Source organism: Phascolarctos cinereus, unplaced genomic scaffold (assembly GCF_003287225.1).
Source record: "Phascolarctos cinereus isolate Bilbo 61053 unplaced genomic scaffold, phaCin_HiC Scaffold_4;HRSCAF=312, whole genome shotgun sequence".
NCBI lineage: Eukaryota > Metazoa > Chordata > Mammalia > Diprotodontia > Phascolarctidae > Phascolarctos > Phascolarctos cinereus.
This window is the reverse complement of record NW_027555847.1, coordinates 610,589,438-610,661,526: the sequence shown is the minus strand read 5'-3', so window position 1 is coordinate 610,661,526 and position 72,089 is coordinate 610,589,438. Positions and strand designations below refer to the sequence as shown.

At 35.9% G+C, this 72,089-nt stretch overlaps 1 pseudogene; it reads right to left on the bottom strand.

Annotated features, from left to right (window-relative positions):
• Positions 1-27,194: 27,194 nt before the first annotated feature.
• On the bottom strand, positions 27,195-51,900 carry LOC110193558 (transmembrane protease serine 2 pseudogene; annotated as a pseudogene).
• Positions 51,901-72,089: the final 20,189 nt, after the last annotated feature.

Below are 72,089 nucleotides of genomic sequence, written 5' to 3'. Positions count from 1 at the left end.
GTGCATCCATTGGTCAAATTTTTTATTGTATGGTCAGTTATGCTTATTGTCTTCCTAATATTGAATCAACTCTTAATTCCTGGGATAAAAAAAAAAACTTCTGGGCTACATTAATGTAATCCCCTTGTTAGTGTTTTATTTAAAATTTTTACAGCAATATAAGGGAAATAATTTTATAATTTTTTTCTTTGTTTTTGTTCCCACTGGTTTTGGTATCAAAACAATATTTGTATCAAAGAAAGAAATCATTTCCATTTTTCAAATTAATTGTTCTGTAAGTTTCTCCTATATGCAAATCCATCTAGTCCTGTTTTGTTTTGTTTTTGGTTAAGGAAATCATTTAAGTCTTTTTCAAAATTTTTTTACATAAGACAGGGTTGTTTAAGTATTGTTTAAGTATTTTGTTTTCTTTTCTGTTCATCTTCTCATAAATATTCATGCATTGTATTTAGATTGTCAATTTTATTGGCACATAATTGGGTAAAATAGCTCCTAATATTTGTTTTATTTGCATCTTCATTGATTGTATATGTATCTTTTTAAAAAATTTTGCTGCTAGTTTTTTGGTTTTCTTTTTTAAATCAAGTTAGCCAATTTTTTTAAAAACAAAAGCTTTTATTTTTATATATTAGTTCAATGGATTTTTATTTTCAACTTTATTAATCCCAATTTGATTTTAGGATTTTGATTTTGGTGTTTAATTGAGGATTTTCCATTTGTTCGTTTTTTAAATTTTCTTTTAGTTGGATGCCCAGGTCATCAATCTTATCTCCCTGTGTGTCTCTGTCTGTCTGTCTGTCTGTCTCTCTCTCTTTCTGTTAGCATTGATAGATAAATGTTCTAAGTACTTCTTTGGCTATATTCCACAGATGTTGATACATTGTCCCATTGTTGTCTTTATCTTTAATGAAATTATTGTTTCTATGATTTGTTCTTTCACTCACTCATTCTTTAGGATTAGATTATTTAGTTTCTAATTAATATTTAATCTGTACTTCAAAGAAATTTACTATATATAGATTTATTGTACTGTGGTTGAAATGGTGCATTTAATAATACTGCTCTTCTGCATTTTTTGTGATGTTTTAATTACCTAATACGAGGTCAATTTCTGTTAAGGAACGTTGTCTGCTGAGAAAAGGGTGTATGCTTTTCTATTCCCATTCAGTTTTTCCCAGAGGTTTATCATAATAACTTTTCTGAAATACTATTCATCTCCTTAAATTCTTTCTTGTTAATTTTTGTTTAGATTTATCTACATCTGAGAGAGGTAAAATGAGATCCCTTAATAATAAAGTTTTAAAGTTATTCCTATAACTCATTTATCTTTTCTTTCAAGAATTTGGATGCTACTCCATTTGATGATAGATGTTCAGTATTAATATTATCACATTGAGTATAGTACCTTTAGCAAAATGTAGCTTTCTTGATTATTCTTTTTAATTAAGTCTATTTTTTTTCTACTTTGTTGGAGACCAAGAACATTACTCCTGTCTTTTTTATTTCTGCTGAAGCATGATAGATTTTCACCTAGCCACTTATTTTAACTCTATGTGTATCTTTATGTTTTAAGGGTATATCTTGGAAAAATTTTTTTTTCCTGTTATATTGTTTTTCTTCATTTTCCCATCTCTTTCTTGACATTGTACTTTATGTTAAAATTGGATTTTACTCACCTGGAAGCAGGGAGGCACTGTCTCAAGCTTCTTACTTTTTCATGCTGCAGTTTTCAGAGCTAGTTCTAAGGGTCTGAAAGTTTTTGTTGCTTCAAAAGTAGTATAATCCAGGAAGAGGTGTGATCATTGTTCTTCTGGTCTGTACTATGGTTTTTACCCAGGAAGGGGCCCTGTTTCCCTGCAGCCACAAGTGCGGTTGGACTCATCTAAAACTAAGATTACTGCAGCAATTATGATATTGTCCATGTCTTCTTGAAGCCTATATAATTTTTTCCTTAATTAATTTGGACTCTAAGGCATTTGAAGCCTATAAGTTTACTGATGAAATTAATTTTCTGTCTATGGTTCTTTCAGCATAATATAGTTTCCTTGTTTGTTTCTTTTTCTTTGTTTGAATGTTTGTTTTTGGATCTCTGGTAGCATGATGATAACTCCCTATTTTTTTTTTGTTCACTTTATACATAGTAAATTTGTTTCCTATCCTTTCAGTTTTATTTTGTGTACATTTTGGTTTTAAATGTGATTCTTATAAATAACAAATTGTAGAGTTTCATTAACTCATCCAATTTGTCAGTCTTTTTCATTTTGTTAGATTGTTCAATCCATTTACATTTAGTTGTGTTAGGTTTATATTTTCCTCTCTAACCATACCCTTTAATTACACTGTTAGAAATATATCGTAAAAGTATTCTTTAAAATGTTTGTCCTAAGACAATCTCACTGTCCAAAAATTGAATAAATTGTGGAACTTTATATAATGAATACTTTAATAAGCTTTATAATATCAAATCTATATGCATGTGACACCTTTATATTTATCCTCAGTTATCTGTTTTTGCTTTCATACCCAGCTTCTTTAATCAATTCCTTTTTATTTTCACCAATAATATTACCCCATACACCTTCAGAATTGCATTCGTGAAAACTATGCATTCTTTTTGTGACAACTTCCTTGGAAGAATATAATTCTACCAATGTATCCATCTATTCTTTTTTTTTCTAAATCTGTGGATACATTCTTTGCAACAACCTATGATACTGTACTTGATTTTCCTTTACTTCTGTTGTGAACTCTATAATAGAATAATAATTTGTTCCTAAAGGTTTTGAATATTTCTACTTCATCAGACAATGAGATCCTCTACATTTCTGAGTATCTGATACTATTGAGCAGTTCTTAATAAATCACTTAGAATTTATTAAGTTTCTGTTTTCCGGGTACTATGCTAGATCTTGGGGTGAAAAAGACATAAGCATGAAAGAATTTCTGCTCTTAATGATCTTACATTCTGTAAGGGTAAGATAACATATACATATATAAGCACAATACTTATGAAATATAAACACAATAAATACAAAATAAGTATGAGGTAATTTAATACAAAGTAGTTAGTAAGGGAATAAACTTAGCATTTGGGAAAATCAAGCCAAGGATCAGGCAGAAGGTGATGCTTGAGCAGTGTTTTAAAGAATTGTAGGGAGTCTATGAGGCATCTGTGAAGAGAGAGTGTATTCTAAGCATTTGGGAAAGCCTGTGCTAAAACATGGCAATGGGAGATGAATCATAATAAATAAAGAACAAAGGGAAGGCAATATCTGTTAAAAGGTTAAAATTAAAGAAGAACAATATTGAGTGCATCACCATTCTCCCAGTAACCCCATTTGCATTTTAGGTGTCATTGGCCATACTACTCTTTGTCCTTCTATAAATGCATTGCCAAGTCCTGTTGATTTTGTTCTCACAACATCTTTCACATATGTACCCTTCTCTCATCTGACGCTGAAACTACCCTGGTATAAATCTTCTTCACCTCACACGTGAACTACATATACTTACATACATACAGGGAGAGAGAGAAAGAGAGACAGAGAGAGAGAGACTACATTATTACATGGCAGGGTACATGAAGGGGCTTAAGGTGAGTAGGAGGATGGAGAGGGGTGTAGGATGTGTTGGTGCTATATCAGGGGTTAACAATAAAGGGGACAGGTAAACTCTTTAGTCTCAGGGGGCAAAGTAACTTCAGAGGAGTTGGTGTGGATGAGGGAAGAAAGATTTTAAATGGAGGGAAAGGCCCTTACTTTGGTGTTGGGTGGGGCTTTCACTCATGTATATTCTTATGGGTGAAGAGAGATGCTCTGTAAAGGGAGAACTAACATTTGGTGTTGACTGGGGGATTTAATACTTGAGCAATTTAGTTATCCTAATTCAGGAAGATCAAATTAGAATCCATGTTGTGGGGTATAGGAATGGGTAAGCATGGACCCACAGAGGATACTTTGAGCAATTGTGAGGTGGAGGGGGGAACTCACTGGGAAAGATATAAATCAGTGATGGGCTGAATAACCATGGACATGGAGGGGGAAGGGATCCTACCATGGTATAGTGTCCTTTCTGACAACTGCAATTGACTTTAAACTTCTGAACAATCTGTTGAGATACCTGGTAGAAATTAGATGTAGAACAATATCTTATGCCACACACCACATTACATTCTAAATGGATACATTACCTTAATAACAAAGATCATAATATAAAAATTTAGAAGAGAAACAGATCATATACCTCTCAAAGCTATGAGTAGACATATCCTTAACGAAATGAGAGATAGAGGCAATTACAAAGATAAAATAGATAACTTGGATTATTTATTATGAAAAAGCTTCTGCCCAGCAAAATTAATGTATCTAGGATAATCCAAAAAGAAATGAAATAAAGGGAAAATGTTAACTTTGATAATTGTTTTCTATCGAAGGTATGCAAAAAATCAATAAATATATGAGATTAATAGCAATGCCCCATTAAATAAGAGTCAAAAGAAATTAACAAAACATTATCAAAAAAACCTGCAAAGTATTCACCAACAAGAAAGAATGCTCCAAATGAGTAATAGTAGTAGTAGTAGTAGTAGCGGAAATACAAATCAAAAAACACTGAAGTTTCATCTTAAACCCTGAAAATTTGGAAAAAGAAATTATTTTTATAAAGGCAACGATGTTAGAGGGATTGTGGAATCATAGGTGCACTAATACATTATTGGTGGAGTTGTGAAATGCTATAGCCATTTGGGAAAGCAATCTGGAATTATGCAAATAAGTGACTAAAATAACCATACCAAAGACTCAATTACTGAGTAAATTCTCTAAAGAAGGCATCAATATGGAGAAAGTCCCAATATACTCCAAAATGTCTGTAGCAACACTTTTGACTGTAAAGAATGGGAAACAAAGTAAATGTCCATCAGTTGGGGGATGGCCTAAACAAAGTGTGGTATATGAATGTAATGGGATATTACTCTGCTATAAGTAATGACATAGGTAATAAATACAGAGAAACATGGAAATATCTACATAAACTTATACAGAGTGGAGAAAGGAGGGCCAGGAAAACAATATACATGATGATTAAAACAATGGTAATGGAAACAATAATTACACACCAAAAAAAAAAAGTCAAAGGTAATCTTAATAAAGTTATAAAGATTAACCAGGAATTGAATAAAAAGACTTGAAAAGATGCCCCCAATCTACCCCTTCGTGAAAGTGGGAGGTCCAAAGATGTTGCACTTTGTATAGATTTCAGCTCTCCTCCAAACCCTTCCAAATACTCATAAAAAATGGCTTTAAACAAATTCTGAAGCAGCAGAACCCACAAAAGGACAGAGTGAAACAAATTTCCAGCCCAAGCCAACCTGGATGATTGATCAGAAAGGTGTATCATGCCGGGCTGGGCGTGTAGGCCGCAGCAAAACTGGAGCAGGCTTCAGAGGACTGAATCTCGGGCAGCTGTGGAGGTTTCCAGACTCCTCAATCCACGAATGCCAAAGACAACTTAGAAGGTCAGTGGGAAAAGTCTGTTTCTGTCCGTGCTGAGACAGGAAGGTGGGGTTTCAGCTCCATTCCCCAAGAGTGTGGCCCTGGGCAGGGGCAGCTGCTTCCCGAGCTTCATGGGAATCCCATGGCTGATCAGAGAGGGATGGCAGGGATCTCTTTGCCAGTGCTGAGGAAGGAATCTCTTGCTTTCCCCCGTTTGGATCTGGGTCACAGTTCTGGGCGGCGGTATTGGGGTGAGGAGGAACATTGGAGTGGTGGAACTTGAAGTGGCTGTGGAAAGGAACCTTTCCTCACAGTTACAGGACAGAAAAGAATACTTGTGGTCACAGGCCAGGAAAGGGTAAACACCTCACCCTTATCATACCACCTTGGAAGAACTGAAAATTTACAGGTCCCTACAAATATCTCTGAAAACAGCTATACAAACTCCTGAAGCTTGGGACTGTACACTCTCCACATTGGAAGCAGACTCTTACCTTAACAAGGAGTTTAAAACTCAAGTAATTGGCCAGGATCATGAGGAAGCAGTGCAAAAAGAGTCAGACTATAGAATCTTACTTTGGTGAAGAAGAAAATCAAAATATACAACCAGCAGAAGACAACAAAGTCAAAGCTCCTACATCCAAAGCCTCCAAGAAAAATATGAATCAGTCCCAGGCCTTGGAAGAGCTGAAAAGGGATTTTGAGAAGCAAGTAAGGGAAGTAGAGGAAAAACTGAGAGTGATACAAGAAAATCACAAAAAACAAGTCAACAGCCTGCTAAAGGAGACCCAAAAAAATACTGAAGAAAATAACACCTTAAAAAATAGCTTAACCCAAATGGCAAAAGAGGTCCAAAAAGCCAATGAGGAGAAAATGCCCTAAAAAGAAAAATTGGCCAAATGGAAAAGGAAGTCCAAAAGATTACTGAAGAAAATACTTCCTTAAAAATTAGAATAGAGCAATTGGAAGCTAGTGACTTTATGAGAAATCAAGACACAGTAAACAAATCCAAAAGAATGAAAAATTAGAAAACAATGTGAAATATCTCATTGGAAAAACAACTGACCTGGAAAATAGATCCAGGAGAGAGAATTTAAAAATTATTGGACTATCTGAAAGCCATGATCAAAAAAAGAGCCTAGACATCATCTTTCAAGAAATTATCAAGGAAAACTGCCCTGATATTTAGAACCAGAGGGCAAAATAGAAATTGAAAGAATCCACAGATCTCCTCCTGAAAGAGATCCCCAAAGGAAAACTCCTAGGAATATTGTAGCCAAATTCCAGAGTTCCCAGGTCAAGGAGAAAATATTACAAGCTGCCAGAAGGAAACATTCAAGTACTGTGGAAACACAATCAGGATAACACAAGATTTAGCAGCTTCTACATTAAAGGACCACAGGGCATGGAATATAATATTCCAGAGGGCAAAGGAGATAGGATTACAACCAAGAATCACCTACCAGCAAAACTGAGTATAATCCTTCAGGGGAAAAAATGGTCATTCAGTGAAATAGAGGACTTTCAAGCATTCTTGATGAAAAGACCAGAGCTGAATAGAAAATTTGACTTTCAAATACAGGACTCAAGTGGAATGAAGAGGTAAACAGGAAAGAGAAATCATAAGAGACTTATTAAGATTGAACTGTTTACATTCCTGCATGGAAAGATGATATTTATAACTCATGAGACCTTTGTCAGTATTAGGGTAGTTGGAGGAAAAAAATTATACATATGTATATGTAGATAGATAGATAGATAGATAGAGGGCACAGGATGAGTTGAAGATTAAGGGGTCATATCTGGAGAATAAAATTAAGAGATGAGAGAGGATTATGCTAGGAGAAGAAGAAAGGGAGAGGTAGAATGGGGTAAATTATCTCACAAAAAAAACAGAAAGAAAAGTCTCTTACAGTGGAGGGGAAAGGGGAAGGTGAGAGGGAATGAGTGAATCTTATTCTCATAGGATTTGGCTTAAGGAGGGAATAACAACACATTCAATTGGGTATGGAAATCTGTCTTACCCTACAGGAAAATAGGGGGAGAAGGGGACAAGAGAACAGGGGGATGATAGAGAGGAGGACAGATTGGGAAAGGTAGTAATCAGAAGTAAATACTTCTGAGGAGGAACAGGGTCAAAAGAAAGAATAGAATAAATGGGAGGGCAGGATAGGATTAAGGGAAATAGAGTTAGTTTTTCACAACATGTCTACTACGGACATGTTTTGCATAACTGCACATGTACAACCTATATTGAATTGCTTGTCTTTTCAACGAGGGTGGGTGGGGAGGGAGGAAGAGAAAAAATTTGCAACCTAAAGTTTATAAACATATGTTTAAAAAAAATGTTTTCACATGCTACTGGGAAATAAGAAATACAGGAAATGGGGTACAGAAGTCTACCCTGCCCAACAGGAAAATAGAAGGGGAAGGGGATAAAAGAAGCAGAGAGAGAGACAGAAGAGAGGACAGACTAGGGGAAGGGATATTCAGAATGCATGGAATTTGAGGTGGGAGGAGGGGGGAGATGGGGTATAAATTTGGAATTCAAAAATTTGTGGGAGTGAATATTGAAAGCTAAAAATAAATAAATTTATATTAAAAAATTAAAAAAATTTAAAAATAAGAATTCAGTAAGAATAAGCAAACAGGGGGCAGCTAGGTGGTGCAATAGATACAGCACCGGCCCTGAAGTCAGGAGGATCTGAGTTCAAATCTGACCTCAGAGCAAACACTTGACACTTAGTAGCTGTGTGACCCTGGGCAAGTCACTTAACCCCAATTGCCTAAAAACCAAAAAAGAATAAGCAAACAAAAGTAATTCTACTAATAAAAGCTATTGTGGGGACATAAACATTCAAGACCCTGAAGAGAATTACTTCAAACAGCTATAAAGGGAAGTCTTAATTTAAAACAAAACCATACATGTGTCTGGGTGTATGTATGTATGTATGTATGTGTGTGTTTATAGTTAGATAGATGATAGATAGGTAGACAAATATGCACATATAGATGGAAATGGACACACACACACATGTTATGAAAGAATTGGAAAAATAAAACAATTAATAGCTTGGACGAGAGGTACAAAACTTAGTCTGAACAACAAATTCCCTGAAAACTGGAACGGACCAAATGGAAGCTAATGACATCATGAGATAAAAACAAATATTGAAACAAAGTCAAAAGAGTAAAATCAAAATAGGAGAAAAGATGATGTATCTATAGCAAAAACAAATGACCTTGAAAACATAAGGAAAGATAATTTAAGAAAGATTGCTTTATCAATGCCATGACCAAAAATGGAGCCTAGATATGATATTTCAAGCTATAAGGAAAAGAAAAACTGCCTAGATCTCTAAGAACAAGAGAGCAAAGTAGAAATTTTGTCAAAATTCAGATTTTCCAAACAAATACCATGTATCCACATTGAGGATCACACAAAATTTAGCAGCTGCCACTAAAAGAGCAGAGAAGTTGAAGACAAAGAATAGAGGATTTCAGTTAAGATTAATTTACCCAGTGAAACTGAATATAATCCTTCAAGGGGAAAAATGAATTTTTGATGAAATAGAAGACTTCCAAACATTCCTAATGAAAAGAAAACTGCACAGTGACTTTGAAGTGCAAACATAGTAATCAAAAGAAATATAAAGAGGGCAAATATGAGTGAACTATTATAAGGGACCCAAAAAGAATTAACTGTCTTCTAAAATGGAGAGATGATATATGTCCCCTCAGAAGCCTATCATCATCAGATTTTCTGGAGGGGGGTTAATTAAACAGAAGAATCTGGATATGGATGTTTTTACAATCTTAGAAGAAGAATAGAAAAGAAGAAAAACACAGTGTGGGAAGTAAATGAAGAATAGAGGGAAATGTCTCAGATAATTAGGGCATATAAGTAGAAATCTAAACAAACAAGGAGAAAGGGGTTGAGAAGTTAATGATACTTGAACTTCTCTCTCCTAAGCTGATCAAAAGAGGTTATATTATTTATACATATAAAAATTGGGTATAGAAATATATTTTAATCCACAGAGAAAAAGGCAGGAAATGGGAGAAGGAATAGGGGATGACAGTTTAATGTAGGGATTAGGTGTAAGCAAAATAAACTCTAAGGACTTAAAAAAGTATTATTGCAGTTCTTTTCACAGTGGATATTAATTAGAAATTGAAGGATATCCTCAACTGGGAGATATATATGTATATACACCAGCTATAATTATATATATGGAATATATTATATTTATATATGTACATATAATTATATATGTGTGTGTGTGTGTGTGTGTGTATGTGTGTGTGTGTCCCTGCATATGTATTTGGACATAGGTAATGTGAAAATTTGTTCTGACTATATATTTGCATTAGGAATTTTGTTTTTCTTTCTTTATCAACTTTGAGAAGTAAAGTGGAGAAAGAAAAAGAAGATTTTTATTCTTAAAAAATAGTAATTTTTAAATAAAGAAGCCCAGGCTAGGAGTAATCCAGGGTTAAATTAAGGTAAAATTAAGTTAAATTAAGGATAAATATGTCTATAGGATTAACATGCATTTACAAATAGTGAAAGAGTTCTCCTTGATGTAATGAGAGAGGAATCTGGTTATTAAGTGTCCTTCAAAAGACAGTCGAAGAGTTTAAGAAAGTTCAAATCGTGACTGAGATACAAATACCAGGGAACAGAGATGTGTGCTCTTTATGGAGACGCAGGTACAGGAAAGAGTATTGTTCAAATTTAGAAGAGGCTTTAGGGAGCAAAGAGAAACCTATAGATTCATGAGAAATCTAGCTTTGATAGTCAAATATTGTTGTAAATAGACCATATACTTAATAGACTTAGGGTCTCACCTAGAAGAGATATCAGGCCCCCTGGAAAGCATCATGAGAAACAATAGGACATCTGGACCCTGGAATACCAGAGCTGTGTCTAAATACCTGTATAAATTTCTCCCTGCTCTTCCTACAGATACTGGCTGAATTTTCAGGAGACCATGCCCACATGTATGGAGGAAATTCTTTTTAGCTACTTTTCTTTTGGTTGTTGTTTTTCGGTAATTCAGCTATGTCGACTCTATGAGACTTCATAAATTTTGTCCTTGGAATTTTCTTGGCAAGGATGTTAGAATGGTTTACCTCTCTTAAGCATGTCCAAATTTAACAGATAAGGAATTGGGGCAAATAGGGTTAAGTGACTTGCCCAGAGTCACACAGCTAGTGAATGTTTGATGCTATATTTGAATTCAGATCTTTGTGACTTGAGGCACAGCACTTTATCCACTGTACCACTTGAGGCACAGCACTTTATCCACTGTACCACTTAGCTGCCCCATTCTTATAATACTATCTTAGTAAATGCCTTTGTTTTTAGCCCATTGTGTTTCTTATCTGTCTATTAATTGAAAGTTCACCATTGGGGACTTTTGAATTTTAAAGTTAGAAGTATATCGTCACATAAGTATCCCTGAGCCTTAGATGTACTAAGTGATCTCTAAGGAGGTGCACCTGAGGGGACACTACAGCTGAATCTGACAAGCTACTAGTGAATTATATAACAAATTAAAGCATCTGTAACACAGATATTTTTCAGAAGTACCACTATACAACACATTCTGGAAAAGGGCTTTATTTTTAAAAGTGTTTTTTTAAGTGAAATTCCCTCATACTGGTATTTGTTCAGTGTGTTGAAGAGTGCTAAGGAGAAATACTATCATTGCATCAACTTCTTTTGTATTAGAGGATTCAATCTAGTCTTTTTTTGTACCTTTGTAGTATAATGATACTGAAATCAATGCACATATTATGTGACCTCTTCCTGGAAGCTAAAAATAAATAAACAAATCTATTCCTTATCATTTACAAACAAGCATAGATCAGTTCCTAATAAGAAAAAAAGCAGATAGAAAACATAATTCATTTTAGAAAAAAAATTCCTAATTAAAGCTAAAAACTCTCCACTCTATATGGGTCAGGGCAGATATTGCACTGAGATGGTTCCATTATTACTCCAAGCAAAGAAGACATTAAAGACAAATTCCTGAATGCAGTGCATGAGAAAGAAATTGAACCAGCATCAATAAAGCCAATAGGGAAAATAATCATTACCAGAGTTTTGATGGGCAAAGCAATGTCTTCAATAATCTAGTGATATGCAGTTGTGTGAAAATAGAAGCAAGAACTGCCTAGCTTAGAGAAATGATGGATTCATCAGGAAATGCACAGACAGCTGAATGCTCAGAAGATAAAGGTTCAGGGCAAGCTATAACACATAGTAACCCCAAACCACGTGTCTAATGCACAGCTTTGTCACAAGCAATCCTGTAAATACATCCAAAGTGGGTATAAGCCAGGAAGAAAATGCTAAAAGACTCACACTAATAAAATGATATATAGTTATAAGGCACATCTGATATCCCTGATGTTACAGGTCTCCAGAAACAAAGGCTGGTATGGAAATAGGAAAATGTTCCTGTAATAACCACTTTGCGGTAGCTTTCCTGGAGAATGCAGGAGAAAATTTGATGTGTGATGGAACTCAGCAGCAGGCTGTTTTGAGCATTAGATCAAGGATTGGCTTAATGTGACAACTATTGGTAAACAAAATTATGAAGGGAAAATGAAATGGAGGCATCGTAACTCAAGTTTTCGATATTGGGCTAAAGGGAAATATACAACAGCTGCTGACTAACCTGAGACCCATTTCCATAATTTTGAGAAAAGGCCAGGGAATTGTTGGCTTATTACTCTTGTTTTAGAAGGAACTAAGAGAACTTAAGTAGAGAACTTCAAAGAAATTAATTAATTTAGTCATTAAAATATGAACAGTTAGAATAACTTTCAGCTCATTTTCTTGATAAGAATCCTAGTTCTCAGTACGGAGCTCAAGGTTTTGCTGTTGAAAATAAGAGTAAATGAAGGCATAGCAAACACAAAGTTATTTCTCCACAAAATGTAAATCATAAATTACCTTAACAATATTTTTAAAATTTCTCCAGAATCCTAGGTTTTTTTTTCTGAATTTCTTTATATTTTTAGGGTACTAACACCATCTGAGTCACCCAGACTTGCAAACTCAGGGTCATCCTTACCTCCTAACTCTCATTTACTCCATATCTTCAATATGCTGAAAAATATCATTTTTACCTTGAGAGCCTGTCATCTGTATCTTCCCCCTGTCCACTGTTGGTAGACCAACACCACTTTTATCATTGCTTGCCTACACTATTGTTAGGACTTCTCATTGGTCTGCCTCATCCTTCTCCCCACTCTGATCCATCTTACACTCAGATGACAAAGTAATTTTACTTACATAGGTTTAACCAGGCCAGGACTCTTCCACTCAATAAACTCTGGAGATTCCTTCCACAAGCATCAAATATAGTTGCTCTATTTCATATTAAATATTTCATATTCATATTAAAAGTTTGTTACAATTTTCTCCTTCCTACCTTTCCATCTTTTTATACTAGATGCCTCTCCAGATGCTCTACTCTCCAGTCATAATGGCCTTTCACATGACATTCCATCTTCGGTCTTCTTGCCTTTGCACTAGCTGTACCCTATGACTAGAATTTCATCCTTCCTCTCTCTTAGTGTCCATGGTTTCCCTCAAGTTTCAGCTCGAATTCTTCAGTAGGCCTTTTCTTGTCCACCCAGCTGCTAGGTCCTTTGTTCTGAGATTACCTTCCATTGATATCTTGATTGATACTTTCATGTTTGTTTTTCCAGTTAGAATTTGAATTCCTGGAAGTGAGGGAGTCTTTCTCCTCGCTTTATTTGTTTCTTCAGTGCTTAGCGTCCAATACCTGGCACACTTTAAACTCTTGATTAACTTTTTTTATTGACTAACCAAACAAATCTAGGGCTAATAATAATGCTATCAAGGGATATAATATATATAATATATGTATATATATGATACATGTATGTATATGCATATATATGTATGTACATATAGCTATAACGTGTCCCTGGCTCCAAGTAGATTCCAGAGGCCAAAAAACTAATCCCTCCTGAGAATCTTGCTTCCTTTATCTGGTAACCCCACGGTTTCACTCAACAACAACAACAACAAAGACAAATAATATTCAGCAATGCTACACATTTTTCTAACTCTATTGTGTCTGCATTCAGAGATTTTCCTAGTTCAAATTGTCTTTAATCATATTGTACTTGTATCTGAGGCAGAGCCCAAAGTAGCAATTTTGTGCCTCAGGCTAGCAACATGATGTGTGCCCTCAAAACAACTTTTTAGGTCAGATTGTTTAGCCAGGAGATTGAGTATTGGAGAGAAGCTAGGGAAAAGCTCATTTGGAGTAACTCTGTTACTGTTAGAGGAGTCTAGGTGCATAATAGCAAAGGGTTGGAAAGTGGCCCTCTGTCTCTGTCTCTGTCTCTGTTTTTCTCTGCCTCTCATTGTCTCTCTCACTTGACTGGGACCATCAGAAGAATCAAGGATGTAGTCAACAGAGGCACAGTAGGAATTATGTGGGAACAGCCTAAGGGGGGCAGGTCAGAATACTACTGAGAAGACAAAAGCCAGTTAAGACAGAAGTCTGTTTTTAGAAAATCAACCTATCAACACAACACATCAAGCACTCTCTCCTCTTTCATGCCAGGAACTGTACTAAGCACTGAGGATACAAAAACAAAGTGAAAAGGTTTCTGGCCTCAAGTAACTTAAATACTAATATTCTAATGGGGAGAGAGAAGTATCTCTGTGTAAGTAAATTTTCGATATATACAAAATGAATGTTAGATAAGCCTCAACAACTGTGATGATAAAGAAGAAAGGAAAGAATTTATTAGCTGCCATTATGTTTCAGTATTAGTATTATGTGCCATTAATAATAACCACCATTATGTGCCAGTAACTGTGCTAAGCACTTTTCAAATGTTATCTCATTTCATCCTCACAACAACCCTAGGAGGTAGGTGCTATTAATACACCCATTTTAAAGTTGAGGAAACTGAAGCGGAAAGTGGTTAAGAGACCTAACTAGGATCACACAGCTAATGTCTGAAGTTAAGTCTGAACTTAAAACTTGTCTATTCCAAGTTTTTTTTTTTACCCATCTGCCTCTGAAGGAAAAGTTTCATGTAGAAAGTCACTCTAGAGCTGTCTTGAAGGAAAACAGGAATTCCATAAATGAAGGTAGAAATGAAATGCATATTGGGTATAGGGGAAACTCAAAGCAAAGTCACAGAGAAAGGAGTATGTGTATAACACCACTAAGACTCAATGGCAACTAAGTGCCTGCCACATAGTATGGACTTAAAAAGTCTTGTTCACTCATTGACTGCTATCTCATTTTCTTAGTTTGCATTCAATGAAGCATCAGGCATATATTGGGCCACATCATCCCCATATTTCTTTCTTCTTTTCCACTTTTAACATATGACCTGATTATCAGGATCCTCTCTTTTCCTCCCTTCCAACAATAATTTATAGGGCCATCTGCACATGTAAGTAAAATTATTCAAATGTGTGTGAAAAAGCTCCGTCTGTCCCTAAAAACTTCAATTTACTTGTCAAAGACAAGTGAAACTCAAACAAAAGAGATTCATTTTTTTAGTTGAAGCACAGAATCTTGGTAAGAGTCCTTTATCAATATTTTTGACAACTTGAAGAGTGAAAAAAATAGATCATTTACAACATATTTTCTAGTAAATTCTGACTAAGAAATATGTATACTAAATAAATTGTGGTACTTGATTGAAATGGATATCATTATACCATAAGAAATGATGAAATGGATAATTTTAGGGGGAAAAGGGAGAGGACCTTATGAACTAATGTAGAGAAAAGCAAGCAAAACTAGGAGAAAAATTTAATAAAATTATAACATCAGAGAAAAATAACTTTGAAGGAATTAAGAATTCTGATTCATGCGATGACAAACCAGGAGTTCAAAAGACTGAAAATGAAACACTTGACTCACATCCTCACAGAGAAATGATGAATTTAAAATGCAAAAGAAGCATATGTTTACATTTGTAGTAAGTGGTTTATTTTTCAGACTTGTTTTACTTTATTGATGGTGGAGGAGTTAGCATGAGGGTCAAATAAATAGCAAAATAATTGTTAGAGGAAAAAAATGAAAAAAAAAAAGATCAGACCAGAAAGAAGAAAAGGGCAGGGAGGGTATATCACAATTCAGATTCATTCAGCAATGGAAGCACCATGCAGAAAATTGCTGAATCAGCTAATTAGATAAACACACAGGAAGAAGGCATGGAATTGCCCCAGATCCCAGCAGTACATAATAAGGAAAATTACAAGTCAGGGGACAGTAAGAGTCAACCATTTCTGGCACTAAAAGCAATTATGCAACAAAAATTAAAGACCTACCATGTTTTACGCAGTATCCTAGGTGTTGGAGATTCAAAGACAAATGTGAAATAGTATATACATTCAAGGAATTTGCATTCTATTACAGGACAGAATATTTAGAAGTGTATGTGTATGCAAACCACGTACAACATAAATACATATTTATTTGGGGGTTATTTTGTCTTTTTTTTTTTTTGGAGGTGGGAAAACCAGAGCAAAGGCACAGTCAGAAAATATCATACCAAGTACTACGTACCATAACTAGTCCACTATTGCTTGAGAGTGGAATAAATGGGGGCTTATAAAATTGAGGGGAAAATCTGAAAAAGTAGGAACTGGATAGATTATGAAGAGCTTTTAAAACATGGTATCTTATATTCAATCAAAGATAAAATAGGGAGTCACTGTAATTTATTCATTAGAGAAGTATTATGGTGTTTATCATCTATCTACCTATGTTTATATCTGTATTATATATATATACATACATACATATGTATATATATACACATATATATATGTATATAGAGAAAGAAAGAGAGAGTTATACTAATATATACATATAGTAAGCATTTAATAACTGTATGTAGCTATGGATATGCAGATATACATATATATACACATATATATGGATGTATTCACACATACATACATACATACTTTTCGGAGCCCATTTTAACAGCTGTGAAGGATTAACTGTAATGGGGAAGGACTTGAGACAGGGAGATTAACAAAAAGTCAATTGTTATGGTGAAAGCCTGAGGTGCTAAGGGCCAGCAACAAGGTAGTAGTTATGTAAATAGAGAGAAAGAGACATATGCAGTAGATATAATGGATGTAGAAATGACAACAGATTAGGTTTTTTGTGAAAATGAGAGAGAAAAATTAGGATGATCCCAAGGCTGCAAATCTGTGTGACAGAGAAACTTATGATGCCCTGAACAGTAATAGATTTTGGAAGAAAGGAGGGTTTAAAGCAAAAGGTGATTTTTGTTTTGGACATGGGTGGTTTGAGATGTCTACAGGACATTCAGTTCCACATAGCCAGAAAATAGTTTGTGATGTGAAACTAGAGCTAAGGAGAGGATTTTATAACTCAAAAGAGGCCTGAATGGAAATTTCATATGTGTTTGTGTTTGTGTGTGTGTGTGTGTGTGTGTGTGTGTGTGTGGTATGGTGTGTTTGTGTGTGTATGTATGTATTTATGTATGTGTGTGTATGTGTGTATATATATATGCATATATATATATATATTATATATATGCATATATATACACACATATATATTATATAAATAGAAACAGACATAGATATAGATAGATATAGACACCTATGGGGTCAGTCTTCAGTCTTCAATAAACAGCTTAGGGAGAGGAGAGAAAAAGGAGAATCTTAGGATCTGGGGGATGTGATATATATCATTTCTAGAAAGGGTCTGCAAAAAGCTAGAGAACCATATTACTAATAAACAGAAATTTAAATACAAATCCAAAAATTCAAGATACGTATGTAGCTACTTTATGGGTACCTAACGCTATTTTTCAGTAACAGAAATGATGTTTTCCATAGTATGGAATCCCTCTTCATATCCACTTAGTGATTATTTTTTCTTCCCTGACTGTGCTTAGGGGTCACCTCCATAAAGCCTTCCTTGATCCTTTTATCAAAAGATATTATCTTTTTAATTTTTTTAAATTTTATTAACTTATTTTGATTTATCAGTAATGACTTCCATACTCTTTTGAGTTTAAAATTTTTCTCCCCCTTCCTCCCCACCACCCTCACCAAGAAGGTACACAATCTGATATAGACTAGACATTTACATTCCTATTAAACATATTTTCACATTAGTGATGGTGTAAGTAAAAATTAAAACCAGTAGGAGGAACCATCAGAAATAAGAAACAAAACTCAACAGAAGAGAAAAAAATAGCAATTCAACTTTCATAGTTCTTTCTTTGGATGTGGACAGCACTTTCCATCACGAGGCTTCTGGAGATGTCTTAGATCCTTGCATTGCTAGGAAGGGTTAAGTTTATTAATATTAGTCATCACACAAGGGGCTGTTATTGTGTACAACGTTCTCTTAGTTCTGCTCACTTCACTCAGCGTCAGACCATACAAGTCTTTCCAGGTTTTTCTGAAGACAGCCTGTTCATTATTTCTTATAGCACAATAGTATTCCATTACATTCATATACCACCACTTGCTCAGCCATTACCTAATTGATGGGCATCCTCTCAATTTCCAATTCTTTGCCACCACAAAAAGAGCTGCTATAAATATTTTTGTACATATGGGTCCTTTTCCCATTTATATAATCTCTTTGAGATATAGCCCTAGAAGTGCTATTGCTGGATCAAAGGGTATGCACATTTTTATAGCCCTTTGGGCATAGCTCCAAATTGTTCTCCAAAATGGTTGAATCATTTCACAACTCCACTAACAATGCATTAGCGTTACAATTTTCCCACAAGGATGATATTATTATTGAGGAACTGAAGGACCATGCAGTAGATAGTATGATTGTGAAGAACAGACAAATCCATAGGGAAAAAAAGTATGTCTTTGACTGTCCCCAGTTAAAATCAATTTCCACCACATCAAACTTTTCTAAAGTATTTTGGGTCTCTCCTTTGTTCTATAAAATTTTGGCTTACCTTGCACTAATCCATGTACATATACTAGGTCAAAAAAAGCCTAAGCGGAGTTCGAACGATGCTAGATGTGAAGGTTAAAGAAATGAAAGGACAGGAAACCAAGAAGTCCAAAATTAAGTCAACTGTCTAGTGAAGCTAAGATAGCAGGGAAATCCTTAGGTGTCTGGGGATGCAGCATAAAGACTCTGGACACCAGAATAGGGAAGAATAGCAGTGACCAAGGCATTAGAAAGGTCTAAGGTGAAAGTTTATGGAAGATTGCAATTTTAACCAGGCTTAGTCAACATTTTGAACAAAATGAAATCAAATAAAAGTGAAGTCACTGAGACGCATGCATTTATTGGGAACTATGGAGATTAAAATCCAATTTCTAACCACATCAGTTTTTTTTTTACCAAGGTGCCTGATAAAAGAAGGAATTTAATAGATGTTTGTTGAATTGAATTAACAATATGAATTTTTGCTCCAAATACAGACATTTCCCTTTCTTTAATAACCTCATTTTAATTGAGAATCTTTTTGGGAATTGAAACACACACACACACACACACACACACACACACACACACACACAAAGCCCACCCCCCAAAAAAAATGGTCATTCTTTCCTATATTATGTTTTTTTAAAAGAAAGATTTTGACCAAGTTATCTATGTAATTTATATTTTGAGTTTCTCATAATGACACAACTAATATGGTCCATTTTTTTGTTTAAAAACCCTTTATTTTAGGACTAAAATTGTTACAAATTCAAAAATACATATTCTTGTTTTGTTCAAATAATTATATGTGTTTGTTGCTAAAGAAAAACATTCTGCATACACAAGTTTGATGTAGGTGAAGAAAACAATATAAACATCTGTTGTTTTGTTGTTGTTGTTGTTTTTTGCAAAATTAATGCACAGTACCAAATATTAACCTCTCAATGTATCTACATACTTTTGAATTGAGATGTTGGCTCACCTCCTGGTGATTTGCCAAGTATCTGTTTCAGTTAACTTTGGTAAATCATTTTTTTCTAATGTAGCAGAGTTAATCTAAGATTTCCAGATAAATCAGTACTTTAAAATTGATTCTATATGGTTCCTAAAAATGGAATAAAGATAATATGTCTTTTATGAAAAATAAATAGTAATGAGTTATGCTTTTTAACAAAGAATAATTTTATTTTTTATTCTGCTCAGTTGTTTTTCAGTCATATCCAACTCTTCATGACCCCATTTGGAATTTTCTTGGCAAAAAAATTGGAGTGGTTTTCCATTTCCTTCTCCAGCTCATTTTACAGTTAAGGAAACTGAGGCAAACAGCAATAAGTGACTTGCCCAGGTTCACACAGCCAGCACATATCTGATGCCAAATTTGAACTCAGGAAGATGAAACTTCCTGACTTCAGACCTGTCATTCTATTCACTGTACCCACTACTTGTCCTCATTTTTTTTCCTTAAGAACTATAATTTAATTGAGTAGTTAATATTTTAAGCAGTGTTTTGGCATAACATACATTCATTCAGATCGATCCCAGAAAAAAACATAACTTGCTTTTTCCTTTTGTTTCACCTTAATTTTCTTTCTTATCTATAAACCAAGCAGGAAATATTTCTTAGGCAAGCAATCAATTAAGAAACATTTTTAAGCTCCTGAAATGTACTGTATACACTGTATGTATAAATATAAAAGGGATATAAAGGAAATTTGTAACATTGGTAAAAAAAAAACAACAAACATGAAAAATTTCTTGTATCCTATATCTATATCTACATCTTGTATCCTTATATATAGCTCGTACTTTGTCAGGGAAGGCAATACATACACATTTATCCTTATTAAAATATATTCAAAATAAATACAAAGTAATTGGGTTGGGATAAATCAGAGGGAAGAAATCACCAAAAACTGAGCAAATAAGGAAAGTCAAAACAAACAACAACAACAACAAAAAACCATTTTACTGGGAATTAGGAGACCTGTAGTTTAGTCTTATTTAGTTCTGGGAACTTAGTGAAACTGCTTAATCTCCTTCCTATTTTATCTTTTATTTCTCTATGAGTTGTCTCCTGTCTGTCAAAGACACAGCCAATACTATTTTCTGTGAAGACCTTCAAAGTTGATTATTCTTGATACCTTCTCACTCCTTCCTTGAAGAAAATCATTATTGTATGTGGGGATAAAGCTTCTGAGGACTCTAGCTGTCTTTGACTTCTTTCATTTCTGAAGCCCACATCATATTTTCCACCCCAGATATTGCTAGTGTACCCTTTTCCCACCTTCTACTAGTTTAGATTTTTAAGTGACTTCATTGTGTTGTTGACTCTTGCAGAACCTGATGTCAGTTAAATCTCTAGAAGGTCAACTAGTTCTACCCCTTAATTTATTGATGAGGAAACCAACATCCAGGAAAATCAAATGACTTGCCCAAATGCCTTTTCTCACAAGTAGTAAGACACAGTTCCAGGATTTCAATTTAAGTCCTAGAAGTCTAAGTTTCTTTTTTCTTTTTTCCAATCTACTTCCTTGACCCCCAGTCAACTGAAGAGACTTTTTTAAATGAAATTTAATTAAAGTAGGTTTTCCTACAACTGTTAATCCATGAAAAATCAGACATACTTAAAAATTGACACTGAATTTTTAAAAATATTATGTGCTTTTTTTTTCATTTTAAATATATCAGGTTGGCATTTTGTACTCATCAGTCCTTGAAAAGATTTGTTTATTTTGTGACACTTCATGGGTTGTTGATATTTGTGTAATTCTGTAAATTAAAATCGTATCAAGTGAGGGCCAACTATTTGTTGATAAACTTTTCCAAAATTAATTAGACTGATTCTCAGATGTCAGACATAATATCTGTCACCAGGACCATAATAAAAAAAAAAAACTTGTAGCAAGAAAAGAAGTAACAAGACTTTTATTTTCCTGGTATAAAACCTTCAAAGACAACCCAGAATGATCTGCCCATTATGCTGAAGTTTCAAGTGAGATAACATAAGTAAAACACTTGACAAATTTTAAAACATTATATGCCTTTCTTATTATTATCATCATGATGATTACTATTATTCCTAGTGTGAATATGCAACATGGCAAAGTGGAGAAAACCCTGAATTTGGCTTTAGAAAGAACTATATTGAATGTGGCCTTCACATTTTTTTACCTATGTGACCCTGGGCAATTGGCTTAACCATTCTGAGTTTCAGTGTCCTTATCTGCAAAACTGAGATTAGCATGGGCCCTACTTTAGAGGGATTTTTTGAGAATCCATGTGTGTATCAAGTAAAATATGTAAAATTTTAAAGTGCTGTGAAATGTTAGTCATTATTAAAGACAGACTTTGTCTAAGTTTCTAAACCCAACTATATCATAGTAAAAACCACAAGCAGCTTTAGAAATGTTGATATATAGACATTTACATGTGTAGATGTGTGTATGTACATGCATGTGCACTCATTACTATGTATTTGTGTATCCAAACTTGTGTTTTCATTTGTGTATGAAACTCTGACTGCAAAAACTTGGTAAAAGTTAAAAGTTCAACAGTTATTTAATGTAACTATGAACTTGGACTATTAATATTATTAGTACCAGTGACACAATAGTGAATGGTCACTGACACACTTCAAAGAGATGTGTATTGTTATATAATATTTTCTTTGAGATTTCAAATGGTTAGATTAAAAGATTTTACTTGCAAAGCAATGATGTAGCAATCAAGTCCTATTATTTCAAAACAAATTCAAACAAAACAATTATGCTCAATCTTCTCTCAATGATATCTTCAAGGACTTAAATACACAAAAAACTCTTCAGTCTTCCTTCAGAGTTGTGATTCCCTACAAAGCAATCTTCAGAGTTATACTTTAGTCCATGAGGGCACCATCCTTTGTTTTTGTGGAACAATCTGTATCTCCTTCAAAGTCTCCTGTGTGTTCCACTGCTTAATTTGTGTTTAGTACAGAGCTATAGCCATTAAATTACCTTAACAATTTTAATGCCTCTGTCCATAAGAAGTTGTAAATGAGGGCCGTAGGATTGGGATTGGGACTAGACTTATGATTTCATCGGAATTAAGGAACTATATACTGGTGAGAAAAGCCCCTTTTTTCCAAGTTAACAGACCTAAAAAGTATAATTTATACTACATTTCAGTTTTTTACATCAGTCTTACTGCATTTTTCTATCAGTAAAATAGTTTCTAAGAGATAATTCTAAAGTAATCTGGCAAGAAAACTATGCAATTACTGTTTAAATGTTCAGATTTGTGAACAATAGCTTGATAGCATTGATTCTCTGACTTCTGAGTTCATCTAATATGTTGAAAGAAGGGACCAAATACACTGCTTTGGCTACTTATGCAAGATATCCCAAAAGACTTAGTGCAGTTATTTATGTTCCATGTTGTTGGAGTGCAGTGGGAATAGTATAACTACCATTCAGAATACTTGAAACCCATTGAAATGAAAATGTCCAGAACTGATTTTATCCTCTAGCACAAAACAGGATGAAATCTGCATAGGCAGCCTGCTCTGGTGAGAAATCATTGTTTTATCATTTATTTAACATTATTTTAGTTTTTGCCTATTTTCAAAATAAATTTATGATGTTAAATATGGCTGTGTTTACATATATACGGGTATAACCAGGTACATGTGAAAGATCAAGTAGTGTGTAAAGGTTGCTTCAAGAGAAGATACTGATACTTTCAGATTTTCTATTTCCTGTGGGTCTATCTAGATTGGCTTGTGGTAAATGAAACTAGCCAAGTCTTTCATTTACATCCAGTTCATCTACATGCATGTAGAACCAGCTTATGTCACTTTCCAAATAATATGACTAGGGAACCATGATCATACCAAAGTTGTTCACTCCAAAACTTTGTCATATCAATCAGTAAGTATTTATACCATATCTTTCCTTTATTAGCTATTGTTAATGTCCAAGAATTGTATTGTTTGTGGTGCTTGTGTTGATCATGTCACTGTTACAAAATGAATTTCTTGTTATTTCCTCTAATGTTGTACTCAAGTTTATTTTCAATAAAATTGTGTTGCAAATTGCTACTTAAAAAAAAAAATCCTGACTATGGTCCCACCATATTTAAATTGTTTCTTTCTGGCTGCTTGCAGTATTTTCTCTTTCATCTGGCAATTTTGGAATTTGGCTACAATATTCCTTGCCATTTTCAATTTGGGATCTCTTTCGGGGGGTGATCAGTGGATGCTTTCAAAGACTATTTTACCCTCTTCTTCTAGTACTTCAGGGCAGCTTTCCTTGATGATTTCCTGAAAGATGATGTCCAGGCTCTTTTTCTTATCATGGTTTTCAAGTAAACCAATAATTTTTAAATTATCTATTCTGGATTTATTTTCCAGCTCAGTTGTTTTACCAATGAGGTATTTAAGCTTTTTTCTGTTTTTTCATTCTTTTGTTTCTGATTGATTTTTGATCTCTCATAGAGTTATTAGCTTCCACTTGCCCAATTCTAATTTTTAATGAATTGTTTTCTTCTTTTAGATGTTGTACCTCCTTTTCCACTTGGTCCATTTTACTTTTTAAGGAGTTTTTCTCTTCAATGAGTTTCTGTGCTTCCTTTTCCATTTGGCCAACAATTCCTTTTTAAGGAATTATCTTCTTCAGTGTACTTTTTTTTCCCATTTGGCCAATTGTATTTTTAGGGATTTGTTTTCCATTTTTTTTTTCCATTTGGCCAATTGTATTTTTTAAGGACTCATTTTCTATGGTTAATTTTTGTCCTTCCTTTTCCAAGCTATTGACTCCCTCTTGCATACCTCTCATTTCTTTTTCCAACTTTCCTTCTAACTCTCTTGTTTGACTTTAAAAATCCTTTTTGAGCTTTTCCAATAAGGCTTTTTGAGCTGGAGACTAGTTTGTGTTTACCTTTGAGATTTCAGATGTGGGTATATTGACAATGTTGTCATCTTTTGAATTTGTGCCTTGATCTTCCATGTCCCCATAATAAGAATCTATGGTCACTGTCCATTTCTGCTTTTTGCTTATGATGCTTGCCTATTTTCTGACTTTCAAAAATAGTTGAGATCTCCTGCTGTAGTGCAGGGGGCAATGACCCAAGCTTCTTGTGCTAGAAGCCCTGGACCTGGTCACTGGCTTTGTGTGCTGGGGACTCAGATGCTGGCAGTTGGAGGCTGTAGGGTTCTGGCAGCTTATCTGGTGTTTGGCTGGTGTCAGCAACACTGGAGCTCTCATGGTGGGACTAGGGAGTCTGGCCTCTGGGGGATGCCTGCACTCCTTTCTTTTGTTCCTCATCACCCAGGCCTTGCACTGCTTTCTCTGGCTTTTGTTCTCTTGGGCTTTCCAAAGGTATGTTTCACTATTGGAAGATGTCTGTCAGCCTGGAGATTTGCTTCCTGAAGCTGGGCTTCCTGGAATTGTGCTGAGGCACTTGGAGATTTGGCTGCTAGAAAAGGCCATTGCATGTGGTGGTTTTCTGAGCTGGTGTTTACTGGTTCCCCTGCCTGTACTGAGACACTGGGAGATCCTGATGTTGGTGCTTGCCTGCTCCACTACCCTGGGGCTCAGAATCTCCCCCTGGTATGCTGTGGTAGGGCCTGCTGCTGATTTCCTTGGACACCTCCTATCCTGTACTTCTCCCCCTCTCCCAGAGCAAGAGGAGCCTTTCTCGTTAATCTCCCAAGCTTCATGGGCTACAAGACTGTTGCATCCCATCTTTCTGCTGTCACTGTTATTCCAGCATTTTTCCTGGGGCAATATTTTCTGGGCTTTTGGAGGTCAATAAATGAGAGTGAGATTGACTTACTTCTTTCTCTGCCATCTTGACTCCCAGAAGCAGAAGTCCAGCTTGGTTTTTTGTTTTTGTTTTTAGATATAAAATACTTTCAGTATGTTAGTAGCAAAGTTGACTTCCTTGTGTTCTTCCGGCAACTTCCACTTTCAAAAAATACTTTATCAATGTTCCTATCTTTTTTTGTATCACAATCATCCAAAATCATTTCACCTAATGAACATTGTCAAGAAATGCAAACATATTGGACATTTCTGAAAATGCATGTCTCATTTTTCACCTCTAGCCCATCAACTCTATGGAAGCAGCTTTCATCATCAGTTTTCTGGGATCATGACTGATCAGCCCATTGAACAGTCTTTCAAAGTAATTTATCTTCTCAATTTTTAGTCTTTCCATACATTATTCTCCTGGTTCTATTTATCTCACTCTGCATCAGTTCATAAAAGTAAGTTTCCTTATGTTTTCTCTGAATCAGTGTCATAACCTATTATATCACAATATTTCATTACACAATTGTATTACCATAGTTTTAGTCATTACTCATCTGATGGTTATCTCTAGTTTCTAGCTCTTTGTTACAACAAAAAGTGCTGCTGCAAACTCCTTCATATAGATAACTCCTACATAGAGAAACTCCTACATATAGATACTTTCCATCTTTGATGTATAAATACAGCTCATAGTGATATTACTGTGACAACAATATCTATACTTTAGATATTTTGGTGATATAATTATAAGCTACTTTCCAGAATAGCTGTAAAGGTTCACAGCTCCACCAATATTGTTTTAGTATGACTGTTCTGTGTCCCTCCAATAATCATCATTTTTACTTTTTATCATTTTTGCCAATATAAAGCAGCACCATTCATTTGGAAAACTCTAGAAGACAATGATGTAACACATTCTACTAACATAAATCAGTCAAATCCAGAGTATTTCAGATATTCAGTTCTCAGATTTCATCAACATAGTATCTCCAAATAGCTAAATATTGAGTGTAATAGTTTAAGGCTTCAAAAATCAAATCGTATTAACACAGAGGTATACATAGAAAACTACATGAAAACATAATTAAATTAACATCCCTGATTTTCCCCTAAGTGCCTTCAGTTTCTACATGATCAATGTGCACAAAGAGAACCAATATAGATAGTAAACCTAACACCCATCTCCACTTTACACGGGGAAGAATCTGTGAAATTTCCAAATAGATGAGTGAGGGTGGGGTGGAGTTGTGGGAGGAGTAGAGAGGTAACGCCAGAGGAGTTGAATAGCAGAGAAAGGAAAGCCATTCTTACTCAAGTGGCTACTACATAAAACTGAGGTACATCAGGGATCAAAAGGAAATTAAGTTAATTATTCACTTATAGCCAATGCACAATGCTACTAAAAAAGAAAATTGACAAATACTTCTGAGAAAGCTATCAGGCTTCATGTGAATGTACTGCTGGGGTACTCTCACATTATTCTCACCTAGGAAGACTTACCTGTCCTCCCCTGAATCATGTTCCACTTCAAGTCAATTAGCACTGAGTGATTCTAATCAATATCTTTAGTTAAATACACACTGTTGTGCTACACAATACCTACATTATTAGAAAACATTACTGTGCAACAATCAGTGATTTTCTCAATTATGAACATAAACCATATGCTAATGAATCATTCCAATTTGATTCACAAGTCTCCACACTCCAAGAAATATTTAGCATTCAGTTCAGACAAATCAGTAACACTTAAAGTTCAGGTACATTGTGTTTACAGTGAGAACCAGGGGGAAAAAAGTTACTATAGCCTGCACAGAACTGTAAAGAGGAAAAACAAGGACAACTGAATTTGCTATTTAATAAAAATTAAAGTATATGTGAATTATTCTAATGATATATAATGTACAGAAAATCTACCCCTTGATTAATCACCTGTTTACCTACATTTGTTGGTAAATCCTGTCTTTAAATTGGTCTGTAAGTTGGTAAAAATGAGTCAGGTTCTTGTAAACTCCAGGTCTTTTTGCCTTGGCACATCCAGATCCCCAGCTTGTATCACCAACCAACTACCATGGTGAATTTTTCTCAGGGACTAAAGGACCCCCACTCTCTCCCTCATAGGAATCAATTTTCTCTCTGAGAACACCAGCACAAATCATGCCAAGATTGTTATTGTAGACATATTGGCTATTACATATCCAAGGTTCTATTATGGACACGATAACTTCATTCAACTTGTCTGAAGTCTTTATCTTTTTCATGGGTTGCACCCCATCCTGATATCTAGCATGATTGGGTGGGTTCAAACATCATTGCCTCAGTTAGCAAACATGCTGGTCTTACTTTTCTTTCATTAAATATGAATGGTGTTTGGAATCCATAAGAGCAACATCATTTTTTTTTGTATTAGAATCATAACTTGGATGAGAAATTATTTTTGCACTTTATATTCACTTTCCATAGAACATCACAGACTGCTTCAAAATTCCTGCAAATGTTGTCCAATACTGGGGATTGGAAAGCTCTTTCCTACATTAAGGAGTGATAATAGAGCAACCACAAATATGGACACCTTGAACATGAAGGCTGACTTGCTATGGCCGTTCCTCTAGGCAGCATTTGTCCCACCTACTATCTATTCAATCTATTCACCTTCATTGCTGTGCCACATTCTGCGAATCACAAAGATACCACTGTTTTTGAGAAACAGACATTACTACTGTAGAGTTTTTCATATAAATCTACATTTCCAGCACTCAGGTTCAACTTCATATAGCTTGTGATACTACTATCATCTGTTATTCTTTGACTAGAGTGAAAACTATCAATGTTATACCTGATGTCTTCGCATGGTATCTTTCCATAGTAATCATTCCAATCATCTTGGCACACAGGATATCAGGATTGTTGTGAATTGAGTAAAACTGAAGGATAAATTTTGATCCATAGAGGTGAACACAGTGCTTCTCATCTTCACCATTGGATAATATGATATTCCATCATACCAATTAGTTAGACTGCTACAAATTCCTGAGGCTTCACATTCTATTCCAGAATTTGGGCAGCTGTTTTTCACAAACTTACAAAGAAAGATAGCTGCAATCACAGCACCAATTTGTATTACCCCAATGCTAATGGCAATACATATGATTTTCTTAGCCCTTGAAGTAAACACTATCCTAGATGAAGATCTTTGCTATAAATGGACTTCTGCTGGTGTCGAAGTGTAAGTAAGAACTCTTGGGATGTATTATGGCACTACTGAAGGACAGTAAGGATCTGGGTAAGGTACATAAGCATTACTATTCACAAGATGTCCTGGAGGATAGTTTTCCAGTTGATAACCATGGTTTTCATAGCGCCCTGAATTTAAAGGCATTTTGGTTTTAACAGCAACATTATCAGACTATCTAAAGTCTTTGGAGAATTCTTAATGACCAAACATCCATGGCGTATTTGCCTACCAAGATTTTCCACAAAGAAAGAACCAGCTCATCCGGAAAATCTAGTTCTCTTCTTCAGTGCTAATGCAGACATAACTAACAAGCTTTAAATTCTTAAGAAGAGCAAGGGGCTTTTATGTGTCCTCTACCCTGCAAATATTCACAGAATCATCTCCAGAGAGTAGAGAGTCTTTTACTTTCCTTTGTATCCCCAACACAATACAATGATTGGCACATAGTTGGCACCAGAGAAATGACATGACTTGTCCAAGATCATACAATGAGTGGCCAAGCCAGGACCTGAATATAAGATTCCACATGTTTCCTCATACAAGTGCATCTTTCTTATTTTTCTTCTTCATTGATTTCCCATAAGAGCTATTCAAGAAAAATAATATTCAGGAAAATGATCTGGGAATTTTAGTGGACTGCAAATCTCACTATGAGTCAGAAATGTGATGTGGCAGCCAAAAGCTAATGTAATCTTGTGCTACATTAAAAGGGATCCAGCTTCCAGGAACAAGTCTCCATGTATTGTGCCCTAGGAAAACAGCAGTAGGAATCTTGTATTTCTGCTTGGAGCACCAAAGTTTAAAAAGGACATAGCTAAGATGGAAAGAGTCAGTGGAAGGTGAGGGGCCACAAGTCCATGTCATATGGAGACTAATTGAAGGAAATTGACATTTTTATCCTGAAGAAGAGAAGACACAGGAGGGGCATGATAGCTGTCTTCAAGTATTTGAAAAGCTGTCATGGACAAGAGGAATTTAGACTTGCTTTGTTTGACCCCAGAAGACAGAACCAGAAGCAACAGAGTGGAAATTGCAGAGGCAAATTTAAGTTTGATGTCAGGAAAGATTTCATAAGCATTAGAGCTATCCAAAAGTAGAATAAGCTGACTAGAGAAATGATGAGCTCCCTCTCTCAGATTGACCCTCTTCATTTACAGTATCAGTGACTACTTGTCAAGTATGTTACAAAGGCAACTCATTTCATATTTATATCAGACTGTGTCCGTTAAGGTGCCGTACCTCTCAAAGTCAGTGATTTTGATTCTATGATACACAAAGCAAAATGTAAGTAACAGAAGATTCCAGTGCTTTGAGTCTTCTGGTTATTTTTTTCATCCCATTTTTTTTTCATTTAATCTAAATTTTGTGGTAATTGCATCAATTCTCACTTTGTGTCATTTTTCTCCATGTCCTTGTATTGTGCTAAATTTTATAATGCTTCCCTTCTCCATCCATTTTGGGTTTTTGTTAACATAAAATGCTTTTACAGTAATTAATACAATTATAATTTCATTAATTCCCTTCACTCTCTTAGAGTTGATAATGAGAAAAACTGCAATAAAAGAGGAAGAACATGGGGCAGCTAGGTGGCACATTGGATAGAGCACCAGCCCTGGAGTCAAGAGGACCTGAGCTCAAATCTAATCTTAGACACTTGACATTTACTTGCTGTGTGGTGCTGGACAAGTCATTTAGCCCCAATTGCCTTGCAAAAAAAAAAAAGAAAGAATAAGAGGAAGAATACTAGAATTAGATTTTGAAAACCTAGTTTTCAAGTCCCAGTTTTTACATTTATCATATTAGCTTTGGGAATTTTGGTAGTCCTCACTTTGCCTCAATTTTCTCAACTGAAAAAATAATGGAAATAATATATTTTACTACCTCATAAAAGGTGAAATTTATATTGTTTATATAGTGTTTTAAGGTTTGCAAATTGCAATGGTTCATCTCATTTAGTCCTCCAACTCATCCCATAGAATAATGCTATACTTAGCATTATACATATTTAATATATAATAATAATGTGTGTGTATTTATACACACATGCAATTATCCCTATTAAACAGGTGAGGGAAATAGAGAACAATAAAGTTAATTGATTTGCCCAGGATCACATGGCTACTAAGTAGAGAGAATGGGATTCCAGCCCAGGTTTTCCTAACTCCAAATCCAACATTCTTCCTAGTACAGGATTTTATCAAATATGTGAAGTATCTTAATAAAAAGCACTATAAACACCTAAATTAGATTGGTATAGAGTAAATATCTTTGGGTTCAATCAATTCCTGAAGATATTCTGTTGTCAAAAAAAATATGTTGTGATCTGTGGCCATGAAAGGATTCTGTACACCAATGAAATCATATTAAGATATTGTTATGAAAGACTAAGTAATTTGTGTTGTTTGTGTCATAATAATGTTAAACTCAGCCAAAAAAACATTGTCAATCAAGCATTTTATTTAAGGACAAATTTATGAACTTTAAGCCTTTAGGTTATTTAATCCATTTTTCTTAAAATGTGTTATTGTTACTAGGATTTTGATGAGTTTTTACAATTACATCAAAGCCAGCAGATGTATTTAGAAAAGAGAAAGCTGAATTTACGTGAATTTGATGTACTAACGTACTTTTAAATTTCACTGGCTTCTCTTTTATTTTCCATTTTTGTCAGCATTTTCCCAGAACTATATAAAGATATATATCTGGGCACAGATGTTTCAACTGTGCAGAAGTCCTAATATTTAAATAAACAGATGGTATACAGCAGTTGGAATAGATGTGATCATTTACAATATATATAACTAGCTTATCTGTAAACTACCATTACTCAGCAGCATACATACTCCATTCTAGAGAAAAAATATACAGTTTTAAAAATTAGTAGTTTCCTCATAAATACAGGAGACCTTTCACATTTAGAGAATACATCATACGGCTCAACACCAGTATAAAAATCCATGAATATCACTCTGTACTGATAGTAAAGGAGAGGGAAGAGGTGCGTGTGGGGGGGAGTTGTAGTGGTGGTGGTGGTGGTAGCAGAGGTAAGAAGGGCACCAAATAATCTAATGGGTTGAAATGACTATTCCTCTCTCTTCTTTTTTTTTTTCATTTCCCTCTTCCACTCAGGTTCTCCCAGAGTGAGGTAGAGAGAATACCATGGTAACATAGCACTTGAAGGGGACCTTATGGATTACATAATCCCATTCCTCCTTCCTCTTTCCATTTTACAGATGAAGAAACTGAAGTTTAGAAAAGTTAAGAGATTTATTGAAGGTCACACAGGTAGAAGCAGTAGAGCCAGAGTTGAAGTATTTAACTATGGGGACCATAATTTGGATGGAGGAAAGAGAGGCCAGACTAGGGAAAGGAGAAAGCTGAAGAGATTCCAGGTTAAAAAGTGAGGATGAAAAAAAGTTTTAGGGGTCAGGGTGGTAGGGAAAGATAGCAAGGATAGAATTTTTAATTAGAGGAGACCTTAAAAATCACAATGGCACTGAAACTCTGGAGAAAGCAAAAAGGTCAGCATAATTAAGAAAGAAGGATTTGAATCAGATGATAAATAGAGAACTTAAAGAAGAGAGAAGAGCAGTAAATGTCAGTGAAGAGTAAGAAAACCAATATCTCCTTCTTTCTCTTTTCCAGAGAAGGTTTGGTGGTGGTGGTGGTGGTGGTGGTGAGTGTTCTTTTTTTTCAGTCACAGTCAGTGACTCTTCCTGACCCCATTTGGGGTTTTCTTGGCAAAGATACTGGAGTGATTTGCCATTTCCTTCTCCAGCTCACTTTACAGATGAGGAAACAGGCAAATATCCTTAAGTGACTTGCCCTGGGTCACACAGATGTCTGATATCACCTTTGAACTCACATCTTCCTGAATTGCAGTCTTGTGTTCTGTCACTGCATCTTTTAGCTCCCCATGCAGATAAAGTTAGGGAGAGAGAAAGGAACAAACTCAGGCAGGATGATAAGAGATAAAGTATCTTCTGGACAGAGCTAAGATTCTGTGGCTAGCAAAAGATAGAAAGATTATAAGAGGAAGACATATAGAATAAAGGTGAGCTTATTAGTAGTTGAATTAGGTTCTAGAGAGCACAATATAATAGGAGGACAAAGGAGGATGAAGACTGAAGTTAAAGATTACCTGGAAATAAACACTTATAAGCAGAAATAAAGTAAAAAGTGTTTTCATCTTGAAAAATGGTGACTCAATAACAGGGATTAGGAAAGCAGATGGTGTGAATTTGCTTTCCATGGAAAAGGAAAATTGTGAATTGATGAAGCCCCTCTGAGTCCTGTGACCCAATCCAGTCAGCATATTTTGGTAAATACTATGGGTCAGGCACTGGGCACAATGCCCTGAGGGTACAAAGACAAAAGTTCCCTGCCTCAGGGAGCTGATAATTTACTGGGAGTAGAGGAGACATAAAACATGTATAACATTATTCTGATGAGGAGAAAGCATCAACAGGTAGAAGGATAAGGAATGGCATCCAATAGAAGGTGGCTTAAAGAAAGCTTGGTATTCTAAAGGACAGGGATAAAGAGGTCATATGTTCCATGCATGAGAGACCATTTCTGCAAAGGTACTCAGGTAATTAATGAAATGCCACCTTGAATGCATTGTAATTATTTCTTTAATGTAGTGAAGTTTTTCTAAACCTAGTCATAACATTCCAATAGAATACTTGTGAAAATGGATAAACCATTATTTTACTTACAGTTATGTGGGCTGGACTCCCTATCAGAAATGTACTATCTATGTGACCCAGAACAAGTCATATCCTCTCTGAGTGTCAGTCTTCTCAAATACACAATATGCATGATGCTTATATTATCTGACATAGATGTTTCTTCTCTAGAAAGCACTATATAAATTTGAGATTTTGTTGCCATTTAGGGACTAGATATACAACTCTGTTCATTGCTTAAGAATATGAGGGAGGCTTGGAATCCAAGATCTCTGATGTGTCAGGATAGACATGGGGCATTGATTTTATGGCATATTCTTACACCAAAGTACACAGAAGTTCTGAGTTTTTATCTTCTCTCTGGCAATTGGTTTTAGGTAAATGCTCTATTTCAGCCTCTGTGTAATGCAGCTCTGTGCCTTGTGGCTCCCATTTGTGCCAAGCAAATCAATGGGCCTTCGTGGTCTTATGGGGACTGGCGCCAGAACAATGGAAAAGATATTAATGATAGTAAGCAGGACTCATTTATGAAGTCCTCCAATGTAAGAAAATGTATAAGGAACTTTTGTTTTCCTTCAATGTGGGTGGCCTTTACTCTCCTGGTCATGTGAGAAGAGAGGACAGACCTCTCCATGGGTAATCCCATTTTGAAAGAAAAGTTTATTAACTTTAATATCTTTCTAATTGTAGAATTGGAAGAGAATATTTTTAAAGCATGGAGGGCTGCAGGAGGCTGAAAGGAGGCATAATATAGTTGTGAAGACACTGGACTTGGAATCAGGAAGAACTGGGTTCAAATTCCTCTTTAGAAACTTCTTTTGTGAAACTGGACAAGTCATTGATTTTGTTAATTATTTCTCAATTGTATTTAAATTACATTTAATTTGTCTGCACTGGGGAGTGTTACAGCTACAAAGTAACCTTCAGATTGTGTGTTTGACACCTCTGAATGGGATGAAATGACAGCCACGAATTGGCTGACATGAAATTATAGAATTTTTGATGCCCAAAGTTGAAAGGCACCTTAGAGGCCAACCACTCCAACACCTACCTCTAGAATGAATTCCCACTGTCTCTGGCAGGATATCGTATAGTCTCTAGCTAAACAACTCCAGTGACAAACCATCACATGGCAGGTTATTTCATTTTTGAACAGCTATATTTTTAAGGAAATATTTCTTTATATTCAGCTGAAAGTGGCCCAATAAGAACTAATACTGATTAGTCTCTAGTTCTTCCCTCTAGGGTCAAGAAGAATAAGTTTAATCCATTTTCCACACAACATCTCTTCAAATACTTAAAAATGAAGATCATATCCCTCTTGAATCTATCTTTCTATGAATTAAACTCTCTAGTTTCTTATGTTTTTGTTGTTTAATAATGTCTCCATGGACCATAACCTGCCATGGGGTTTTTTAGGCAGACATACTGGGGGTAGTTTACTATGTTTCCCAGTGGTCTTGGGTAAACAGAAGTTCAGTGACTTGCCCAGGGTCACAAAGCTAGTAAATGTCTGAGACCAGTTTTAAATTCAGGTCTATCCTGACTCCAAGCCCAGCTCTCTATTCACTGAGCCAGCCAGCTACTCTCTAGTTTCTTATACAATTCCTTAAATGATATGTTTTTTAATCAGCTTCTGATTCTGTCTTTTTCTTTGCCTATATCTTTGAGAAACGCTGGTAAATGTTTAACTATCGGTTCTCCAAACAATGTATTTTCAAGTTTAAGCTGAATTATTAACATTTTCTTCATCATTTTCTCAAGTTTAGACAACTGGGAAAAAGAAAAACAAAGATCTGACATACAAAATTTGCTGACTTCTTTGGAGCACACACTCCCAATGAAAATTTTACAATCTGCTATCAAGCTGACTCCAGGAATCCAGTTTTCATCTGAAAATGCAGAACTGAATACAATAGCCAAGAAGTTGACTAGCCAGGTGAGGGGGTGAGAGGTAGGGAAGAAGTTACCATCTCTATCTAGGCATTTTATTTTGAATAATTATATCCTGATACATAAGGGCTTAATCATGTTTTAAAGAGACTATGAGCACCATAAGCTTAAAAATGCCAGAATAGGTTGTTTGGCAAGTTAATCTTTTTTCAATAGTATTTTATTTTTCCCCAAATTACATGTCAAGACAATTTTTAGAATTTATTTTAAAAGATTTTTACTTCCAAGTTTTTCTCCCTTCCTTCCTCCCCTTTGATCTCCCAAAAATGGTAGACAATTTGACATAGGTTATACAAATGCTATCCTGTAAAATGTATTTCCATATTAGTCACAGTTTTGAAAGAAGAAATATATCAAAAGGGGGAAAATATTAAAAAGAATAAAATAAATGAAAAGATTATGCTTTGAGCAGCATTCAGAGACAATCAGTTCTTCATCTGGATGTGGATAGCATTTTCCTTCCTGAATCCTTTGTATTTGTCTTGGATCATTGTGTGGCTGAGAAGAGCTGAGTCATTCATGGTTGATCATCGCACAATGTTGCTGATACTGTGGACAATGTTTTCCTGGTTCTGCTCATTTCACTTTCCATCAGTTCATAAAAGTGTTTCCAGGTTTTTCTGAAACCTGTCTGCTAATCAGTATTCCATTACATTCATATACCAGTTTGTTCAGCCATTCTCCAATTGTTGGGCATCCCCTCAATTTCAAATATTTTGCCATCATGAAAAGGGCTGCTTTTAAAATTTTGCATTTATATGTCTTTTTTCCCCCTTTCTTATCTCTTTGGGATTCAGACATGGTAGTGATATTGCTGGATCAAAGGAAATGCACAGTTATAAAGCCCTTTGGGCATAGTTCCAAATTGCTTTCCAGAATGGTTGGATGAGTTCACAACTCCACCATAGTGCATTAGTTACTCCATTTTTCCCACATCCAACATTTGTCATGTTTCTTTTTTTGTTGTATTAGCCAATCTGATAGGTGTGAGTTGGTACCTCAGAGCTGTTTGAATTTGTATTTCTCTGATAAATAGTTATTTAGAATACTTCTTCATATGCCTATAGATAGTTTTGATTTCTTCATCTGAAAACTGCATGCCCATATCTTTTGACCATTTATCAATTGGGGAATGGTTTGTATTCTTATAAATTTGATTCAATTCTCTATATGTTTGAGAAATGAGAAGGACTCTGGTTTATGATCCACCCTGCTACCCACTTCCATTTTATGGGAGAGTTCATCCCCTTCACATTCACAATTATGATTACTATCTGTGTATTTCCCTCCATACCATTTTTCCTCCTCTTTGTCCTCTCTCTCCATTCACTCTTTGCCTCTTTGACAGTGTTTTTCCTCTGTCTACCAACTCCTCTGGCCTTCTCTTCTGTCAGTCCCTGACCACAGTTTACTTAATTTGTCCCCCTCCTACTTTCCTGTTGGGTAAGATAGATTTTTGTATTCAACCAATACTGCATAATATGCTCTTTTTGAGCCAACACTCAAAGTTCAAGTGATGCCCATTGCCTACCCTCCCATCTTTCTGTCCTCTGTAGTAAGGTTTTTGCACCAATTCATGTGAAATAATTTACCCCATTGTAGCTCTCCCTTCCTTCTGCACCCAGTGTGCTCCTCTTTCTCATCCCTTAATTATTTTTACACCATTCCCTCAAATTCACCTTATAAACTGATGATTTGGCAGCTTATATACATACACTGTGTTTATGTATATTCCATTTAGCTGCACTATTAGTGGTACAATTTTTAAGAATTACCAGTATCATCTTCCCATGTAGGGATGTAAACAGTTCATCTCCATTCAATCCTTGTGTTTTCTTTTCCCTTTTTACTTTTTTAGGCTTTTCTTGAGTCTTGTTATTGAATATCAATTTTTTTTTGTTCAATTCTGATCTCCTTATGAAAGCTTGAAAGCGTATTTCATTGAATGACCATTTTTATCTTGAAATATTATGCTTAATTTTGTTATGTAGGTGATTCTTGGTTGTAGTCTTAGCTCCTTTGCTTTCCAGAATATCATGTTCTATAACCTCTGATCTTTTTATGCTGCAGCTGTTAAGTCCTGCTTAACCCTGATTATGGCTGCCCAACATTCGAATTGTTTCTTTCTAGCCACTTGCAATGTTTTTTTTTTCTTTACCTAATAGTTCTGAAATTTGGCTATAACATTCCCTGGAGTTTTTATTTTGGGATCTCTTTCCTGAGGTGAAACTTGAATTCTTTCAATGCCTATTTTGCCCTCTGGCTCTAGGATATCAGGACAGGTTTCCCTAATAATTTCTTGAAGGATGCTGTCCAGGCCCTCCATTTGATTATGGCTTTCAGGTAGTCTCATGGTTCCGATGTTATCTCTCCTCAATCTATTTTCCAGGTCAGTTGTTTTTCCAATAAGGTATTTTCCATTTTCTTCTATTTTTTCATTCTTTTGAATTTGTTTGCTTGAATTTTTTATGTCTCATAGAGCCATTGGCTTGCACTTGCTCAATTCTAACTCTAAAGGGGTTATTTTTCTCAGTTATCTTTTCTACTTCCTTTTCCATTTGGCCAATTCTGTTTTTTAAGCAGTTGTTTTCTTTTTCCAAGCTGTTGACTCTTTTTTTCATAATTGTCTTGCATCATTCTCATTTCTTTTCCCAATTTTTCTTCTACCTTTCTTATATGAGTCTTAATCTCCCTTTTGAGCTATTCCATGAGTTCTTTCTGAGCTTGAGACTACTTCCTATTTTTCTTTGGGGCTTTGCCCATAGGTGTTTTGACATTGTTGTCCTCTTTTGAGTTCGTGTCTTGATCTTTCCTATTAACATAACTTTCTATGGTCAGATTCTTTTTTATTATTGCTTTTTACTCTTTTTTTTTGGCCTTTTTCCTTTCTTTTAAATTTGAGCTCTGCTCCAAGGATGGTAGAGGCACTGTCTCTGGCTTCTTGTGCCAGTGTCTACAAGCCCTGGCTGTTTACCTGGTGTTGCACTGATGTTGCCCTGAGGCCCATGGGGAAACTTTGTATCTGGTGCTGTGCTGAGTGGGTACGTTGAGGGGTGGCTGATGTGGCTGGCAGCTGTAGCGGTCTGACAGCTTACCTCATGCTGAACCAGGATTCTAGTGCTGCTGTCTGGCATATGCTGGGACAGGTGTGTTTTAGCGTTTCTCAAGGTCTACACTGAAGCACATGGAGGTCTGATCACTGGAGGCTGCCTGTTTGCCAGTGGCTATGCTGAAGCTTGTGGTGGTCTGGCTGCTGGAGTCTGCCCATTCCCTTGGCTATGCTGATGCATGTGGAGGTTCTTGGTATTCAAATTTGTCTGCTCCACTACACTGGGGCTCAGGATCTCTTACTCTTCTGCTGAGGTGTGACTTCCTACTGGCTTGTTACAATGCTTCTTGTCCTGGATTTTGCTCCCCATTTACCAGAGTGAGACAATTCTTTCCTGCCAAGTTTCCAAGTTTCTTGGGCTAAAAGATTGCTTCACCCTGTCTTTTTTCTGATTCTATTTTTCCAGAATTCATCTGGGGGCACTATTTTATGGTTGTTTGGAGGTGAATATGAGTGAGTTAGTGATTTACTGCTTACTCCACCATCTTGGCTTCCAGAGGTCCCCTTGGCAAGGGACTCTTAGGGAAGTTTCTGAACAATATTTTCTTTTACTTTTATAAATCCTTGAATCCATAATAAAGTGGTTTTGTTGCAGTCAAGAAAACTTATATGAGATATTCTTGGAAGGTTTTCATGGGCAATAGGAAGGATATCTTTTTTCCATCCCTAATCAGGTAGAAAGCTCAAATTCTTGAATGCTAGTAAAATAATTTGACACATTACTCATAATTCCACTTGAGAAGTTTGGATTCAAATTATTGACATTACCACATGAGTCCAACTCTCAAAGTCTGCCTGTCTACAAGTTAATACAACCAAATCCCTGAAGGAATTCTTAATATGTCTTATTTAGGTTCAAATTGGTCTGATTTTATGATCAATTTTCTACTTTCTTCTATTTTTTTCTGTGATGAATATAAATAAATTAGGAACTATTTTAATTTGGTAACACTGATAACAAATTATGTTCTCAAAGTGAAAAAAATAATAGTAATCCAAGAAAGAATTATATTCCAAATGTTACTGTCGGATACACATATGCTATCTTTAAAATGTTAATTAAGGTCAAGTTCTTTGTCCTGTGTAACTATGAGAAAGCTAAATAAAAAGACATAAATAATTTTGTTTAATTGAACTGAGAAATAGCAATTAAGTGAATTCTAGGACAAATGAGGATAAGAGGTTAAAATCCTGAAGATAAATAAAACTCTGGAATAGTTCATTATCATTTCTGTCTTATCAAAAATTATAATAGCAAGAAGTGTTATAATTAGCTGAAAAGATCAGCTCACAAATTAACATATTTTTAAGAACACAACTTTTTTCAAAATCACATCAAAATAGAAACATCAATGACAAAGATATTTTGGCATATTATAAAAACTCAGTTACTCCCTTATACCAATTTTCTTCCTATTATCTCTTGGCTTTATTTATGAACCTTTTATTTAGGTTACTTAATGTTTACTTTTCTCATTTGTATGGGACTCAAATTCTTCAGATTCTAATAATCTAATTCCATATACTAGGATTAGTCTTCTAATTTAGTTAGTGAAGACTTCCAAAAAAACCAGAGTATTTTACTAGGTGTTACTAGGCGTATCTATATGGACAGTCTACATAGATGATGAGGTCCTGCTTGTATTTTTAGAGCTAGCTCAGCATTTGGGAGGCTCTGCAAGAAAGTGTTAGAGAGAAGTATTTGGGTGTATAACAAACTGAAGGTCTACATAGCTATCCTGCTTTCTGTTTTATGCCTATAAATCCTGGAAAGTCTATTCAAGTGCCATACCAGAAAACTGTGATGCTTCCTTTTAAATTGCCTCAGGAAAATCCTGAAGATTACCTGGACAGAAAAGGTACTGAACAATGAGGTTCTCTCTAGAGCTGAACTGCCAAGCAGTCAAACTTCCTATCAGATAGTACAACTCTGATGAGCTGGCTACATAGTTCAGATGCTAATGTAGCATCTTCTGAACTCACAATGGACTAATCAGTCACAGCCAAACAAACCATACCCTTACTCCAAGTTGTGATGTTATTGGTCTTCTTTGAAAAAAAAATGAATGGCTAACAAGGTGTACAAAAGACCAAAACAAAAGTCTGAGTCTCCTGAGAGCTCAATTGGTGGAAATCAGTTTAAAATGATGGAAACTAATAATTCTCTATTTTAAAAGATTTATATTAAATATTGTCTTAATAATATTTCCTGACCTGCTATATCACAACTTTACAATATAGTTGTGAGGTTATCAAAGATGTTAAGTTTATCTCTGACAGTTCTAAATTGGATTTTCTGCAACTTTTTCACAAGAAATGTATTAAGAAGGGAGAAATTGTGTTGCTTCTCAATCTGAATGCCTTTATTTGGCTATGTATTAAGTAACTGATAAGCTTTACCAATTATCCCCTGCTGTCCTACATTCACAGTACAATGGGTCAGCTATAACAAGGGACAGATCAAATAGTAGCCATATAAAGGCTGACTGAAATGAATTCCTTTTTTTCTATAATGAAATAATTTGTCTTCTCTAATTAAACTTTTTAGTATTGCACTATAGGATGACAACACTTTTTTTAAGGAATTATTTTCTTCATGACTGGGTGATGTCCATTTCACAGTGGAAGAGTAATCTCACAGCATCATAGAGCTAAGGCTGGGAGATATAGCAAAGACCAGTTGGTTTAGGGATTCTTAACTTTCTTATGTCAGTGAACTTTTTGGAGTCCAGTGAAGCCTATCAACCCCATCTCAGAATAATATTTTTCAATGCATAAAATAAAATGCATAGAATTACAAAGGAAATCAAATACATTAAAATATATTTATTATTATATGTGTATCCACATACATATATGTGTGTATCTATATATGCATGTGTGTGTTTATTTATATATTAAAATGTGTATATTTAATTTGCCCTATATATATATGCATATATACTATATATGTTCATGAACCCCTGATTTAATCTAGCCTACTTATTTTATAGAGAAGGAAGCTTCGTTGTATGCACCATTCTGAAAGCAGCATTTTCTTAATTAAGATTCAACACTGGGATGAAATGAGGCACTTGTGAGTCAATGAATAGCTAACAAAGGAGGAAATTTACTTTGCTTGAAGATAGCAAGGATATCCAACAAGTAGATAGATAGATAGATAGATAGATAGATAGATAGATAGATAGATAGACAGACAGACAGACAGACAGACAGACAGACAGACATAGAAATAACTCTGTAGATATTTATCTGGCTCTGGACCCAGCCTCCCTCATCTCCATCTGGAAATTTGTCTGGTCAGTTAGTTATAAGGGTATAGTGATTTGCATGGTCTCAAGCACCCACCAAGTCTGAGTGGTCCCTAGCCCACATGGCTTGAGGTTTTTTATTAGCCATAGAATAGAAAGCTACATCAGAGAAACTGGGGTCAATCAAGTTTCAATGGAGAAAGTAGTTTCACCAGGAAAGCTGGGGTAAAAGGCAGTTGTGGAGGGGGGCTTCTGTTTTGGGAAAAAGGGAGCTTAGTCATGAAACTGCTGTCCTATCATGAGCTTCAAAGAGTAGGAAAGAGATCTGCTTTCTTCATCAGGAGAAAGGAAGTAGTGAATCTCACAACTAATCTTGTTACACACCAGACAGAACATTGCTGAAAAATTCTAGACAATAGAGGAGAGGTAAAGTAGGAATAATTTTGAAACCAAAGTTGAAGCAGTCCAGGATAGTTCCCCACCCAAAACAAGCACTAAGAAGACTTTCCTGAAAGAGAAATAAAAATTACTAGAGGCTTGATTTGGTTAATAATGTTGTAAAGAAATAAATGCACCTAATACATAATGATAATGATCAAGCTTTGCTCCTAAGAAAAGATATCAGAATGCATTGCCCTCAGCTCCCCTCTTCTTTGCAAAGGGACACAGGCCTGGGAGTGGAACACAGCATATCTTGTTGGACTTGAATGATGTTTTAGCGATTTTTACTTAACTTTTTTTTTCTTTCATTGTTTTATCTTTAGTTCTCTGTAAGGGGGGAGTATGTATTAGAAATATAAAGATGCTAAAAAGAAATGAGATACCAATAATATTTTAAGGGGAAAAGAACCTCATGTGTGTGTGTGTGTGTGTGTGTGTGTGTGTATTAATGAAGCATCAGCAAATGAGTTAGAAGACTTTTATATGTTTTGGTATGGTGATGCATGAAATCTTATTGTTACTGTTTTTGTTATTATCATTCAAAAGTTCTCCTGAGAGTTTTGCATCTATTGAAATCCTATAGTCATATTATAATCCTAGTTGTTGGATGTTAGTTTATTATTTTTTCCTATAACAATATACTATAGTGCTTCAGAGCTACTAATTTTTGTCTGTGTTATTCATAACTATCTAGTGATGCCTCATGGTGCCTTAACATAAGATCACTCACCAAACAAAAATTCACTGGGTGAGTAATTAAAAAGTTGCTTTTCCCTAGCAGGTATTGTTCGGAGGTTCCAGTTTCACAAATGGAATCCAAAACATGATGGAAGCATTGCTGCTTATAGCCCAGAGTTGTGCCATTTTTTTTCAACATTCTCATTTTGTCCATTTCTTAGAGTAGATGACAGTACTATGGGATCACATGGTAGAGTTCACAATGAAACCACCTAATGGTGCCACCTAGTGACTGAATCAAATCTGACGTTAGTAATAACCCATGACCACCAAAGCTTGTGAAATTATAAATTGATGCAGCCATTTAAAGTATTCTTACATAAAAGCTATTCTATAGTGTTCAAACAGGTAGAATATAATAACACTGATATCTGGAGTAATATGTTCAGTTCTGGCTGCTACAATTTAAGAAAGCCATTAACAAACAGGATGTCTGACCTTGACAGAAAGAGACAGTTGACACACCAAATTTATGAAATACTTAGAAGGACATTCTTCAATAGAGTATTTCAGGACTCTTTCCATGGCCCTGGGTTTGAAGATGCCGATCACATTTTTGTGAGACCTCTCAATGATTCAACTAATACACCAGCTGATATAAGAAGGATTCAAAAAGAATAAACTAGATTGGAATGCTGAGGAGAAGCTAACAAGATGAGATTTAATAGAATAGAGACAAGTGTTTAGACATATACTTTGTTTTAAAATATAAACTTTGCAAAAACAATAGAAATGACAGACATAGGCAAAAAAGAGACTATATCAGGATCATAACTAGAGATAGAATATACTTTTTTGCCTTATCCTGACTATACTTCAACTGGAATATTGTGTCTAATTTATGGTATCTCTTTTTAGAAAGACATTGTCAAACTGGAAAATATATAGAAGTGGGTGTCATGAAAACATTAATGGATATGAGGAACACGATGAGATTATACACTAAAATGATTGGGCAAAGAAAGTGGGTGTGTTTAGCCTGGGAAAGAAAATACTTAGTTGGAACATATACAAAAATATCTTCAAGAATTTGAAGACTGGAAGGATTTGGAAGACTGATTATGATTCTGTATGATATTAAAGGAAAGAATAGCATTAATAGGTGAAAATTGCAGGGAGGTAGTATTTAATTCATCATAATGGAAATTTCCAGATTATTAGAAGTGTCCAAAATGGAATAGGTTTCTTTTTTGAAGGGGGTAGTGAAGCTTCTGATACCACAGATGTTCAAGTAGTAGCTGTATGAACACCTGCTAGTGATGTTATAAATAAGATTCATGCTTAGCGCTGTGCCTGGCATATAGTAGGCATTTAATACGTGGTAATTGACTAATCTATGCAGGGTTTTAGACTAAATAACCTCTGAGATCTTATCTACTTCTGGTTCTAATTATTAAAATTTTTCATATACAAAGAAGAAAATTCATAACACTCTATATCCCCATCATATTTGTATCTGCTTAATAGTCCAAACTTCATATGAACCTAGACAAAAAAGGAAACTATGACCCATTTCTGTCATGTAAAATCTAAGATTCCTTCCAATTTTAAACTGATGATATTAGGATTGCAGGTAAAGGATGAAAGGAAAGAGATGGGAAGAAAAGAAGTTAATCTCAATGACTGAGAGACCATAAGTAAATTGGTGATAAAATTATCCAAAAGGATCTTACAAAGTATCTAGATAGGTGGCCAACTATAAGCATTCTAGAAATGAGCATGCTGATTGGAGCCATTAGATCTCCACACTTCTTCACTGCAGTTAATTCTGTCTTCACTGCTGCTCTGACAGTGTTCATCTCTTTTATTCATTTCTTATCACCTTTCTATTCTTTTCCCCATAAATAAATGTTTCACATTTCTTCCAGTCACCTAAAGCTCCAGCAGTTCTTTTGATATATGCCCATTTCATGAAATTCTTTCGATGTTTAGATCACATGTAAATCTCCTTACTGCCTTCATGGACTTCACAGAAAGATAGAAAAGACTCCAGTAGCTATCTCTAAGTCTCTTCATTTTCCATGGTTCAGTCCATTGGACTGAAGGAAGAAAAAGAGTAGGGACAGTAAGGAATAGTTAGAGAGTACTGCAGATATTAGTGTTGAATTAATATTAGAGTTGTGGCAGTGAGAATAGGAAGGAAAAGTCAGATGTGAGAGAAAATACCGGCCTTGGTAACTGATTGGATGTCAGGAATGGGTAAGACAGGAAAGTAAAAAAAAAATAATGCCATGGTTTCAGGCAAAATAAATATTGATATATTCTATTGCTCTGTCTAAAACTACATTTTTGGTTATTTTTATTGTAAGAGTTAATATCTGTAATTAGTTATGAATCAGACTTTTATAATTGAGGCCATCATATCTGTGTCACCTAAGGTCCAGTGTGCAAATAGGGCATTATGTGATGCCATTTTGATCAACTTGAAAAGTCCAAGTTTAATGACAAGAGTGTGACATTCAGAAGCTTTCCTCCAGAATCATCTGGTGATAATAAAGTGAGGAAATCAACAATTCTTCTACAAGCACAGCAATTGCTCAACTGACAGTACCTCATTTCCATGCTCACTAACAATGACAACAATAATAATACTGATGATGATGATGATAGCATTTGTGTTCTACTTTCATGTTTTATATCTTTTATAATTTTTTTATTTGATCGTCACAGAAGTCTAGGAAGGCAGGTGTTATTATCCCATTTTACAGGTGAAGAAGCTCAGGCAGATAAACATTGTATGACTTGCTCATGATCACACAGCTAGTAAGTGTCTAAGAAAGGCTTTGAACTCAGGTCTTCCTTACTCTAAGTCCAACAATGTATTATGATGTCACTGATACCCGTATGGATGTTATCACACAAAACTTTGCTCTTTAAAGGTTTAATGAGAGGAAAGGGAAATCCTAGTGAATAGGCATCAGCATCAGATATTGTCATTTCCAAATAAAAAAGATGAGTAGGGCGCCTCAGAACAGTTATGATGTCATGTAATAAAAGTTCCTTAGAAAGTTTTGGAGTACGTGCCAACATTCTATAACTGGTTCCAGCCAGATAACTACATGGTGAGAAGAATCTTCTGCTTTCCTAGCCAGAACTGGGATGCATTCAAAAGACACTAACCTGTGAAATACTGTAACTTTTGATTCCTTCCTGATTGCCTGAATTCTGGTGAGAGATGAGACAGTAGTGTAAAGGAAAAGGCTTCAAGTCCTCCCCATCTGAGGCCAATACGTGGCCTATAAATTCAGACCACTTCTTTTCCTACATATTTGGTCTTATGTTTCTTAGTAAAGCAGCTATGAAAAGGGCTTTCTCCAAGTGGAGCTCAGTCTGAATTTTGCAGCCAGTCAGGCATTTATCCCTGAAAAGTGAAGAATGACCTTCAAGTGACCAGACTGCACTGGAATGGGAGTTTGTGTTAGTAGCATTAGAGAAAAATAACCCTGCCTCTCAGAGGGAGATGGTTCCAGGCTTGATCAGGAAAAGTAAAGTGAGGGCAATCACTATAATGCACCTAGGGAAAAAGAAGAGAAAGCTAAAGAGGATTATGTGGCAGGCTTGTAGTACAATAATCGTTCTGTGTATATGTGTATGTGAGTGTGTTTTTCATTCTTTATCAGTTTATGTGCCTTGTTCCTTTTGAGTTCCTATAAATCCACGCTGCAGGGCATTTAGAATAATCTTGGCTCATAGGAATTTTTACAACTACAAGGTACTGGTATGCTAAATTTTTACTGTTCTTTGGATTTGGAGTCAGAAAACCTGAGTTTAAACGGCAGGTGTGTTAATATTTATATGATCCTGGGTATGTTACTTAATACCTCTGGCCTTTATTTTTTCATGGTGCAGAAATATGTGGCAAATGGAAATTTTGTTACTTACTGTGTTCATGGCCTGGGATGCAGTGGATAACTTTGACATATTCAATATCTGATTAAGCTCGAACTCTAAGCACTCCACAGTACCTGCTCCAGCTGCCTTCATGGCCATTGAAACAAATTGTTCTCATCCTCTCATTCTTCCTGGGGAAGTCTTCACATGCTTGGGCTAGATAGTCTCCTAACTCAGCAACAGGTTTGAGGCCTGTGGATTACCCTCAACTTGATTTACCCATCTACTTAGACAGTTTTATTGGGTTATGTCCACTGTGCATGCTACAGATTCTTGGAACTACAGGTGAGAGTTGGATGAAGGTGGACACTAAAGGTGAATGAGCAACCCCAAAAAGAGCTTACTAAGGTAAGCCCTCACACCACAGGTGCTAATCCTCCCTGAGCACCAGAGACACTCCTGTTATTTGTTATCCAGTTACCTGGTCACAGATCCTGTGTAGACTGAAGAGAGTTTGTGTACCTAGGGGTAGCATTCCAAGGTGAGGAACAGTCATGGGCCTTATACAGAGGAAAAATCACATTGAGAAGCTAGCAGCCATTATGTGACTCTGGATCTGGGAATACACTGGGATCTCAGTCCCAGTCTTTTGCCCAATTTGAAGGCTTTATAAAAATAACTAGAGCAAGAATCCCAGATTAAACAGGAACATGAAGTTCTGTTACTCTGAATCAAGAGATGTTTCTAGCTGACTAACATGGGATGAGTAGAGCAGTAGTCTTTTTAACCTCAAACTAAAGGCAAGCCCACAGGCATGTTGATCAGACCCAAATCTCACCAATGTTGAGAATACTGAAAGCTTATGGTTTCCCAGTATGAGGTGTACCTGAGGTCCTGGAATAACACAGCATTTTTTCTTCTTAATTTTCAGATTCCTGAAGGTCTTTTTCACTTCTCAGAGTATTAGTACCTGATTGGCTGCTGAACTCCACTCTTGGAACCCCCTTTCCAAGCTGCTGTACTGAAGATAAAAGAACAAATATAAAGTTAGAAATCAGGAATTTGTTTGAAAGAATGAGAAAATAAACAAAAAAAAATTCCTACTGTGAAAAAAAGATATTATGGCTGCAGGAATCTTGGAGACATAAACCAGAAGTAAAGAATGACCTCTCCATGCTGGCCCCCATTTTCCACTGGTGAGGTTTATTTCATATGTCTCCTTTTGGTGCATGGTCTGGGGCCAATCAAGCTCCATTTCCTTCCTGACTGTGCTTCTGACTGTCTGGTATGATCCACATATGTACTTTTCTTCCTCATGCCTTTTTTTTTAGCATCATTTTATGTGTTGTCTTCCCCATTAGGGTATAAGCTCCTTGAGGACATGGACTGTCAATCTTTGTGCTTGTATATATACCCCAAATATTTGCCACAGTGCTTGACACATAGTAAATAATTTTAAAATGTTTTTGCCTGCCTGCTCACCCTGATTTTCATTAAATGAACAAAGACAAACCACATATGCAAGAGATAGGAATGCTATCAGAAGCTGAAAAACATGGATGATATGTAGTAATAGGTTATTGAACACAGAAAGATAAGGGACTTTGGATACTATTTGGAGTAGGCATTTATTTTTTAGATGAAGTTTAGGGGTCCAAATATATGGAGTACCAGAATATATGAGCAGCAGAAAACAGAATTTACATGCAGCCTGCATCTTCTAACTCTAAGTTAAAGGATGCCTACATACAAATCATTTTTCTTTATTATTGAATTTCCATATATTGGGGTGGAAATGTATAGGTGTCCAATGGTAGAACAGATTAGAAAATAAAACTCAAAAATTAGCTTCACTTAAGAAAGTTTTTTTTAAAGTTACAGAATTAAAATAATAGTCTGAAACAAAATATATGATATTTTAGAGACCTTAAAAATGTTGAGATAATGTCTTTAGAAAAAGCAAGAGTAGAAAGATGATGCTGCTAAAGACAAATAGTTATCTCCAATGAATCTATATAAATTCTATTGGCTCCCTACCACATGTAAAAAAAATATATTATCTTTGACATCTAAAATGTCACAATTTGGCCCCTTCCTACCTTTCCAACACTAGGCCCTTCCTTACACATTAGGCCCTCCACTGAACTCCAGCCTGAACATATTGGCCTGCATCTTATTTCTCACACATAGCACCATATTTCTTATTCCACACCTTTAACTTTGCTATCCCCAGTGTCTGGACTCTCCTCCATCATTGCTTCTACTTCTTGAAACCCCTGGTTTCCTTCAAAACACAGTTCATATGTTCAATTAAATAATCAACTCAGGAAAAAGGTGAGGAAGGGATAGTATGGTGATGATCCAAGGAAAAACTCATGTCTCTGAAAAGATGGCACAGTTGGAAGAAAAGGACTGCATTTTAGAGATACTTATAGGACCACCAGGAGAATGCTTACCTTGAGTGAGTTTCTTTGTAAAACAGTCTTTTGAGTAAACCTAAATTTGGCATTCAAACTATGTGGCCAGGCCATCAAAGTTGTGATCTCCGCAATAAAGTTTGAATGTTTGACAGTTCAACTAGAGAGGACCTCAGTGTCCAGTATCTTATTATACATATTTGTATATCCTTAAATAATAATTCTGTCTGGGGTTAACAGATTTTTATTAGAATTTTTAAAGGGAAATTGAAATTTCTTCTAGCAAAATGAATAAAAATTTATCAAAGAGAGAAGTGAAATGTAATCACCGGTATAAGTATATATAGTTTGAATCCTTCCCTCTCATACAATTAGAATCAATTTGACCATATGTTACTTTAAAAAGTATATCTAATGGGAAAAGATTCCATTCAATTCTATTCAATAAGTATTTTTAAGCACATATTCTGTGCTAAGCATTCTACAAGGTAGTAGGGACAGGGACACAGATGATTTCAGAATCTGATTGGAGATACAAAGACCAAAATAGAACAAACAAATTAAAAGAAATGAAGCAGAGAACAACAACAACAACAAAAAAACCTCTCTCTTTCCTTCAAGGAGCCACCATTAACTTACATTTGAATGACAGAGACTTTTTGCTATCCCATAGACTTCAACATCCTATTTTGAGCACAGTACATGACACATAGGAAGTGCTTAACAAATATTTATTAATTGATTAAACGTTCACAAAAATCAATCACATCCTTATGCAGAGAAAAGTGTTGTAAGTAAATTTAGTCAAGCAGAACCTTTGTGTACTATGTTTGTAGATTAATACAATTAAATGAGAAGTAAATAATGAAAATGTGATTAAAAGGCATAGGCATACATGAAAATTAAAAGGATTTATTGGAATTTTCCTTAAAGAAGAAATTACTAAAAGTCAAAAACTGATTATGCCATAAATAATTGTCTTACTCTTACCAAAAATTGAAGAATGCTTGTGAAAAAGAAAATAGAATTTTTTAAAAAAGAATCTGATAATTAGCAAACTCAACTTTGAAAACAGAACTAACTCAATTTGTAATTTGATGTGAGAAAAAGAAGAAAAGTAAAACGATAATTTCAGAAAATTACACGAAATCACTGTATGTTTATATGTTCACATATTTTAACACTGAGATTGTTTGATTCTCTGATTCTACTATTTTTTAATTGGCATCCACAAAAATATAAATATTCAATGACAAAACACCAAATAGACGATCAAAATAGTTCAGTTTCAAAAGGAGAGAACAGAGAAACCATTAGTGAGATGCCTCATAACAAAATCATGAGTATCAGATGGATTAAATGCAAATATTTCTAAAATTTTGTATTTCTTCAATAGTTATTCATTTTTAAAACTAAGATATTAAACACTGTGTAAGCCACTGATCTACCTGTCAAGGAATCAAAAGATCAAAATACCTGCCCTCAAAGTAATTGCAGTCTAACAGCAGTTATCAAAAATGTGCACAAAAAGTTAAGATAAGAGATGCAATCTAAGTTATCTTATTAGGCAAGAATTACAGTGTTTGCCTTCAAACTAGATGAATGGAGTGCTTTCAAATAGCATGGAGAATTTGGGATGATGAGTGGAGTTAGAACAAGGGTTCCTAACATGGAAGCTATAGATACCAAGTCATTTATAAATTTCATGGAGTTTGAAATTTGGGTAGAAAAACATTTTATCTTAATTTTCACTAACTTCTAAATGAAATTTAGCCATTTCTCCAATATTTAAAAACATTATTCTGTTAAAGTCCATAGTCTTCAATAGACTGCCAAAGGAGTCCATGATCCATAAAAAAAGTTAAGAACCCTGATTTAGAGGGAAAGATGATGAGTTCATCATATACATATTTGTATATATTTATGTGTATATATACATGTGTGTGTGTGGACAGCTCAACTCTGCAGAAATGCTGTTTGTCCTTTCTTTTCAAAGAGACCAATGATATCACGATGTTAGGGTCAGGATACAGTGTGTTTGGCTGTGGCTGATCAGTGTAATACAATTTCTGAAGGCACTACCACAGGTGGTCCATTAGAATATTTAGAGTGGAAGTGCCTCTGGATTTGTGCAGCTCATGTTTCCTTTGTGCTTTTGCAGTTCGGCTTTGCTCATGGAGTGCAATGCTATTTCAATGTGGGTATGCCATGCTGGAAAATCCTGTGCTGGCATTTCCCATGTCTCACAGTCAAGGCTAAAGTTCTTCAGAGATACCCAAGAGTGCCCTTATACCATTTCTTCTGACCACCATGAGAGTGCTTATCTTGAGTTAGTTCTCTGTAAAACAGTCTTTTGAGTAAGCCTGCATTTGGCATTCGAAAGTCATGATCTCTGCAATAAATTTTGAGTGCTTGACAGTTCAGCTTTGGAGAGACTTCAGTGTCCAGTATCTTATCTTGCCATGCAACAATTCAAGTAGAAGCACTTCAGTTTTCTGGCATGTCACTGATAGACTGCCCAGGTTTCATAAGCATACATTAGTATAGTTAGCATGATGGCTCTGTAGCCCTTCAGTCTAGTATGTAGCCTGATAACTTCTCTCCCACACTTTCTTTCAAAACCTCCCAAACACTGAGCTAACTCTCGCAATACATGCATCAACTTCATCATCAATGTGGATAGCCCTAGAGAGTGTACTGCCAAGGTAGGTGAACTTATCCACAGCATTCAAAATTTCTCCATTTACCATGATAAATACATACTGGGATGGGGTGCTGGGTAGTAGAGAATCTGTTTTCTTGGTGTTGATTGTCAGGCCAAAATTAGTACAGGTAGCACAGAATCAATCTATACTCTCTTGTGTCTAGGCCTCAGAGGCTACAATGAGTCACAATCATTTGCAAACAAAAAATCATTCACTAACCCTCTACTCCCTCCACTTTGGTCTTGGCTTGTAGCCTTTTCAAATTCATAGTTTACCATCATCGCAGAAGCTGATCTTCATTCTGTTTTCACTTGGATTGAAGGCATCTCACAACATCAGGGAAACCATCATGCTGAAGAATATGGGAACAAGCACACAATCCTGCTTCAATCTGTTGCTGACTGGGAAAGCATGAGATCGTTTTCCTGCATCCAGAACCCATGAGAACATGCCATTATGAAACTAGCATACAGTACTGATAAACTTACCTGGGCAATCAAATTTCATTCACCATGATCTTCCATATGCTCTCATGGCTGACAGTTTTAAAGGCCTTGGTTAGACTGACAAACATTGTTTAAAGACATCTCTTCTGCTCCTGGCATTTCTCCTAAAATTGTTGGGCAGCAAACACTATGTTGACCATTTGAAGGCCCTTTCTGAAACTACACTAAGTCTCGGGCAGGTGACAATCTTTCAGATCAGTTGATTAATGAAGACTCCGGCAAAGATATTGGCAGCAATGACTAGGAGAGAATTCCCTCTATGATCATCACGGGACAGCTTGTTTCCTTTTCTTTTGTAGAGATGTACAATGGAGACATCTTTAAGCTCCTAGAGAATGACTTCTTCTTGCTATATAATCCAAAAATTTTCAGTCAGCTTTTGTATGAGCAATGGACCCTCTGCACTGTAGATTTGTACTGGGTTGGAATCAGGATCTGACACTGGGCCACACAAGAGAAACTTGATGGCATTCAGTACCTCTTTTCAACTGGAGGTTCAGCTAGAGAGGAATTGATTACAACCTGAGACATACAATCCTCAGCATTGATTGATGACAGTCTGTTAAAAACACTATGGAAGTGTTCAGGATCATGTCATTGTCACTAATCAGTATGATTCCATCAGTGATGAGTAGTTGAGATGCACCAGAAGTCTTTGGCCCATAAATACTCTTCAGGGCAGTATAGAAACACTTGGGATTACTGCTGTCAGCTCTCTAGGAATGGTAACTAGTAGATGGAATAATTCTAACCCAGGTACTTAAGGAGTTAATTGATTGGTACAAGAGTTGGAGAAACATATGTGAATATTGAGTAGTTTTGCATCTTTATCATTTTTTCTCATTTTATATTGATTATGACTCTAACTTGAACAAGTCAATGATATCACTACACAAAGAGCTGAATCTGTAATCATTCTCACATTAGTAAGCAAACATTCCTGGAGATAAAAATAGTCAATTTAATGGATTTGGGGTGGTAATTTTGTTTACTTCAGACCACATCTGGAGACATCCGAATTTCTTCTTAAAGAAAATGTTCCTGTTATATAGGTAGGAAGCTTCTGTGGAAATTGTAACCCTTTGAATTCTTTTATTTCTTAATCCTGAGTCATATTTACTTATTTGCTTATTTATTTATCTATTGCAGAAGTGGAAGGGGAGGGAAGGAAGAGAAGGGAATATATATACTTATAGAATGCCTACTTTGTATCAGGCACTGTAACTAAATGTTTTGTAAATATCATCTCCTCTGATTTGCTTTGATATGCATTTGCCTATTAATCCATTCATCTGTATATTTGCTTTTTTTGGTTGTTTTGGGGAGTTGGAGGGACTGGTCTACCTATGTTGTCCAGCCTAAAGCTTTGGGCTGCTCCATTTCTTTTCTGGACTAGTTTGTTCCTTCATAGTCAGCCTAGTACCGCCCCCTGCTCTCAAGGATCTCACAAAAATGGTGCCCCATTGCGTGCAGACATCCTATTGGCTTCAGTCCATCTGCAGTTCAGAATTCCAGATATCAGGTAATTTACTAACCTAGTAACAAGGATTACAGGCATGTGGCACAATGTCCAAATTATCTGTGTTTCCCTTATATCTTTCACCCTCCTCTCAAGTGCCTCATTTTGTATTGGAGTTACCAAGTACCAAGGCACATGTTGATTATCTTCAAAGTATCTTAAAAAGCTCTTAATAGAATTTTTCTATTTCATCCACTGGTCAGAAAGCTTCAGTTATCTGCCTAGTACTCTATTTGCTTGTGTTCATCAAATACATTAAAAGACCAGATGATGAAAGGACTTACTTATCAAGTATTTTTGTTGCCATTATGTATGCAACAAAACCCAAGCCTGCCAAATCCTTTGTCTCTTGAAGAATCTATCTACCAGTTTTTCATTTAGTTGTACTTTTAGATTGTATAACCTTATTCAGAACAAGAATGTGAATATGACTGGAGCATTGCCTTTAAAGTATTATAATTAGTTATTGAAATTACCTTGAATAATTAAAATTTGATTAAGGTTTTATCACTATCTTCACATATATATATATATATATATATATGTATATATATGTATATATACACATATATGTATGTATATATATGTATATGTATATATGTATGTATATATATGACAATGTGTATTGTAATTCTGTATTTACAGAATTACATGTGTACTACGTACTATGTATGTATATATGTGTGTATATATATCCACACACACATACACACATATCTATAGATACACAAGTGTCTATGTTTATATGTTTACAAAAATATAGATGTTTATGTATACATTTGTGTATGTGTTTCATGGCTTACTAAAAAGTTTGAAAAATCCCTCTTTTTATAGGGATCAATGATTCCTGAAGAAAATCATCTCTGAGAGCAAATTATCATTTCCAGTGATCTTCATAATCATGGAGCAGTGGCTATAAGATTGGTAACTGTTTATTTCATTTTAATACTATGATAGCTATAGCATGGAAGAATAGAAAATATGCTAGATTTGATATTAAAGAATTCAAATTTGAATTTGAGCAAATCACTTCATCTCTCTGGTCTTTACTTTCCCCAAGTCCAATGAAGGGATTATTCTGGATGGCTTCTGAAATCACCTCAAATTCTAGATCAATGGCTCATGAAACTGTTTTAACTTTGATCTTCCTATGATTCTGCAATTATGAATATAACTTATTTCTACAAATGGCAATCTTGTCAATGTGGATGAATGGCTAATGAACACTGAATAATGTATTTCTATTACTAGTTAAGTTCCTATAGTATTAATGTTTCCATGTAGGATTTTGAAATAAGTAAGTTTAATTTGCTGTTTCAATTTGATATGATTATACCAGTTTAAGCAGATACAAAATTCCCAAAACTGTCAGAGAGATTTCTAATGTATTATTTGGAAATAAAGGATACAACTATTTATTTTGTTCTTTTTCAAATGAATCTCACAGTTTATATTTGGAATTTTTACATAACTGCTAATTAAGGGACTTACCTGCTTTCACAGTAGCAATTCACCATGCAGTTCATATCATCAACCGATTTATTCACAAAGTTAAATTGCCTACTAGGTGTCTACTATGGGCCAAACTAAGCATTCATACTACAATTTCTCAGCCACCTTAGCATTCCTCCTCACTTACAGGCTGGTCACCATTCCAGCACTAGACTACTTCCCTGCCTATTACCTCTTTCACCTCTTCCCCATCATAATCTACCAGCAGTGGAGTGAGTCTGATGAGAGAGCTGACCTTATTGAAGATTAGAGTGTAAGAACCGCAAACTTGCCTAACCTATCTATAACCAGTCAGGCCTCAAGATTCTACTAACCCTTGCTTAGATCAAGAAATCTGTATCAGCTATGCTGCTACACCAGAAACCCCCACCAACAAATTCCATACTTGCTAAGAGACTGATAATCAAATCAATATTGCCACTGCTAGAAGCAAATGAAAATCTACCCTATGGCTCCACTCTAAATACCTAAGACCCTAAATCATAATGGGCCTGGACTAAACCTCACTTCCCTGTCATTCTTTCACTTCCCTGATTATTATTCATTAGCTCCTTATATTCATCCATGGCATTTTTATATCTCCAATGTCCCTGTCTTATTCTATCCTGTCCTTCCACTGTACCAATAAATAAATGGAACATCAATTTTATTGTTAACCAACTGTTTTCCATACCAGAACTAAATATTCTCCTGAAATTACCTTGCTTTAATTTTCAATATATGTTGTTGCTTTTTCTCTTCTCCTCTCTTCTCCTCTCTTCCCATTTCTTCTCCTCTCTTCGCCTCTCTTCTCCTCTCTTCTCTTCTCTTCTCTTCTCTTCTCTTCTCTCTCTTCTCCTCTCTTCTCTTCTCTTCTCTTCTCTTCTCTTCTCTTCTCTTCTCTTCTCCTCTCTTCTCCTCTCTTCTCCTCTCTTCTCTCTCTTCTCCTCTCTTCTCTCTCTTTCCTCTCTTCTCCTTCTTTCTTCTCTTCTCTCTCTTCTCTTCTCTTCTCTTCTCTTCTCTTCTCTTCTCTCTCTTCTTCTCCTCTCTTCTCCTCTCTTCTCTTCTCCTCCTCTCCTCTCCTTCTCCCTCTCTCTCTTCTCTTCTCTTCTCTTCTCTTCTCTTCTCTTCTCTTCTCTTCTCTTCTCTTCTTTCTCTCTCTTCTCTTCTCTCTCTTCTCTTCTCTTCTCTTCTCTTCTCTTCTCTTCTCTTCCTCTTTCCTTTCACACTGGCTCTCTCTATATCTGAAAAATGAATTGCAGGGGCCAAGAGCATCGACTTGCTCTATTTCCAACCTTGCCTGGTCCACTTCTCCTCAAGCAGTTTGGGGCCACCTTCCCCCACTACAATCCCAAGGGTTCACCATATTGTTGCTGAATTAGTGACCACCTGAGCATTTTAGCTCAGTGCAGCTCAGAACCCCCAAGTATACGCTTTGTACCAGCCTCCGCTTCTCCCAGTTTCAGGGATTAGAGGGGTGCACCATAATACTTGAATGCTTCTTAATAAAATACAAAATTCTAGAGGAAAATGACAATTTTTTTTATCTTCAGTGCCTAGTATTTAGTCCTTTTAATAAATTTTCTTGAATGAACAAACATAATTAGATGAAATAGATACTACAGCTTCATAATGATTAGCTCCCTATACTGAAATACACTTATGGAGGTAGGAAGCTCAGAAGTAAAAACTGACTTCTACTCACATCCACAAACGACTTGTAAATGACATGGTGATGACACAAGAGAAGACTCAAGGTCAGCATATGAAACACTTTCACCCCCTCCACATACCCCCTCTGCTGATCTTTTACCCATGAGCACTCATTAATCTTCTGTTAATTAAAGAACTCTGTTCAGACATTACATACCATTAAATAACAGTTGGCCTTAGCCACCACCAAATCACTCATTCAGCAAGATTTTTTTTTCCTTTGGGAGTCAGACAAGATAGCTTCTGAAATCCTTTCCAATCTAAATCTATAGACTTATGATCAACTTATCATTTGGCCTGACACCCTTTATTATCCCTGAAAAAAATATTAATATTGCTGCTTCCCTAGTTGATTGTTTTTCAGAAGTGAGAATTTTCCAGGTCCCTACTGCTTTCCATCCCTTCTTCATCACATTCATGGTCTTTGGGACTATGTTTCTAGTGGTACTTGCACTAACTGACGATTGGTGGTATTATTTATTTTGAAATCTCAAAGTTTGAAATTTAATGATATATTATTTACGTACAAACTGTTTCAATCTTTTATATCTTTTTTTTTATTTCAAAGAGGGAAATAGGGAGGAAAAGGACTTAGAGTTCCCAAAGAAGGAGAAAATTGACTAATTATGCTAAAGCCTTTTTATTATGGAGAGTTTGTTAACAAATTATGGGGGGAAGATCAAGGGAAGGGGAAGTGAACAGGGAAGGGAAGAGGAAGTAAAGCTATTTAGGATTAGAGTCACCTGAAAGACAAAGTTCTCTCCAGAGGAGAGCAAAAACAGTGTCCCCGACTTAAATGTGACAGTCTTCATATTTGTCAGAAGGAAGGGAATCCAGAAGAGGTGCCCTTCTGCCAGGCAGCTCAATATATGACAGCCTATTGGTCCATGGTCAAGTGAAAATGACAATTTGTTTAGGGAGGGGCAGGGTTTCACTGAGGTATTTCTAAATGGGTTTCCCTCCCTGATGTCATTGACTGGGAGGTGCTAATAAGCTAAAGGCTAGAAATTTCTAGTTTGAAAGTTGCTAATCCTAGAAGATTCCAGATATAGGGGGAGGCAAGAATTAGAGTACCATTCTGGAACAGGAGGCATGTCTAGGGCAGAAATAACCTATTAGAGGTAGACTTTGCACAGGAAATCAGAGTCGTTTTTTTTTTTGAGCAACTACACTCCCCATCTCCAAAAATACCTTAGTTATCTTGGTCTGGACCATCTGCAGCTCCTTTATCTCTGTCTCTAAGGGTGGCCGCTAACAGCATGAATCATTCAAGAGTCACAAATACCTGTTAAGTATAAGGATAGGGCAATGCTAAATTACCTAAAATCAACATGTGACTTAGTTTTTAAACAAAATGTGGAAAACTACAATCTGTACTATTCATGCTCCATCATATTATCCTTGAGAAAAAGTTCTCACCTGTAATGTCTACTTTTTTTAATTGATTGCTATTAATACTGATTTAGCCAGGTCAGTCTAGAGAAAGCCAAGTCCATTCCTATGACTATAATAAGAACATAAATTGAGAAGTATTAACCTTAAAAGTACTCCTGAGATATCATTGTTTTCATAGTGAGGTTTGTAATTTTGCCTCAGAGCAGCACTTAATTTACTCTCTCCAACAATTCAAATAGCCTTTAATTTCCATTAAGTCCAGCAAATCCATACAATAAAATTTAAATAGTTAAGCTCCTTCCCAAATTGTGAATTGTTAGCATAGCATTCTCAAGATATTTGACTATGAAATTAGATAAAAAAATTATTCCACCCATGACATTCATATTAATTTGGGGTGGAAAGTGCACCATCCAAGTTGACTGTTCTTTAAAGAGTGTTTTATGGACAAACCCTTTGGAATTTTCATACTTACTATTCAAGAAATAATAAATTTGTTCCAAATCTAAGGATGTATTGAATATTATGCTGAAGGCATTTCTTGTCTGAAAAGTCAAGTGTGTTCTGCAGAAAGGAAACTTAAGATCCTATAAGTTGTGTGTATCTCATGTTAGCCCACTGACTGCCTGTACTGAACAAAGGAGTCAATAGTTTGCACCTCCTTGATCTACAATACCCTCCTGCTTCCTTCCTGTGAATGCTGCCAGGCACTAGAATGTCTAATTTCTGGGTACCTCCCACAGCCCTTCCAACAGACCTTTGCCTCATTTTTGCAGCGCCTCTAAGAACGATGTTCCCCATGATCTGCTTAACAAAATTCTTGGGACTGCCCCGACTCATCTTCACAAGCCTTTGACACAGAGCCATGGCAACTAGTTTAAGAAAAACCCCTGGGATGCCTCCATCTATCAATACACATAGCATTTTCTTTGATATGTATACATTTGATGTTTCTCAAAATGTGTGTAAACCTGAAGAAAACTTCCCACATATTGCTTTGATTGCTTACAAAGTTTCCTTTTATAAGTTACTTTTTTGTTTAGCCTCAATCTACTAAGGAAAAAAAAATCCAACTCATGATATTGAGGGAAGAATAGAGCTTTCTGTGCAATAAACAATGTAACTCATTTTTAAATATTAGATTTCACATAACATTTGTGTGGGAAACTGAGATGTTAAGATAGTTGCATACCAAGCTTTCTGCCTAAAGCAGTGGGGAGTGATTGAGACAACAACCATCAAAACAGGGGTTTATAATGGAAATTAACATGGAATGGTAACAATGAAAACACCATTGGCATTGTGAAAGAAAGTGAATTAAATATAATAAGTCTGCAAATTCTCAAATTTCAATCCAGATGAGTGTCTTTAAAGTCATCTTGTGTTACTATTTTAAAGCAATAATGCATTATCTACATTCTGTTTTGCAATAATTAAAGTATAAGTGAATGAAGTAAATTCCACTGAGCTTTGTGAAAATTCCAAGTCCTTTCAAATTTTAAAAGAAAATATCTCTGAGCAATTTGTAAGTAGAAATGCTCAAAAAGGATCTCTTTCCATTGTCTCCAAAAGCATCTTGTTAGAGCTGCTCTAAATCATGCAGTTGTTTTGTGTGATGGGGTAATGGTCATTGTTGGTGACTCTATTCCACTCTTTTTATTTTCAACTTTTTTCCAGAGGAATGATTTATTTAACCAACAATAGAATGGAGAACATGTTTTTCTGCAAGCAGAAAAAAATCTGTTAAACATAAAAACCTCATCATTATACTCAGCATAATTTAGTACTTCTTAAGTGGCCTAACACCTCTTGATTCACATTCCAGTAAATGTAGGTCTGTGTACAAGCCACATGGTCTTTCCTCATCCTTCTGTCCATGAACACATACCAACTGTGTGACATAAAACTGAAGATGACTCTATAAGCCCCACAGACCCACACAGAAATGTCAATGGGATTCAGGTGGATTGTTTACTTCCCAGGAGACCCGTTATAGGAAGACAAAGCAGTTTACAGATCCTCTGGATAGTTTCAATCTACAATTGAAGAATGCTTCGGGACAGGACCAACCTGATACATATTCTTCTAGGATTTTGTGAAAGTTTTCACCTTCCTGTTGACATCACTGAGTAATGTACATTCCTGGAATACAAAAGTTCATTTGGTTTTGTCTTTCTTTGTATCCTCAGGAGCTAGAAGAATGCCTCTCCTATACCAGAAACTTTCTAAATGTTTATTGAGTTTTATTGACTATAGTTCAGGCCCTTAGAAGATTTTTGTTGTTGTTCAGTTGTTTTACTCATGTCCATGACTCCACTTGGGGTTTTCTTTCTTTTAATGCTGGCATGGTTTACCATTTCCTTCTCTAGCTCATTCTATAGAGGAAGAAATTGAGGCGAATGGAGTTAAGTGACTTGCCCAGGATCACACAGTTGTTAAGTGTCTGAGGCTAGATTTGAACTCAGGAAGATGAGTCTTCCTGACTCTAGGCCTGGTATTCTTTCCATTGTGCTACCTAACTACTCCCCCCTTGTAACATATGCTTAGCTTATTTCCATCATCCTCTAGCTGATTTTCCCTCAAGTCTCTCTTCTCTTCCTTCCATCTTGCATTTCAATGTATGATTATTTTTGCCCAAAATGAATGTTTTCATCATATAAACCATCTACTAAATAACTTTCCAAAATGTCTTACTGTCAGTAGGATTACATCTAAACTTAATAGTCTTCCATTTAAGGCCTTCCACAATCTGGCCTAAATCTACCTTTCCATATTTATGATATTTTCTTTATAAGAAACCTCTACTAAAGGCAGATAGATTTGGTCACTATTTTTTCAACCTACCTGGTAAATTCCCACCTCCACACTTTTACTCATTAAGTCTCCCCAGCTGGAACACCTTTACTATCATTTCTACGTATCCATAGTCTACTCCTGTTTCAAAGCTTAACTGAAGCCATCTTCCATATTAAACCTGACTTCACCACCCCAGATAGATCTAGTTCCCCTGAATTATCAAAAATTTGCCACAAGTTTCACTTATTTGACATGTATCAAAAGAGTTCCCCACCTTGGATTTCATGAGATGGCTCAAGCCAGGCCTATCATGATTGTGGCTGAGAAGGAAAGAAAATATCATAAAGACAGGTTGCCCCATTTGCGTATTTACTGAGTTCTAGATTAGTAAGTAATTAGGCAACTCTTTGGAATCTCTTATTGAAAATGCCTGAATCATCAGCTTTTCTAGGTCAGTAGCCAATTATGATATTCTTTTTCATCAAACCATACAATCCCCTCCATCACTGATGGCCAGAAATATGCCCCAAAGACACATGTAGTAGATTGGGATAAAGTACTATGCAGTTGGCCAATTGTGTAGAGTCAGTCTGACTGACCCCATGTTTAAAATCTTAAATTTTGGGTAGGTACACAGCCAGCCTGAAGAGGTCTATGACTTTAGGGGGCTGCTTGGAGAACCCCCAAGATCGTGACATCCAGGCCCTGCCTGGATGAACTCAACTGAATTCTTCCAGCCAGAGGAAAAGTTTATTAGTGATAAAACACTTAGGCCAGGTGACCCCTGAAAGGACAAGCAGGCATGAGAAAAGCTCAGCCTTTGGGGCATGAGAGAATCGCAGTCTAATAATGCCCATGGGGACAAGTGGGCATGAGAAGGTCTCAGCTTTTTTGGCATGAGACTGTCAGCATATTAGCTTAATGTTAGTAATGCCCACAGGGATGAGCAGGCATGAGAAAGTTTCAAGCCTCTTGGGCTTGAGATTCTCAGCATCTGAATGGGGGCCAGGGTGGAATTTTTATACACTGAAGTAACTTTGGGTGGCCAGAGAAGGGGGCTGGGAAAAGGGTCTAGGTAAGAGTTCCAATTGGAGGGTTTGAATAGACAATGGGAATAGATAATGAAGGGAACTGGAAAGCAGAAGTTTGAAATGCATCTGCACAAGATCAAAAGGTGGGGCACTAGGGCTTTCAAAGGGAGATAAGGGGAGTCAATAAGGAACACAAAAGGGAGCCAGATTCTTTTAGGGTGAGGGGCAAAGGCACATCTGAATAAGATTAAAAGGTAAAGCTAAGGCTTTTAAAGGCAGATGAGGGGCTGGGGCCTGTAGACAAATGGGAATCAGATTTCCTTTGGAGCAAGGTGGAAGATCTTGGCTTGGGCCCCACCCCCATCAAGCCTACAGGATGTGGTGGGCCAGAAATATCCTTGTGTCTGAACACTAATCTCATCTCCTTATAATGTTGTAATTGTAGAGTAGCTGAGGCAGCATTCATCCCATCTCCTCATGATCATGTGCCACAAGCAATGTATGGAATATTCAAGGAGCCCTTTTCAGGGCTGCATATCCACCTTTAGTTTCCACCTTTCACCCAACTCTCCCCTGTGGCTCCAAGAAGCTGTAGCATACTCAGTGGCCACATTCTGGCAAAATCATCTGAGCAAATAGGATAAACCAGGTTGAGAGTAACTCCTAGGCCTCAGAACCTGCTGTGAGTTAGGAGTCTGTCTACCCCAAACGTGAAAAACTTCACCCAGTAAAATAGGTGAATCAGAACAATTTGTTCCGATGTCCATGAAAGTGGCTGAAATGAGTGCTGTAGAGTGCTTGATGCTTGGTCAGTCATCGAAGACACCAATGTCATCCACTGCAGTCTAGGCCATTGGCAGTCACCTCAATTTTTATCTTGCCACTGGACTTTGATAGCTCTGGACGAGAGAGTGAGGCTGATAACTGTGCAATTCTGCCTCACTCAAGTCCAATTCAAGCATGAGTCAAGGCATCATCACCCATCATTTGTCCTCTTGGAAAATGAAAGACAAAACAACAACATGTTCAACAATCAGCATACTTTTACCCTTCTGTGGAAGTTGTTTGTTCCTCTAAAAAAGCCAGAGGCAGTTTGAAATCCAGCTGGCTGCTTTGGTATTCTACTACTATACTTTTATTGAACTTTTTCCTGAGTTTGCCTTACTGACCAGGGTGAGTCCCAAACCAAGATTTCTTCTAAGTGAGGAAATTTCTATCTATGCTCGAAAGGAGGGCATTGTGAGCCAGTGTGCTCACACTGCAGAAAATTTGGGATAGTTATTAGACAAACAGATAAGTGAGTTAAGTTTGAAACAATTATGCTGTTTAATTTTCAGACCACTGCTCTGGTCTTATGGTCATTTCAGCCCACAATATTTTCTTCTTTCTCTGATCTCTCACTGCACTATTTTCTAAAATAGTTGTTTTAGTTGTTGAATAGGAATACAAGGCACCTCACAATTGCTTAATTTGTGTTGTCTTTTACATTTCCAGTTAGAGGGTTAAAGCCTGAAGATGGGATCTATATCTTATCCAACAGTATTCAACATAGTGATAAGCTTCTAGCAGATGGTCAACAAATATGTGCTTGACACAAAAATTCTAATTTAACTGTTTTTAAACAATCAATTTGTAAAAAAAGGACAATGTGTCCCATAGATGGCAAATAATGTGTCCAATCTGCAATACTTTTGAAGGTTATTTAGTAATGAAAAAAGTGAATTAATTTATATAAGAGCAAATAAATAGGACTTGATTTTTCTCTTAATATTGGAGATGAGAAGTCCCCAACTTAATCATAGTTCTCTGACTCTTTATAAAAGCTAAATTCATTTTAATTGTGTTCCATTTTCCTTGAAATAGCTGCATTAGGATTAATTTGGGTCTCATTTTTAGGATGTAACGAGTGAGAAAAGTATGGAAAGGAGGGAGAGGAAGAGACTTAAAGGGGAGAAAGAAAGAGGAAAAGAGACAGAGTAAAAGTAAGATTGTTGAGGTAAACTGGGAAAGATTAGGAGTGATGGTAAGAGAAGGAAGTTAAAGAGAAATAATGGGTAGGGGAGGGCAATTTCTCAAGTTGAAGTTAACTGTAATATGAGCATTACACCCCCAGAAGAAAAGGAGGGACTAGGGCTGTTTCATATCTCTCTAAGAAGGAAGAAATTAAAGTCAAGTTATATAAAGTTATTAAGCACCTCTTATGTGCACAGACACAAGCCTATATGCTAGGAAGAACAAAAAGTAAATAAGTCAGTTTTTTGTCTATGTACAAATTGTTAGCTGCTCAAGTATTTTTTAAACATAGATTTGTCTTAAAGAATACATTTGGATGCATGTATGTATCTGTGTGTGTGTGTATATGTGTATTCATTAAAAAAAACTCACTCATTTTGCCATTTAGTATTTTCTTCAATACTTTATTTTAAAGTTAATTCAGGGGAGTAGCTAGGTGGCACAGTGAATAGAGCTGGCCTTGGAGTCAGGAGGACCTGAGTTCAAATCCAACTTCAGACACTTGACACTTAACTAGCTGTGTGACCCTGGGCAAGTCACTTAACCCCATGGCCTAGCTCCCACCACCCCAAAAAAAAGTCAGTTCAGGATTTTCACAGACTATGACAGAGCCTGGGATAGGGAAAGATATCTTGGGCCAGAGAAAAGGTATATTATTACAAAGGATGATTTTAAGGCCTTGCAGCAATTATCAAAGGAATATTCAGTTATGTTCATATGTGCTTTGCTTAACTAAAACAACCTTGTTTTAGTTATAACCAGTTTTATAATTAGTTTTTATAACTAGTTTTCCACAAAACAACATTTCTTTTAAATCCCATTAAAAAAGACAAGTGTTTAAATGTATAAATACGAACAGAAGAAGAGACAATAACATTGCTCACCTTTCATTTTGTTTGTCTGCCAAGGACAGAGGAAAAAATGTCTAAAAAGGAGTCAAACCATGGGAAGAGAACAACTAGGTCAGAAAATAAAACAGCGAGTATATTCATTTTCACCACCATTGGTGATCTTGAAAAAAAATCATGGAGTATGGGAGAGGTGCTACAGAACTAGTGGATGGTTAACATTGTAAGTTTTTAAGTAAAATAAAAGTTAAAATAATAACTGAAACTTATGTAATGCTAGGCACTGAGTTAAGTACTTTATAATTATTTCCTTATTTGATTCCCACAGCAACCCTGAGAGGTAGATACTATTATTACCATTTTACAGATGAAGAAACTGAAGCAAACAGAGGTTGTGACTTGCCCAGGGTCACACAGCTAGAAGTGTCTGAGGTTTGATTTAAACTCATCTCCCTCACTCTAGGCCTGGTGCTCTATTCACTATGCCAACTAACTGAAGAGATTTGCAGATCATAGATCAGCTTGACCTCTACTTTTTACTTTTAAAAACCTTCATAATCCTAATCTTTGCTTGTATCCTTATTATATATTACTGTGTTTCTTATCACTCTATGTTCAAGCCAAACTAGCCTTTTGTCTGCTCCTCACATGGTATTCCATCTGTGCTTTTCTCTATGCCTTTACAGTGGCCAGTCCTAATCTCATACCAGAAGTGTACTGTCTTATCATCTATGTTACCTTGTGGTGTACCTTACTTCCCTTCCCTCCTTCTGCTTGAGCACTCTCACCTATCACAGTCCTTAGCCTGGCTTCCATGAACCCCAAAAGGGTTCATGAATACATCTCAGGAAAGAGTGGGTCTGTGAACTTGGATATGGAAAATGGTTATTTCTATATGAATGATTTCATTTATAATCCTCTATATTTTATTTTGTCCATTTAAAAATTATTCTGAGAAGGGGTCCAAAGGATTCATCACAGAGCTGAAGGGATCCATGACACAAAAGAATTTAAAAAATCCATATTTTGTAGGAAATGTTTTTCACAACCAATTTGAATTTAAGTACCTTGTATTTATTATGTATTTATTTATTCCATATGTACATGTTGCAGATGAGGACCCAAAGAGATTAAGTGATTTGCCCAGAGTCACAAAACTAGTAAGTATATGAAGCAGGATTTGAAATCACATCTACCTGACTCTATGTCCAGTGTTCTTACCTTCTTCATTACCTAGCTGTATTCAGATAACAAATATTAGTTGATTGCTTGATTGATGCCTGGCAAAATTCTAAGATATGGTTAAAGGGATGGCTAATGAGCACCTGGAAAAAGGACGCAGGGATCACAAACCAATGTAGTTTAAGGTAATTGGAAAATAGCTTTAGGATAGAAGGAAGCCTTTTTCAAAATCAATCAGTCAAAGGACATCAATTAAGGATCTACTATGTCAGGCACTGGGCTAAGTTCTGGACATACACAGAAAGGCAAGTAGTCTATTCTTAAGGAGCTCACAGTTTCATGGTGACAATACGCAAAAAGTTTTGTACAAACAAGCATATAGAGGGTGAATGGGAAATAATCAAAATAAGAAAGGCATAAAATTAGGACAGATTGGGAAAGGCATAGAAGGTTGTATTTTTATGAGACTTAAAGGAAGACAGAAACCAGAGATGAGGAAGGAGAGCACTCCAGGAATGGAGAACAACCATTGGAAATGTGCAGAGCTGAGAGAATGGCATGTCTTGTTCAAAGGAGAGAAAGGTGACCAGAGACACTGGCTTAAAAGTTCATCAATAGATATAATGTGAAAGAAGATTGGAAAGATGGGGGCAAAGGAGCAGGATGTGTAGGGTTTTAAATGTTAAAATACATATGTGTGTGTGTGTGTGTGTGTGTGTGTGTGTATTTTATCCCAGGATATATATAGAATTGCTGCAGTTTATTGAGTAGGGAGATACATGGTCAGATCTGAACTTTAGGAATATCACTTTGATAGTTTGATAGCTGGGTAGAATATGGATTAGTATGTGAAAAGACTTGTAGTAAGGGGACTGACCAGCAATCTATTTCACTAGACAAGGCATGAGATGATGAGGACGAGTGACAGTATTAGAAGCTTATGTGAGAAATGTTACAAGATAAAATTAACAGGATTTAGTAATAGAGGAGGGGGTATAGAGAAAGAGGATTTAAGAATGACTTCTAGTGTTGAGGTCTAGGGGTTTAGGGGTGCTGAAACCTCAATATCACAATACAAGGGTCCTGCCTTCTTTCAGCCAAAGATAAGGTTTATCAGAACATTTGTCATATTGGCCAGACTCTTAAGGAATCTGAGCAGTGGCTAGATTTGAAGAATCTGGGTAGTTGGCTATATTATAAGAATCTGAGCATCTTCATGGAGACAAGATGGACTTTATGTACAGAAAGACTGTGGGAGAGATCTAGGAGTGGCCAAGTAGTCTGCTTGGACTGTGAGGTAATAGAATGCCAGGGATCTGGACCAAGTAGAGGCAAACACTCATATGAGGAAAAAGATGAGCAGAAAAATTCATGGACATCTAACTTTAATGGGAGTAACCTGGATGAAGATGCAGCAAAGGGTACTGAGAACAGTTAGACAGATAGGAAGAGAATCAGGAGAGAACAATGTCAAAAAAGAGACAAAAGAGATGATCAAGGAGAAAAGGGTGATAGTGTCAAAGAGTTCAGAGAAATCAAGAAGGATAAGGACTGAGAAAAGACAACCAGATTTGGCAATTGAGAAGTCACTAGTAATTTTGGAGAGAATAGTTTAAGGTGAATGATCAGGTCAGAAGCCAGAATGTATAAAGTAAATATGAAAGTGAGAAGAACAAATTAGAGGCAGATATTGTAGATGACATTTTCAAGGAGTTTATCCACAAAAAGCAGAAGAAATAGTATGCTATTGCTAACAGGGTTGGCTGGATCAGGTTCAGCCATTTAGTCATTTAATATTTATTAATCACTTACAATGTTCTAGGCACTATGCCAAGCAGGAAGGATACAAAGAAAGGGGGAAAAAATACAATTCCTGCCCTCAGAGAGCCAACAATCCAATAAGGAAGACAATATGCAAACCACTATGTACATGGAAAATATATACAGGATACATAGAGATGGAAAGTCCTGGAATTGAGAGGGCTGGAGAAAAGCTTACTGTAGAAGGAGGGATTTGGCTCAAGTGAGGGATTTTGAAAATATAGGAAACATGGAAATAGAGGAGCACCCAGTAGATAGAAAAAGCTTGGAATTTAGTGGAAAAATGGGAATGAAAGAAGAGGCCACCTGCTGTAGAAGAGGGGTTGGAATGGGATCATTTGTGTATGTAGAAGGGTTTCATGTGGCAAGAAGGGCCACCTCTTAATAAGAGGTAGGAGTGAGAGAGGAAATAGTGGCAGAATGCATCTGGGTGATGTGAAATAGAAGGACAGAGGGAAAAATGAGCTCTGGATGAATGGCTTCAATTGTTTTTTTTAGTAAAACATGAGGAAAGTTTCTCAGCTGAGAGGATTGGGGGAGAAAGAACCATGGGAGGTCTGAGGAAGGATAAAACCATTTGGAAGAGTAGGATAGAGACTTAGAGAGGTATAAAAGGATTGCCCTGTATCAGTGAGGGGCATGGTGTGTTTATGTAATATAAATTATAGTAGACTCAGTAAGTTGATGATTTAGGTTATTAAGAATGAATCATTATATATGAACCAAATTACATTTTTATGTATACTATTCACGTATAATAATATTAAACATATTTCCACATTAGTCACATTGTGAAAGAAGAATCAGAACAAAAGGGAAAAACCACAAAAAAAGAAAAAAGAAAAAAAAAGAAAGTAGTATGCTTCAATCTGCATTCAGATTCCATAGTTCTATCTCTGGATATGTATAGCATTTTCTGTCAAGAGTCTTTTGGAATTATCTTAAAACAATGGATTTCATAGAAGGGCTGAGTCTAACAAAGTCGATCAATATGGGTCATTACATAATGTTATTTTTACTGTGTACAGTGTTTTCCTGGATCTGCTCAATTCACTCAGCATCAGTTCTTGAAAGTCTTTACAGGTTTTTGTTTTTGTTTTTTTTTCTAAAATCTGCCTGCTCACCATTTCTTGTGGAACAGTATCCATTACATTCATATACTACAACTTGTTTGGCCATTCCCCAATTGATAGACATCCCCTGAATTTCCAATTCTTGGCCACCACAAAAAGAGCTGTTATAAATATTTTTGTACGTGTGGGTCCTTTTCCCTTTTTTTATAATCTCTTTGGGATAGAGACGGAGTGGTGGTATTGCTGGATCAAAGGATAAAGACGGCTTTATAAGTCTTTGTGTATAGCTCCAAATTGCCTTGCAGAATGGATGGATCAGTTCACAACTCCACTAACAAGGCATTAGTGTTCCAATTTTCCCACATCTTCTCCAACATTTATCATTTTTCTGTTTTGTCTTGTTTGCCAATCTGAAAGGTGTGATGTGGTACCTCAGAGCTGTTTTAATTTGCATTTCTCTAATCAATAGTGATTTAGAGCATTTTTTTTCATATGACTGTATGCATAGCTTTATTTTCATCATCTAAAAACTGCCTATTCATATCCTCTGACCCTTTATCAATTGAAGAATGTCTTGTATTTTTATAAATTTGACTCAGTTCTTTATATATTTAGAAATGAGAAGATGGTCCAAGCGAGTCATGATGGTGGCAACCAGGCCCTGACAAACTAGTGGATTCACTCACTGCCTCTCAGATTTGCCCACAGCTTCTGAGAAAGGTCTCTCCACTGGCCCCGTGCTTTGGGGAAAAGACCATTGAAGCCGATCACTCTGGGGACAGTGACAGCGGAGAAGAGGTGGCTCAAGCCCAGGCCCAGAGGAGAGGCCACTTGCAGGATGAATGTGGCCAACCCCACCAACCACCTCTACCTAACCTCCCAGCTGGCCAGAGAGGCTGACCTAGCATGGGGGAGCAGCGATACCCTGCAGATCACTCCGAAGACTCTCCAGCAACAGACTTTCAAAATCCACATCAACCCTGAGGAGATGATAAAGGCACTGAAAGAAAAGATTGAATCTGAAAAGGGGAAAGATGCCTTTCCAGTAGCAGGTCAAAAATTAATTTATGCAAGCAAAATCCTCAACAATGATACTGTTCTCAAAGAATAAAAAAATTGATGAGAAGAACTTTGTGGTGGTTATGGTGGCAAAACCCAAATACTTTATTGGAATTAATTATTTTTTAAATGTTTGGTAGAATTCACTTGTAAATGCATTTGGCCCAGGAGATTTTTTTTCTTAGGGAATTCATTTATGGCTTGTTCAATTTCTTTTTTCTGAAATGAGGTTATTTAAGTATTTTATTTCCTCTCCTGTTTATCTGGGTAATTTATATTTTTTGTAAAAATTCATCCATTTCACTTAAATTGTCAAATTTATTGGCATAGAGTTGGGCAAAATAGCACCTAATTATTCTTTTAATTTCCTCTTCTTTGGTGATGAATTCATTTTTTTCATTTTCGATACTGGTAATTTGTTTTTCTTTCTTTTTTTAATCAAATTAACTAAGGATTATCTATTTTGTTGTTGTTGTTTTTGTTTTCATAAAACCAGCTCCTAATTTTATGTATTAGTTCAGTAGTTTTCTTAATTTCAATTTTATTAATCTCTCCTCTGGTTTTCAAAATTTCTAATTTGGTATTTCATTGGGGATTTTTAATTTGTTTTTTTTCCCTAACTTTTTAGTTGCATGGCTGTATTAATATGATTTAGTGAGGTTCGGATTCGCTCCTATAAATGACACTTTCCAATGCACCAGAAAATAATAAGAAATAGATAATTTATTTAGAAGAAGCAAAGCACAGATAGTTTGAATTTGCGTAGAAAGCATAAATAATAAGAACAATCAATAATATAGCACCGATCAAGAGAGTCGGTAATGGAAGAGAATACATCACCAATTCAAGGGAACCTCCAAAGTCAATCAACGGCTGGGAGCCCCGTTGCAGCCCGTACAAACTTGAATTGTGTAAAGATTTTCCCGGGCGAAGCGTCCTTCCCGCGGGTGAGGCTCAGCGGGCTTACAGGACGCAGTGTTTTTATATTGTTCTAAACAAAGAAGGCTTGGGGCCAAGAAGCCCTTTTTGATGCATGCGCTATTCATGGTTTGTCCAATACACATCTGACCTTAGCCACGCTCCCATCCACCTGAGGCTTGGTATTTTGTTTTTTAATAACATCACATCTCACAAGGAGAGGAGCCAACCCTCCATGTCAACGTGACCTAGGAATGGCTAGTTCCTGGAATGCTAGGCCAAGAACACTCAGGAGATATGGAACGGTCATGACCGAGATTTGAACTGAACCTATTTATTTGAGTGATCTTATTAATTTAAAGGGGAATTTCCAATTTCCATTTCAATGGCCAATTCATTGATCTCCTCTTTCTCTATTTTATTGACAGAAACATTTAAAGATATAAAATTTCCCCTAAGAACTGCTTTGGCTGCATCCCATAAGTTTTGGTATTTTGTCTCATTATTGTCTTTCTACTGGATGGAATTATTGTTTCCATAATTTGTTGTTTGACCCACTTATTCTTTAGGATTAGATTATTTAATTTCTAATTAATTTTTAATTACCTTTCCATGGCCCTTTATTACATGTAATTGTGAGGTTTTTATGTCCTAGTACATGGTCAATTTTTGTGTAGCTGCCACATACCACTGAGAAAAAGGTATATTCCTTTCTATCCCCATTCAGTTTTCCCCAAAGGTCTACCATATCTAACTTTTACAAAATTCTATTCACCTCCTTAACTTCTTTCTTGTTTATTTTGTGGTTAGATTTATCTAGTCCTGAGAGAGGAAGGTTGAGGGCCAATACTAGTATCATTTTGCTGTCTATTTCTGTAACTCCTTTAACTTATCCTCTAAGAATTTAGATGTTATACCACTTGGTGCATATATATTTAGTATTGATATTACTTCCTTGTCTATGGTACCTTTTAGCAAGATGCAGTTTCCTTCTTTATCTCTTCTAAATTAGAGCTATTCTTGCTTTTGCTTGTCTGAGATCAGCATTGCTACCCTGCTTTTTTTTTAACTTCAGCTGAAACATAATATATTCTGCTCCAGC